The sequence below is a fragment of the Sceloporus occidentalis genome, unplaced genomic scaffold (genome assembly GCF_023333645.1).
Source record: "Sceloporus occidentalis isolate IW3139 unplaced genomic scaffold, rSceOcc1.0.p SCAF_1, whole genome shotgun sequence".
NCBI classification, from domain to species: Eukaryota; Metazoa; Chordata; class Lepidosauria; order Squamata; family Phrynosomatidae; genus Sceloporus; species Sceloporus occidentalis.
Window position 1 is genome coordinate 189,470,582 of NW_028316981.1, and position 71,349 is coordinate 189,541,930.

Sequence of the window (71,349 nt, forward strand, 5' to 3'; positions counted from 1 at the left end):
TTGTAGACATGAAAACATATCAGAAACAAATAAAAATGATGTAGGGTAGGAAAAAGGAAGTCATTTGATTTGTTTTATTGTTAGATGGGTAGATAGATTTTAAATATTAGAATGTTACGATTGTAGGATGTACATAATTGTTTTGGTGTGCTGATATGTTTGTGCTCAAAGGTGCCCCGCAGCAGAGATTACTTGAATAACCAAGTGGTCTACTCTTTTCGCTGTTCTTTCTTTGCCACCAGATCATTCAGCTTTAATGTTCACACCATGCTTATAACAAAGGAAAGGTACATGTCACCTCCAAAGCAGTTTTAGTGGCTCCGTGTCCACCCAGCCTGCCCTTTTTTCAGGCTAAAAGAGAAGCATGGATTGACTCTTCCTGGAAGCCTCTAAGCAAAGGAATTTCTAAACATGTTAGGGTGTACTGCTTAAATCAAATATAACCCGCTTTTCAAAACCAGAAACAGAAATTTGTCTTCTTCATTCTCCTCCCCCCCCCCCCCCGACACACACACACTCTTTTGGAGTACTTTTTTTTTTTACAGTCTCTGTAGCTACTAGGAGATCCCAAAGAATAAAAGTGACCCTTGGACCTGCCGCAGTTGCCCACCTCAGATCTAGCCAAGAGACAAGACGTAGTTGGAGTGACAGGCAGAGCTGAAGTCCCCTCAATGGTAAGAGTGGTAGTGAAGGGTTATTAGGATACCCCAGCTTTTCTCTTGCCAGTGGCTCCAAATATAGGCCCACAGCTCTGTGACAGAACATATGCTTCACATAAAGAAGTTCCTAAATTCAGTTCCAGGAATTTCCATGTATAACTGGGAGAGACTCTCATCTAAGCCTCTGATTACAGTGGTCATGCAAATGACAATACAAAGCCTGATGGATCAAGACAGCTGAGACATGATAAGACACCTTCCCATGTTGATGATGCACAGAACAAGCAGTTTGGTTTAATTTCCTCTGCACAGTCAATAATTCAGCTCAGAAGAAAGTCTCAGCTTCTGTCCAGATCTTTGAGTCTTATTGCAGAACTAAGAAGAAAGGAGCAGAGATGCAGTTAATTTTCCTATTGCCTGACAAGTAAGCATAAGGCAGGGTGGCCCCTCCAGGACAGCCCATGATAAGGAATGCTGGGAGTTGTGGTCCAACAACATCTGAAGGTTTGCACTTTGTCCACCTTGGGGTAAGGAAAGCTGGGAGGGGCTTGAAATGCACCTTGAAATGCAGATCCTGTTGTTAATTAGGATATAGGATGCCAATATTCAACTATTTCATCCCTGCCTATGAAGTCAAATGATTTCCATAATTTCCTCCCTGCTGCAGGAGGCAAAAAGTGTTTCTGTGCTGTTCTCACCTGGTATTCACACACCCAAAGTGTTTCAGGAAATTATTCTGCACAGAAGTACTTTTTTTGTAAAAAAAATACAGTTTCCAGGTAGCTATGTGGATTTTCTCTCTACAAACTAGTTCTGTTCTACACAAAAATTGGCAACCTTGCAAAAAAGAAAAGAAAAGGAGCATATATGGCTGTATGGAAAAGAAGTGAAAGAAATATTCTTGGTGCAAATCCTACATTTTGGGCAAAGAAATATATATATATATTGTATGCATATACAATATCTGCATACAATTACTTATCAAAACATTTCAGGATCCAATAATATTGGGTAACAATGGCATAAAATTCTTGCCCGTGTCTTACTCTCCCTGGTTGGCTTTATCAAGTGTTGGGGAAACCATTTTTTTCTGCTAGGGATTTATAACAATGAATTCTCTTTCCATCCCTAGTGGGGAGTACACTGGAAGAACTGGAGATAGAGGGAAAGGTGAATGATTCCTGGTGGAGAAGCTCACCTCTTCATTTTATGAGCTGTGCTCTGAAGAGCTGCGATGCTGATGCATGGCTGAGTCGGAAACAGAACCAGGCACATTAACCTTCCGGTGCTGACGACTCACCCGGCCTGTAAGAGAAACCAAGCAAGATCTTGCTAGTCAGGGCTGGGTTGGGAAGTACAACAGAACCATTGGGGGCCAGATGCCTCACCCATTTATTCCTTTTTTAAAAATGTGAGTGGGGTATTTTTGACCTCAAAAAAACCTCATGAGGTGCTGAACAAATTGATAATTTTCAGACAGTACACTCGGCCGTCTGTATCTATGGATTCTGTATGCATGGTTACAACCATCCACAGCTTGAAAATATTTTTAAAATATCTAAATTCCAAAAAGTAAACCTTGACTTTACTGTTTTTAAGGGACCGCATTTTACTTTGCCACTGTATGTAACGAAACTTGAGCATCCACAGATTTTAGTATCCACAGGGGGTCCTGGAACCAAACCCCAGTGGAAACCAAAGTCTATTGTACTGTGTAAACTAATTAGGATACCAATTCCCTGACCCCACATGTTCTGCTGCCCATAGTTTAGAGCAGTGATGTCCAAACTCCATGTGTTTTAGACTTCAGTTCCCAGAAGCCTCAGACACCTTGGCCAATGGTCTGGGATGCTGGGAGCTGAAGTCCAAAACACCTGGAAGGCGAGAGTTTGGACTTCACTGGTTTAGACTAAGCAAGGCCTACTATTGCTCAGGGCCAGTTCCCATATTGCTGCTACCAACATGTCCTTTCAGAATTCCTACTGTGATAAAGTTGCTTTGCTCTGGCTGAAGATCCCAGTGAAACCCTACAGATAACACTCATGAAACAGGTCACTTTTTCTTTTATTCTTTTTGCCTTTTATTCTTTTTTTAATTTTTATTTTTAATTAATATTTTAAAAACACAAATAATAATAACAACAAATATTACGGACAACCATCGACCCCCACCAATTAAACATAACACTTCCATCCTAAAAAAAATTCTACTTACTACTACTTACAAACAATCATACTATCCTATTTCCTATATAATTAATAACTGTATCCCCTCCTACTTTCCATAAAACTCCATTTATATGTTTAATTTTAATATACATATATAACATTAAGTAAATCATAATATATCAATTCGTAGTCACCCTCACTATACCCTCACCTTCCTTTCTTCCCCTTTTACTCATACTTTCGTTCACCTAACTCAAACTTTCTTTCTCATCCCTTCTATAACCCTCCATGACATTTCCTTAACCCTCCTACTTTTTCTGATTCATTCTCCATCCTTTAACTTTCAGTATTCAATCTTCATCCCTTCTACTTCTTCATTGTTCTTTTCATTTTTCTTCTTATCCTTCTCCATACTTTCTTATCTCCTTCCCTCTTCCATACATCCTCTTGATCCATCCTTCCTTATTCAGCCCTTCTCATACCCTTCTTCATTTATTCATACCTTCTTACAATTACATTACTTTTTTCATACCCTTCCTTCTGCTTTTCCCACCCTCTTTGTTTTTCACTCATCTCACAAACACAATATTCTCACATTCATATCATATCATTCATACTACTTCCTATCTGCCAGTATCTTTACTCTGTGGCTTTCTTTACCTTCTAATCCCTACCATTCATGGGTTTCATCCTTTATCCTATCCCCATGATGAACCTCCCCTAATCCCATTCCTTCCTCTTCTTGTACTTCCCTTTTATCATCTTACTCTTATATCACTGTTTTGTTTAGCTTTGCCTCTCTATATATTATTATTTTACTATGTTAAATTTATTGCTTCTATTTTTCTTCATTTATCTTTAAATATTCCTTAACCACTCCCCATTCATTATTAAATCTTCTCAAAGAATTGTATCTTACCAAAACAACTTAATCTATCTATCTCTATTGCTTCATATAATTTTAACAACCAATCCTCATTTGTGGGGATATCTCATGTTTTCCATTTTTGTGCGAATATCATCCTAGATGTGGTTATCATATAAAAAATTATTTTTCCAAATTTTCTTTCTGGACTGTCCTCCGTTATTCCTAATAAAAATAGTTCTGGTTTTAATTGGAGTTTAATGCTCAAAATATTTTCTATAAATTCTTTTATGGCTTTCCAGTATTTTTTAACTCTTGGACATACCCACCAACTACGGAGTTTATCACTGGGGCTAATTTCTGCATTAAAGAAAGATTAAAGTGCATTAAAAGTATCCTGCAAATAAAGTGAAAATGATGAGTAATTGCGCAAATGATTATCACACGCAATTGTGCAAATAAAGTGATATCGGAAATGCATTGCCGCTGAAATCCTGAAAGTAAATAGATGCATGTTAACGCTTCTTTGTGACCGCTTTAATGGTAGGTTTTGTGCAAAGTCGTGTGAAATCATTTCACGTAATCACATGACTTTTCCAGGATATTCACAGGATAAACTCCCAATCTCCTTTGTGTGATAAACTCCAATGGTAAAAATTCCCCTTCTCTTTTTCATATTTCCAGCATCTGTTTTCTTTTAGTTTGCATATTTTAGCTAGCTTCCCCAGAGATAGATACCATTGATAAAACATTTGCCCTTAGGTTTTGTGAAACAATCCCTCTCAACTAAGTATTTTCCCATTGTTCCAACTAAACTGGGTGGCCTACACTCCTTGTCCATTTTAACATTGGCTCCTTAATAATTTCCTCCTCCATCTCAATTTAACAATGCTTTATAAATTAACCCTATAGTTTTCTTTTGGACTCCAACAATTACTTTCCCCAATTCGGTCTTTTTACCCTCTTCAAAGTCTCAATTTTTCTCATCCATTTTAAATATTTCCTATAATTGCCTATAAGTGAAGCAATTATCTGTTGTAAGCCGCCCGGATTCCCAGTGATTGGGCGGCATATAAATAAATCCTATCATTATTATTATTATTATTATTATTAAGTAATCCTTTTTGTTGTAAACTTGCCTTTTGTTCTTGAAGACCCTCTCTTGTCACTCCAGATGCCTCCAGGGAAGGAGTTACGGAGGGTGTTGACAGCTGACCTGTGTGTGAGAGAGAGACCGAGATACAATGAGAACTTCCTTCCCAGATTCTCTGCTGCTAAGATTAAATAGGAAAAAGACTTCCCACCCACTTCCTTCTTCCTTCCATGCTGGTAGTCCAGGAAGCAACCTACTCAGGCCAAAAATGTCATCCAGGTTCTGAACCTGAGACCACCACTTTCCTGTTGATCCCTCAGCCCTAGCCCAATTTCTCATCTTATAGTTATATACATAGGGATCCAAGATGTTTATTTTTTACACTGTGAGACTGAGTCACACAGGTTTCCTTCTGGGGCTCAATCCATGTGCCTGGAAGGGAACCGCTCGATTCATGTCTAGATATCTGCAACTCAAATTCAATGATCAGAGTTTGAAAAGGTTAGCATCTTTTAGACTACAACTCCCAGAATCTCCCTTAGGGATGTTGGCTGGGCAATTTTAGCAGCTATGAACCGAAAGATCAACTTTACTAAGTTAAAAGTTGTTTTTATACTCGGATATGGATCCGCTTGTATGAAAATGTCAGGAATCCCAGCATTCTGTAAAATGGAAAAAAAATGTCTCAGGGCCATCACTAGGTGACGGCCCTGATACCACTGTTCCCCAAACAACTCCCTTTTGGCAGAAAAGTTGTGGTGTTCACCTGCCTCCCTTTAAAATGCTGGAGATGGTATGAGGCTCAGTGAGAGGGCAAAGAAGAGGCCTGTGGTTTTCTCATTTTAAAATTTAAATTTAAAAAAAAAATACTTTTTAATTTTTCTTTTAAAACATCACATCTTACCAAATTTTCATTTTAACTACATGAAACCATGTGCATGTTAATACATTTAAGTGGTGTGTATATACTGTAATTTAAAGTTATTGTTTTAATTTTGCTAGTTGTTTATGTCACAACTATTGCCATGCCATTATATCAGTGATATAAGGGAATTATGATTTATGAGTAACATTAATACAAAAAACATTACTAAGGATTCTGTATGGTGTGGTATGGGAAGAGTCCAATGGAGGTCGGTGGCACTGTGAGTTACCGCACCAGGTGATGCCAATCCTAGTGATGCCACTAAGTTGTCTGATGCTAAAGTTTCCAAGAGCTTCTTCCTGCTTCCTAAGTATCTTCCATATTCTGAGAGAGCCCACAGCAATATGAAATAGCTTCAGATGGGCAGACAGTGACTTGACCCTCTCCATGGAGTCTTACCAGATGTCATTCAGCTCTTCAGACATTGGCTTATTATCCACTGCTTCTGAAGTATTTTCTGGGATTTTGCCCCTCAGTTGACTCAGGATCTGGGGGGGGGGGAGAGGGCCACAACAAAAAATGATCAGTTTTTTTATTGATGTCCAGTAAGATACTGTGTTTCACAGAGCAGGGTGAATTTTTCAAAGTGTGTTTGGACTGACACAGGCCCATGGACTGAGAGGTCTAACATCAGCGCTGCGGCAAGACACCAGGGACTGGCAGCAGTTGGTGATGTCAAAATTGGTGAGGAAACAAATCCAGGTTTTAGTCTAAAGCAACTATCCAAGGTAGTGAACCTATCTGAATATAGGATCTATTTTCTAGCTGAAAAAAGGAGAGCTATTTCAAAATTTGGACTAAAACCCAGAATGGATTGTACACAACCATTGCCAGTGACCTGCCTGATTTTTGCTATATTATACACACCTTCTCCTTTAAAACGTATAACAAAATCAACTGGCCCAACCCTTGAAATGGTTAGTCTGTTCCTATTTCTGTCCCCCACACCATTTTGCTATTACAGGTTGAGTATCTCTTATCTGAAATGCTGGGGAGCAGAAGTATTCTGGAATTTTTGGGATTTTGAAATGTTTACATATACTTAATGAGATATCTTGGTGGTGAGATCCAAGTCTAAACACAAAATTCATGTATCTTTCATATACACTTTATACACATGACCTGAAGGTAATTTTATGCACAATATTTTGTGTATGAAACAAAGTTTGTGTACAATGAACCATCAGAAAAAAAGGGCGTCACTATCTGAGCCATCCATTTGGGATTTTGTCACATTTCGGATTTTGCATTTTTAGATAAGGAATACTCATCCTGTATATGTCCCTCCTTGCTGTTGTTGTGTACCTTCAAGTTGTTTCTGACATATAGCAAGCCTAAGGTGAACCTATAATGGGTTTTTCTGGGGCTGAAAGAGTATGACCTGCCCAAGGTCACCCAGTGGGTTTCTATGGCTGTGTGGGAAATTAAACCTTGGTCTCCAGAGTCATAGTCCAATGCTCAAACCTCTACACCATGTTGGCTCGCATAAGTTCCTCTTACTCCAGATTTTACAAGAGTGTTTTATGAGAGCTGTCTATGCTCTTGAACATATTTAGTATTCAGTACCTTGGAAAGCTACAGATAAATCACTCCCTGATACAACCAAGCCATCAGCTGTTGTTGATGGGCATCTTTTTGTGAGCCAAATCGCAAGGCAGAAACTTTTCATAAAATACAGACCAGGACTTTCTTATCCCACTCAGGCTGACAAACATCCTGTGGAGTAGTCAATGGAAGGACTAAGACCTTTTGGCCTTCCATATACATTTGGCCTACAACTTCCAACAGCCCTACCCAGTCTGACCAATGGCAAGGGACTGTGGCCGTTGTGGTCCAAAATTTCTGGAGAATGGAAGGTTACCCACCCCTGTTTTAGAGCATGTACAATGAGCAAAAGGAGTTTTCTGGAAAAGCCCTACAGGTGACCATCTTTTGATACTGGGATCCCCACTGAAGTCAGAGCTGAACAGAGGCACTCACCTTGGTGCATTTCATTTGATTCTCCTGCATCTTCTTGATGCTGACCAGGTTCCTTGTGATGTCAACTTCCTGGTCCTCTAAGATAAAAGCCCAAGCACACCCAATTATACATGTATACAGTAGGAAGAGTTGTGTAGCTTATGGAAAGGTTTGCATAAGAACAAATGTAAATTGTTCTGCTTTTGTAGGGGGAAAAATCACAGACTACATGGAAACTTGAAAACAGATTGATTTCTCCACTTCTATTGTAGGATGCAGATGAAAAAAGGGCATGGCTACTGCTCCTTTAACAGTTGTGAGGAAGAGGAAATTTCAGCAGATGAAGCTTATATAACCAGGTAAAGCTTATAAAACAAGCTATTTAAAGTGCATCTGTCCCTTTTCATCTCTTGGATGAAGTGCAGGAGGCAAATGGCCACTTGTACAAGTAGGCCCTGAAAAGGTCTCCCCACTCTGCAGGAGAGACCTACAGCCTGGTAAGAGTCCCTGTGGAGAAGACATTGAGGCCATGAGCCCTTGGTCTGCTGTTTGTCAATAGTAAAGTAGTGGAGGGAACTTCTGTCTGTGTGTGTGAAAGAAAAAAAGAGTGAGAGAGACAGAGAGAGAGACAGAAAGAGAGAAGAAAAGCATATTGGTCACCTGTTGAGAGGAAGCTATGGATGGATAAAGTTGCCAGCGCAGGAGAGATGGCAGACACAGGAGGTTAACTCTGGACATGCTGTTCAGAAAAGCACAACACGAGGATGGGAATCATGTATTCTTCTCCCCTCCCATGCTTCTGAACTCAGAGGCAGTACAGACCGGCACTTTGTGCTGGCCTGACCGCATACTAGGGCTGCAGTAGGGCTGAGCGTTCACATGCTCCGAGCCCTTGTTCCGCTGCCCGTGTGTCATTATAGCGTGTGCCCATCCACACTGGGCGTGCCACGATGATGCATAGGCAGTGCTGCACCAAACCTCACTTCGTGGAAGGGGCGTTATCAAGGTGTGCAAGCGCCTGTGGTGCCCCTTCTGGGACACAAAAAGAACTCACTGGGAAGCGGGCTCTTTTTGGTCCTTCTAGAGGCTGCAGTGTCTGATTGCTGCGGACTCCATCCGGGGCTCAAAGGGGCAATATTGAGCCGCCCGTCTGTCGAGCCCCTCAGTTCCCAGCAGCCTTAGCCACCCTATGGTAAAGACTTCTGGGGATTGTAGTCCAACATATCAAGGTCCCCATGACTCCATCACTGTCAGTGGGCCATGTGGGGCATGGACAAAAAAAAGTTAGTTACCCCTGTATTAAAACTACTCCATTTGCTCTCTCTACTTCCAAACCTTCTCCCAGAATATCTTTTTCCCTATTCTTACTTTCTTCAGTGGCCAGTGAAAGGTCTGTCACTAGTCATCCTGACATTTTGCTTTATCCCTTCGATGGCAGAGGTTTTAATGAAATGTGTTTTTTATAATGTTTTTATTTGTCACTCATCTTGGCTTCCTTTCTGGGAGAAAGGCAGCACAAAAATGATGATGATAAGGGATGTTTCAGCTTTTGCTGAAACACGCAGCAATCTGAAAGCTTTCTTGACCTTGAGCCAAACACACATTTGGGGCTCCAACATTAAATTTGCTACCATATCTTTGTACAATGGTAGTGCTGATGTTGCAAACCCATCTTAGAAAGGGCTGTCATACTGGGGTGAGCCTTTGGCCCATCAGCAGAAGACCAAATGTTTAAATGGAATGGCTTATGTTATTGTGTCAATAGTTCTGACACTCATCCTGCTCTTATAACTCTGAAAAAATGTAGAGCTACAAGAATGCTTGTATGAGGGATTATTAATTAAAAAAGGTATAACCACACTTGAAAGATTAGCAGCTAATCTAAAATGAAAATGAAAGAAAGAGAATAATGAGTTATCAGTCTAGATATTAAATTCATCTTATAAGAGGAAGAGCTTAACAAGGTGATAACTGCAGAGTCAGGAAAAGTAGACATGCTGGTGGGAGGATTCTGGAAGTTGTAGTCTAAAAAAACCCCGTTTTTTCCAGACTTAATTGTAAAAACACAGGAGGACCACAATTCTATCAACTGTTTTCAGGTGCCTTAACTTTATCATCAATTTTTTTAAAGCCTATGTTGTTTTAACATTGTTGTAAGTCACCTTGGATCTCATGGTGGGATAAGGAGAGGATAACAACTATTACTACTACTATAAAAGCTAATTGAGTGGTAACTCAGCAACTTTTCTTTCTGCTTCCCTGCGTATCACCAACTGATCAAACAGGCAGAAATATCAGTGAGGTTCAAGAAAGTTAGCATTTGTGACCTGGTCACTTGGGGGGGGGGGGGGCGGTTCTACTGCAGAGGATGATCCAAGAGGTTTGGAGGATCACTCTGCTATGCAAGGCATGTGGGAGAGGGTAGGGAAGTGGAGGAGAAAAATATTGCAGGAGCAAAATTATCATTGGGGAAGAGAATGGACCAGATGCACTGCAGATATCACCAAATAACATAATCATAGTAGTGACATACTCAGTTTCTGATGGATGCGCCGCAGTTCACCCTGCACGGCTTCCAGCTCCTCCCAAAGGAACTTCTTGCTGCCGGAGAAGAAAGGGAGAGGAAGCAAAGATTAACTTCAGAACACACTCAAAAGTAATTTCAATTATCAGGCATAGGAGCAACACTCTTCAGTATGCTATCACTTCCCTTTTGGCCCCGAGTCTATTTAGCATCTTCTGCCATGTTCCTTTCCCTCCAGGATAACAGTAAGGGGTTATTCAGATGGTGTAAATAATTCCAGTAGAACAGGGTTGAATCTGTGTTGTTCAAATGACTTTCAAATGCATCCAATTCAGTTTGGGAGCGGGTTGCCAAAAAACCCGCAAAACCCAGGATAATAGATCTCGGTTTTGTTTGTTTTGATTTGTTTTCCTGAAATATTCACATAGTTGGCTGTATCAATAACTGATATGGAATAAACTGATATAAAACTCTACAAGTCTTGAATGTGTTTCGAATACATCTGCATCATCGACTCCATCTTTATTCGCAATGCTGACAGGTCTGAGCAACAGAACTCACAGAGATGTGCAGAGATGCGGTTATGATTAAAAAATAGTGCGAGCAATAAATTGGAATTGTGTGAATGAGATTATTAAATTAAAAAATAGTGTAAGCAACAAGTTGCGAATGCGTGAGTGAGATTATTCGCATAGCCACATTGCAAAACAAAACGTGTGAATAACCGCTAAGTCTCCTGCAAGAGTAGAAATCTCAAGGCCTGGGAAATAGAACCAGAATAATAAATGGGAAGAAACACTCCCTCTCTCCCAGGAAAAAGCCTTCACAAAATTCAGGGGAGAAAACTGGAAGGTTCCACATTTTTCTGAGCCATTTCCCTCCAGAAAAATAGATTATGGGATAATTTCTTTTAGAATGATGAATAAGATATTTAAGACAAGGTTGGACAAGGTGTTTATATATTAACATATACACACATTCTTTCTTAAAAATCTACATAGCAGGGAGTTTCAGGTTCAGGCAATATAAACTGTATCTCACATTACTATAATTCCTGGTCTTGGTTTCCTTTTCACAGTTCTTTTTAAGAGACTGAATGCTTTATACCTGCTTAATGCTATGGAGACTAGAGGAGACAAAATAGTTTTGTTTGTTTTATTAATGTTAATGGTTTCGCTGTTTTAAATGGTTTCTTCACTGCACCACACAAACTGACAAAAGCAAAGGGGTTCCTTACAGTGCAGCTGTTCCTTACAGTTTAGGATCTTGTCACTCCCATTTGTAATAATAATATTTTAAAAGTACATTCAATTTATAATTATTTCCAGAATAAACTGTACTTTTAATACATCAGATATTTCTATGAAAGGCAGATTACACATCATGAATTTTATGTTCCTGAAGCAACAATGTGACTCTCAATCTGTAAAGAGTGATAATATGGCATCTTTTAATTTTTTTCCAAAACCGCTTTACTTTCCACCCTCCCTCCAAAAACAATTTTTTTTCTGGATTCCAATTTTTCAAAAATTCTATGAACTTTATCACACGGGAGGAATTTCTCTTAATTTCGAATGAAAAGAAAGTGGGGCCAGAATTCGCTAGTTCGGCAAATTTATGTGAATGTGAATTGCGTTCGAACTGACTTCTCATTGCCTGAAAATAGCATACCATTGCCCAAATTTGCGTGCGGTAGTCTATCATGCAATAATGTGAAACCCCATGATTGCACTCGGACTGACTTCCCATTGCCTGAATTTGCTTATAATGGGTTATCACGCAATAACGTTAAACCCCATGATTGCGTTCAGATTGCAATTGGATTATACTTCCAGTTTCCCTTGTCTGATAAACTCCTATGTCTCTCTGCAAGAGCACCAAAAGGATAATTGACATTAGGGCCTCTGGCACAGGTGGGGGACCTTTGGCTCTTGGAAATTTGAGACTGCAGTGACAATAGTTACAAACCATTAGTCATGCTGGTGGGACTGATGGGATTTATAGGTCTAAACATCTGGAGGGCTAAAACTTCCCCTCCTGCCTACAAAGACAGAGCTTAGCCAGGAACAGAGTGGGACCCCTTGGGCAAGTCTCTCATTTAATCTCCATAGGTAAAGTCTTCCTCTATGATTGTGTCAAGGACCACAAAGTGTTGCGCTCACTGGCCATACTATTAGATATGGGTGTAAATTAACTTCACACTAGTGTATGTCTATTTTTGGTTGCTGAAGATGTTGGTATCCCCTTCCTCACTCCACTGAGACCAAAGTCCCTCTTCCAGGACCTACCATAGAGCAGCTGAAGAGTTATGGACATTCCATGCCTGGAGGAGAGTGCAGATAATTGCAAAAGCACTTGGCTATGCCCTTGCAGCATGACACAAAATGATTACACTAGCTGCTGAGACGTACAGAGAACCCCAATGGGATCCTCAGGAAAATTATGCAATTGGTTCATGTCTGGCTTCAGGGACATAATGAGGTACTTCTGTGATCCCCTGGTCTCCTTCAGGTGCAGAATGACTGGGGGAGGCTTCAGTGGGTCTACAGTAGGTCTGGGTGGTGTTAAATGATTCAGTGTAGCATAGTTCTGCATACTACACCATGTTGAGCCATGTAAGATTGCAACTACTGTGTGTTCCAGTTTATAGTTCCTTCATTCCCTTGTTCCTCAGCCCCACAACTTTTCTCCCACCTTTCAAGGACTTCTTGAGACAGATTCTTCATTGAGCTTTCCTTCTGGATCATGGAACCCTGGAGTCCCTCCACTTCTTTGGCCATGGCTCTCCAAACCTCCTGGATCCTCCTCTGCATTAGCCCATCAATTGTCTCCTCAGGAGCTGAGTGACGAGCAAACTGTACTTCTCCTTGAAAGAAACAGACAGAAGGAATGACTTAACAAGACTATTGGTGAAAGTGCAGCCCAGAATAGCCAACACCAGTTCCAAGAGGGAATACCTGTTCTGAACATCTTTGAGGATACTGTGCAAATGAGGGTTTAAGTAGTAAAACGTAAAGGTAAAGAATTTAACATGCTAATGCTCTCATACTTTCATTTAAAAAACTGATAGGTTTTTAGTCTTTAAGGCTATGGAGATAAGCTTGAAAATGTCTTGGACATGCTAGGAGAGCTGAAAAGGGAGGAACAGAGACTTTACAATGCTTCCTCCCTCACCACAATGTATCAGCTAAAAGCAGAAAAACGTATACAAAAATAAAATTAATTTGGGCATCCTTAGTGCCAGGTTTTTTGTTTTGTTTTGTTTTGTTGTTTTTTGGGGGGGTTAATGGATGTGCTTTGAGAGAGGGAGGTAATTTCTACAATTAATATTAATTGGTTGTGAGCACATCTGGCAAACATCTGGAAAACTGCTTCCACATAGTTTACCCTTGCTGTCACATGCAGCAAAAGCTTGGAAAGAATCACAACTCTTAAGAATCCTGAAGAGCTATAGGTTTTAGGTCATTTCCCAAGCCCTTCACACAATATGCAAAGTGATCTGTTTGGAAAAGAGCAGGATTTTTTCTTGCTGCTTCTCACTTTGCCCCTAAATTGTCCATTTCATTGAGCTTTTCCTGCCTAAGCAAAGTTCAATTCATTGACTAAAGAAGTGGCAGCTGTTACTAAAATTCACCTCATCCAAAATACTATCTAAACCTGGAAAAGGATCCCCTCTTTGCAGGACACGGAAATGTTATTATTTTAGATAACTATTCCCAGCATATAAGCCTAAATACCCTAAATGCACCAGATCCTATGATCTTGGAAGCTGAGGAGGGTCAACCCTGGTTAGTACTTGGATAGGAGGCTGCCAAGAAAAACCAGGTACTGTAGGCTATATTTCATAGAATGGAACTATGTCTTCTTGCATGGCAGGTGGTTGGACTGGGTGGCCCTTGGGGTCTCTTCCAACTCTAGGATTCTATAAATATCAGGTGCTGTAGGCTATATTTCAGTGGAAGGAACTGGCAAAACCACTTCTTATTCCTTGTCTAAGAAAATTCTATGAAATCCAGGGGATTGCCATAAATCAACAGGTGGCTTGAAGGTATGTTTGTATGTATGTATGCACATGCACACATATTCCCAGACACCCCACGACCAGCATGGACAATGGAAGGAATTGGTCTTCCCAGTATCTGCCTTCTCCCCCATGCCCATCCATCTTGACAAAGCAACGAGTTATGCCCAGAAGAGGAACTGGGCATACCTTCTTCAATTAATTCCAATGCTGCTTCTGAAGAAGGCCTTAGGATGGAAACTATATATTCTACTAATGCTATTTCAAGTGAGCTTTTCCAACCATGAGTGCTAGAAACTTAATAAAATGAGTGGCTCCATGCAGAACTCCAAGTGGACAGAATCTTGGAAGATTAATATCTTACCATCATCCCTGCAGCCCTATAAAGATTTGGGGCACAATATCATCATATGGATTCAGAAATGGAAGAAGCACTAGGGACCACACTGCAAACATACAGAAGAAAATAAGTATATGCTTAGGACTTTATCATTACAGGCTTGTAAGGTGCCTCAGGTTGGGGACAATCACTATCGCACAACTCTTCCAAATTGTCATGGCGCATTTTCTGCCTGGGCTCTATCTTCCTCAGTCCAGACTCCATAGCTCTGCCTCCCTGCCCTAAGTCCTTCCCAGCATACGTTTTGGTCTATGTTTATTTTTATTTATTTTATTTTTAGTGCAATTGCTCAGTTATGGCAATCCATTAAGTAAAAAAATAAAAATAAAATAAAAGCAGGAGTTCTCTGCTTGGGAATGGTATGAGGAATGAGGGAGAGGAGCAAAATCATGCCCAATTGCATCAAGTGACTGCTTACATGTGAGAACTGCAACATGAAGAACTTATCAAACATGAATCAAAGTGGAAAAGCAGAGGGATGGAAAGGCATTGACAGGTTTTGCCTATCAATGAGAAAGATCGCTCCAGAAATGGATGGACTACAAACCAGCTACAGAACAGACACAGCATCATGTGATAGGATGTAATGTTCTTATTCCACTTTTCAGCCTTCATGTGATAAAGTCCTTAGAGGATGTACTGAATTGGATGATGGCTCCCAGAATTTACCAGCTAGTATGACCATGGTTATATTAGCTGTAGGAGCTCAGAGCTATACTGCTCCTCCATCTGGTAAAATTTCCAAGCTTTGGCAGCAGCAACATACATTTAAAAACCAAATGCCAGCAAGAGTGAACATTTCTTACTGCCATGCTCCTCACCTTCTAGCTCCTTGATCCTATTCTGTTGCTGGTTGCTCTCCTGTTCCAACAAAGTAATGGAGTGGCTGAGTGCCTGGAAAGCCTGTCAGAAGGACACAGCACAGAGGGGGTTAATGCACACTGTGGCTGCCTTTTGAAAAATCTGAGCTTACTCCACCCACACCCACCACAGCCTACCCATTTCCATCATACTCACTTTAGTTTGGGCATAGAGCTGAGCTTTGATGAGTTCCAGGTCATTTTTCAGGATCATCTGGGATTCTGTGAGCATCACTGTGAAGGGAAGCACAGAAGTTAGACATGAACAAGACCCATTAGCTTCAGATGACATGGTGTCAGGAACTGGCCAAGGAGGTTGTTCGGGGTTGTTGTTGTTGTTCTGTGCCTTCAAGTCATTTCTGACTTATTGCAACCTTAAGACTATCATGGTTAACAAGAGCAAAATGCCACCAGCCTTCCAAACAGAATTCTGGTCTTCAGTAGTGACCTACTGGAGTCAGGAAGCTCTTGACTCATGAGAGATCTTGACTTCTTTCCACCATAGACTCCCCCTCCCCACTGTTAATACTTCCAAGATTTCAAGAGTTACACAAAGTAAGGACTATGGGGTAATGTGAAGGCAGGTGCCTACAGTGATAGCTTATTACTAGACTACAGAGCTTTTCATCAGAGATGGGCAATGTTTCGCCCTCCAGGTAGTATTGGGCTGGAACGTCTGTTAACCCTCACCATTGGGCTCTACCAGGTAAAACTGATGGGAATTGCAGTCCATCACCACTCCTCCCTCTGCTGAACATGCTGGAGAGAGGGCACAAATGTGTAGACCATCCCATCCGTGACTTGTAAGTACTCAATGCAGTGTTTGTAGATCTCTCGAGAGCACACTTAGACCCAACCCACTTAACCTGTGCTACTTAACTTTGTATGGTAAAGGGCTTGTGAGTCACAGGAAAATAGCCAGAAGATTTTTTGGGGTGGGAGGAAGGAAACACCCTGGTGATGCCTACAAAGCACCATTCCTGTCCTTCCCCAAAAGACAGCATGTTTGTTTGCTTTTTCCAGAACAAAGGCATGCAAATATCTGTTGATTTCATAATTAAAAGAATTCAGGTTTTCTTTGCACAGAATTCTGACTTCTGAATTTCCATGAAGCACACACTTAGGAAAAGTACTTTTCTGGGGTGACAATTTTCAGAATCACTCCATCCAAAATACTTAGCGGCCATATAAGCTGAAGGATTGTGACAGCTGTTGTTTAAACGTTTTTAAAAACTTATTTCAAGCTATAAATGCCTTTTTTTAAAAGAAAGTGTCTTGGTGCAGAATTCCACCCTTCAGATGAAACCTCCAGTGGACCAGAAAACAGTCCAGAGTTCACCAGTTCCTACTGATGTGTGCCTGCTAAAGAAGCCAAGCATACTTTTGAAAATTAATAGTGGTGGGACTCAGCACTATCCTTCTACTCTTGAGTCCCACACTATGACTAGAAGCATTTCTTCCTTGCTGTAAGAAGCAAAGAGGATCAGGGAAATCTGGCTTCCCAATGCAGCCGGAGTAAGGCTGGACCCCAAGTGAGGAGGATGGATTGGGCCAGCCCAAGGAAGAAATTTTTCTAGTCATTGTCTGGGACTCAAGAGGAGAAGGATAGTGCTGAGTCCCACCACTATTAATTTTCAAAAGTAAGCATGGCTTCTGACAGCAGGCACACATCAGTAAGAACTGCTGTACTCTGGTCTGTTTTCAGGTCCATCTGGAGGGTGGAATTCTGCACCAAGTCTTTTTTTCTTTTTTCTTCTACTTCATTCCCAACCACTGAGAAGGTAGATATGCTTGGGATGGCCACACAACAGTATTCCAGACAACTGTCAACTCTTGCTTTGAAACAGAGAGTAAACAACACTCACAAATTTTCTCATTCTTTTTAAAATTAGCTTGCTTCAACTGCAATAATAAAGCAATAAATGTAAAGATACTGCCATATAATGAAAAAGATTATATTAAAAGGAAACCACCCAACGTTATAATCAATTTGCCAGTATAGACTAAATATAATTTACTTTCTTCTCTTGCCAGTGAATAATTCTGAATCTTCAGTTTGCAAAAAAAAAATATAGATCCTGTAACAAGCCAATTTATGCTGAAACTGCTGTGGTTCCAGGATATCAGATGTGTTGTTTACAAAAGGAATGAATGGTTGCCATCTCTTAATAAACCTATCTGTCCTAGTTTCCCCTCTGAACACTTCACACCTGGCTGTTAATTTTTCATTTTATGCTAGATCTCACACACTCCTCCTGCCATGTGAAAGATCCATTTTCTCATCCCTCAGTTTTCCCATTCTTTAAAGAAAGTGGGTCTTGACATAGTAAGGCCTCATGTTGAGAAAATGCTCAAGCCTACCTACACACACACCAAGATTATTTTGCATAATGGGAATTCCTTGAGGAAAAATTGTTTGCACAAAATGCTGGGGTGGGGGTTTGCAGACAAATCAACTTTTTTGTCCAGAAAAAGTGGATTACACTGTAAAGATGCACTCTTTCTACACAAAATATTGTTTTTGCTGAAAACTCCCCAAGTTTCCTTGCATAAAACAATTTTTTTCACAAAGAAGCCATGAAACAGGAAAAAGAATTTTTAGAAAAGCATTAATATAACCTCACCTAATGGGAAGAGAAATTTTGCAATTATTTGCCAGCATCCCTAATATACAACAATGACGAGATGTCATACTTACCAGATGGCTTCACATCAGCAATCTCCAGAGAGCCCTGTTGTACAAGGAAGTTGATAATATCACCATTAGTGCTTCAGTGAGCAAGCCCTTCTGCAAAGGCCTTGGGACACAAAGCCACAATAACTCCATTGAACGTGGTAGAGGTGGGCCAATTTATTATTATTATTATTATTATTATTTGTGGGAGGGCATTATGAGACTGCCTGGCACCTGGTGTGAACAGCAGGGTTTCACTGAAGTTTTCTTAACATGCAATTGCAGCATTTTTTATATCAATTTGGCTCAGAATCTGGGATTTGTAGTTTTGAAAGGTGTTCAGAATTCTCTGCCAGAGTGTTTTTGATCCCCTGGACTCTATTAAATAAATCACAAGTATGAGTTTGCAAGAGCTGGGCAGAGCTGTGGAGGACAGGGAATCTTGGAGATGTCTCATCAGCTGGGTCGAGATCAACTCGAGGGCAGCTAACATTAACAACAACAATAAAACTTTGAATTCTAGGATTCTGTAGGATGTAGCAATGACAATTAAAGTGGAATCAGGACTATAAATGTGTGGTTTAAAAGAAATCTGAAATTCCGACAGCAAAGGAGTGGAAATTCCTTGCTTGCCCATAAGTATTCCAGACGTTGTGGGTTTTGTTTCAATGAATCCTCTCTCTCTATGGAGTTTATCACACTGGGGCTAATTTCATCATTAAAGATAAAGTGCATTTAAAGCATCCCGCAAATACAGCAAAAATGGTGAGTAACTGTGTGAATGATTATCACATGCAATTGCTCAAATAAAGTGATATCGGAAATGCATTGTCAGCGTCGCTGAAATCCTGAAAGTAAAAAGATGCATGTTAATGCTTCTTTGTGACCACTTTAATGGTAAGTTTTGTGCAATGTTGTGTGACATCATGGGATAAACTCCCAATCTCCTTCGTGTGATAAACTCCCCAGTCCATCACAGATTGACCCTCATTGCTGACTGAGCCTGACCTGTGAAAGAGGGTACACACAGAGCAAAAAGGCTCTCAGTGCAATTTCCCACTGGGAGCTACACAGTTCTTATTCATGCGTACAATGATGTAGGTGGCAGAGGAAGCATGTGTAAGAGGTCCATGCTCGAAAAGTGGGGCAGGAGAGGAGGGAAGAGAGGTTTACCCTGCCAAGGTGAGGTCAAGTTACCCCCTGCTTGGATCACACATTGACATTAAAAGCATGACCACGTCTGCAAAACTTATCGCCAACCCCTGTGGACCATACAGTTCCACCCACTAAGCAACTACATATTCTGTCTAAACAGAACATGAGGCAGGCTACCGCAGGCCAAGGCTCTCTGTTTCACCATTCTACTACATGCACAGATGCAGAACTTGGAAATCTTACTTTTAAAATTAATATTTATTTTATTCAATAATTAAAAACACAAAGAACACAAAGACACAGACAATACATATATAAAACCTCCACCCAAGGGGGAAAAAACACACAGTTTTCACCCTCACCCCCCCCCCCTCCCCACATAGAGGAAAGAAAAGGAAAAGAGAGGAAAGGAAAAGAAGAAAGCAGGAGGGGGGAAAGGAGATAATAAGGGGAGAGAAAGGGAAGAAAAGAAAAAGAATAAGACGTTTCACATATTTTCTAGTTGTCATCTTATTTAAAAACCGTGTAACACTCGCCTAAATATTATTATCCTTGTATAATCTAAGTATATACTCACAAATCAATACTGATTGGGGAGAGTTATGAAATGGTTCAATTTGATGAAACAACAAATTTAAAAAGGGGAAAACCAATAGAGACATATATAGAAATATGGAAACCATTTATAAAGTAGTTAAGCAGGCAAAAGGGAAAACCAGTGTGTTCGGGTTTAATAATTAGATCATGAGGTTTTACTCTGTTGTTTGTTTTTTGTCTTATTTTCATTGTTGTAGATTAGTTAATGGGAATGCGGAAATCTTACTTTTTAAAACTTTTTTGCCCACGGCAGCTTCCAGAAACAGCATGCTGCTGTTATGTGCCTTCAAGTCATTTCTGACATATGGCGACCCTAAAGTGCTTCTATCATGGGGTTTCCTTGGCAAGTTTCTTCAGAGGAGGGTTACCATTGCCATTTCCATTGCCATCTGAGGCTGAGAGAGTGTGCCTTGCCCAAGGTCACCCAGTGAGTTTACATGGCCTAGCTGGGATTTGAACCCTGGTCTCCAGAATTGTAGTCCAGTGTTCAAACCACTACACCATACTGGCTCCAGCAAACCACACTGGCTCCAGCAAGCATGTCCAATGGTTATGGTTCGTAGGGAATTTGGGAAGCTATATTCCACACAAAAAAAGTATGTTTTTCAAATTCTGAACAGATGTTAGGGATGAGGGTGTAATGTCCTGCTCTCATTTTTCACACAGGTTCAGTATTCCTTCACACTGGCTATGCTGGGAGGGCTGCTGGGAATTAAGGTCAATGGCATGTAATGCTGTAATGACAAAAATGGGAACATATGGCCCTCTGGACACTGTTAGACTGCAATCTCCATCCTCCCTAAGGGATGATGAAAGCTAGAATCAACATTTGGAGGGAGACAGATCACAAGCACCTCCAGCTTAGCAGAACACCAAAATTATTCTCCTGTCCTCCCCCAGCACCCATAGCCCCCTCAAGACACTCACCATGGGTGATGTGCTGCTTGCCCGAGCCAAGTACCAGTTAGGCGAAGTGATTCCACTTCTCTCGTCCTTGGATAGCATCATTATAGCTTGCCCCTGGGAGGAAGAAACAGAGGCTCTGCAATTTGATTTGGCAGAATAGCCAAAGAAAGCAGGACCAGGCTCAGGTTGGAGTAGCGATGTTGACTGGGGGAACTCTGATAGCTGTAAATCCTAAAAGGTATTTTCTTTTTCCAAAACAAAACCCCACATCTGCAGGCATGATGGTGTCGCAAACCAAACTGTGGGCTCATTCTTTCAAGAAGGGGCTCAACCCTCAACCCTCTGACAGCCACTATAGTGTAGTGGTTTGAGGATTGGACTCCAGGAACAAAACAAAACCCCATGGAAACCCACTGGGTGACTGTGAGCAGGTCACACTCTCTCAGACTCAGAGAGCCAAAAATGGGTCCTAGAATAGATCAAGTCTGATTTAATGATCCTGGTGCTGAGAGGGAGCTAGTGTGGCATAGTTGTTTTGAGTACTGGACTATGACTCTGGAGACCAAGGTTCGATTCCTAGCTCAGCCATGAAACCCACTGGGTGACCCTGGACAAGTCGCACTCTCTCAGCCTCAGGAGAAGGCAAACCCCCTCTGAACAAACATCACCAAGACAACCCCTATAAGAAGGTCCCCATGAGTCTACTTGAAGGCAGACAACAATAATAATAACCCTCAAAGACACAAGGAGGGTAGGGCAGAGAGAGATTTAGCTCAAGAATGGGAGATGATGCTGAAAATGAGTAGGTTGGAGAAGGATAAAGCATCTCCCATTCTAGTTTTGTGCTTCAAATTACTCCCTCCCAAGACTAGGCCAGGGAGCTTCAGTCAGAGTTGACACAGATCTGCAAGTAATGTTTTGTTGTGTCCTTAAAATTTAGGGTCTGTTTGCCTGACAGTCTAAGATGGAAGTTTCCATTAAATGAGCGGACAGCTTTTATTACAGTGAAGCAAAGGACTATACGTTTATTTATCATAGAGAGATCTTGCAGCACCTTTGAGACTAACTGAAAGAAAGAATTTGGCAGCATGAGCATTTATGGACTCAGATCATCTGAGGAAGTAGACTTAAATCTAGGAAAGCTCATGCTGCCAACTTCTTTCTTCCAGTTAGTCTCAAAGGTGCTAAAAGATCTCTCCGCATATTGATTCTACAAATTAACATGGCTATATCTTTGAATTCTACATTGATTTGTTGTAGAGGTGGGGCTCCTTTGTTGGTTGTTGTGTACCTTCAAGTCATTTACAACTTAGGTCGGCGAACCTAAGGCGAATCTATCATGGGGCTTTCTTTGCAAGGTTTGTTCAGAGGAGGTTTACCATTGCCTTCCCCTCAAGGCTGAGAGATTGTGACTGGCCCAAGGTCACCCTATGGGTTTCATGGCCGAGTAAGGAATTGAACCCTGGTCTCCAAAATCATAGTCCAACACTCAAACCACTATGCCATGTTGGCTCTTGTGGGAATCCCACAGCCCTCTAGGTGTTGCTGAACTACAGCTCCTAGCAACTCCAGCCATGACGAATGCTGGGAGCTGCAGTTCAACAATATCTGCATAATTCCAGCTGTCCATTCAGGATTTCTTTTCTGACTTTCTTCTTGCTATCTAGTTGTATCTAGTTTGGTGGTACCTTGAATTTAGGAGAGTTACTTATGTACATTTCTCTACTTAAATTGGGATTTCCCCCAAAAAAATTGATTTTAAGTTTTGTGCAGTTTAGAGTTGCGATGCTTATAGCTCAGTTATGTATTGTACGGGTTTTTGCTTCTTTCCACTGCACTTTTTGTCACAACTACAGTATTACCTCCAGAAGGCAGGTGAACAAAAAATCCTTCAGGATCCAATGTTAGGAAAGATCTTTTGAGTGGACAATAGAAAATGGACCAGTACCAGAACAGAGCTAAGGTTACTTTTTGAACTACAAGTCCCATGATCCTGGGAGCTGTAGTCCACCAAAAATAATGTCTCCAAGTTTTGGAAGCAGCCAGGCAAATGGCACACAAAAACAGTTGGTTTCATACCCATTTATAGGCTTCAAGACGTTTCTGGTTGGCCATTGTTTAAAAAAAAAGACATAGGATTAGAAAGAGTCTACTACAAAAATAATCCGGCATGAATTGAGGTTGAATCCTTAGTGTTCACACGTCCTGAATGTAGTCAATGCCTAAGGCCGCATCTTAATCCAGTTTGACACTGCTTTAACTGCCCAAGACTCCATGCTATTGAATTCTGGAAATTGTAGTTTGTTGTGGCCCCAGAGGTCTGACAGAGGCGGCTAAATATTTCACAAAACTACAATTCCCAGAATTCCACACCATGGAGCCGTGGCAGTTAAAGTGTCGTCACATTGGATAATTTCTATAGTGTGGATGCAGCCTAAATTGCAACCATGATGTCGATTGTCTGGGCAAGGCCTGTGCCAAACCCTAAAAGCAGATGGACTGTCGAAAAAGCATTAACAGAACATGAGGCTCCAGGTGGCTCAAGGAAGCGAGTCAATCTTTAGTCCAGTTTTGGTAGAAGACAAGGTTGGCCCTTTCTTGCAACAGGGATCAGGCTGCTTGATTTTAAGCAGCTGGCTTGCATATGAACGGATGGGCCACGAGATGGTGATATAAGACAATATTTTTGCTACCTCTCTCATGCATAAGTTGACAGCAGCCAAGTCTGCAGCAAAAATTCAAGGTCCAAAGGGGAAGGAATCAGCGCAGGGCACTGGATTCCGAAAACAGTGGGAAAGGACTCAGCGCAGGGTATATCAGGGCCTAAATTCAGATGGCCTTTTGGGGTTTTAAGTTGCTTAACTGTATTAAACATTTTGTTGTTTGTTGCAAACCTAAGGCAGACCTATCACAAAGTTTTCTTTTTCAGGATTTGTTCAGAGGGGATTTGCCACCCAGGGCCTTCCCCTGAGGCTGAGAGAGTGTGACTTGCCCAAGGTCACCCAGTGGGTTTCAGTGGCTGAGCACAGATTCGAACTCCAGTCCTAGTCTAGCACTCAAACCACTACATCGGTGATTCCCAAACTTTTGTCCCACAGGTATTTTGGATTTCAGCTTCCAGAAGCCCCTTCCAGCTTGGCCAACAGTTAGGAATTCTGGGAGCTGCAGTCCAAAACCTCTGGAGGACAATTGCACTATGCCATGCTGGCTCTTGTACTGTAAAGTAGTAGTAAAGTAGTATTCCAAGTAGTATTAGTGAAGCAGAACTCCCAACACTCAAACCACTACATCCCTAGACACTTATTTTAACATTTTATCCTGTTAAATTTGACTTTGCACTAAGCATTAGTAAAGCACTGTAGAATTTAATAATATAAAACTTTAAAATAAGTGATGCTCAAAAGGGAGGACCTTTTGGAATGCCTCCTGGACAGAAGGTTGAAATGGAGGATTCGTCCTGGAAAAGGAGGACCTTTTGGAATGCTTCCTGCATTGAAGGCTGAAATGGAGGATTCGTCCTGGAAAAGGAGGACCTTTTGGAATGCTTCCTGCATTGAAGGCTGAAATGGAGGATTCGTCCTGGAAAAGGAGGTCCTTTAGGACTTCCTCCTAGATAGAAGGTTGAAATAGAGGATGTGTCCTGGAAAAGGAGGACCTTTTGGAATTCCTCCTGGACAGAAGAAGGAAATGGAAGCCATTTCCAGGGAAGGGAGGATCTTATTTTAGAATTCTTCCTGGGGAGAGGGCTGCAATGGAGGACATGTCCTGGAAAAGCACCAGAAGACCAGACACCGGCAAATGGAGGACATTCAAGGAGGACATTCCCAAAGAAGAGCTCCAAAACCAAAATCCCAACCCATGCTTCTGAGGGAGGCTCAAGAAAAAGGGAGGCCATTTTGTTTGTTTTTTTAAGAAAGAAAAGTATGTTGCCTCTTCCTTAGTATGTTATATAGGTTTCCTTGTGATGTCTTGTGTATAATGTTCGTTTGCATTATTGTCCATTCTCAAGTCCCATTAAATACAATGGCATAGTGAAAGGCTGTCCTTTATGTAAAAGAACAAATTCAAAGTTTGGTTTTTTAGATTGTAAGCCTGAGGGCAGGGAAGCGTCTTAATAATAATAATAATAATAATAATAATAATAATAATTGTAAGCCACTCTGAGGGAAGAAGGCTGAAAAGGAGGACAGGAGTCCGGGGAAAGGAGGACATGCCTTGGGGGGGAGTCTCTGTGCCCTCCCTCCCTTCCTCTTGTCTCTACCTTTGGAGCCAAGAGCCTCCCTTCCAGGGCCTCCATCCCTCTGGGAGCCCCCTCTCTCTGCCTCCATCTGCTGGCCTCCAGCTCCAGGTGAGACACTTGGCTCCTCCTCCTCTGGCCAGGTGCAACAAGGGGGCGTGGTCCCGCCAGGCCACGCCTCCTTTGATGACGTCACCCCAATCCAGCCTCCTTTCAGCTGATTGGGGCGGGACTCAAGCGCTCACTATTGCGCTGGTGCTGCTGAGCAGAGACAGGAAGCAGGAGGTGGGTGCTGCTGGGTTTCTTTTGGGATGCAGGGGGCATGCTTTCTGCAATGCAAGGAGTGGAGGAAGGGGTCTAGTTGCATGCAAGCCCCCCTTTCTTTGAAGGGGGTATCTTCCCTTCTTGCAGAAATAATAATGCAGTTTTTTGGGCTCCACTGTAAAATGCTGTGCTGTACAAGCCTGGGATTGGTAGTTTTCTGAGGGCAAGGAAAAGGCGAAGGACCTTGGGAAACTATCAGTGACAGGTTGCATTAGTATTCCTCCCCCCAAGCCCCCTTTGAAGGTGCATCTCCACTGTAGAAATAAGGTACGCAGTCTTTAGGCACCAGTACAAAAGGCTGGGCTGTACAAGCCTGGGATTTGTAGTTTTGTGAGGGCACTTGGAAAAACTATCAGTGCCAGGTTGCACTCCAAGCCCACTTTAATGGTGCATCTACACGACAGAAATACAAGAATGCAGTCTTTGGGCACCACTACAAAATACTGTGCTGTACAAGCCTGGGATTTGGAGTTTTCTAAGGGCACAGAAAAGGTGAAGGACCTTGGGAAACTATCAGTGACAGGTTGCATTAGTACTCCTCCTTCCAAGCCCCATTTAAAGGTGCATCTACATTATAGAAATACAGGAATGCAGTTTTGGGGCACCACTATACAATGCTGTGCTGTACAAGCCTAGGATTTGTAGTTTTGTGAGGGCACTTGGAAAACTATCAGTGCCAGGTTGCACTGCAAGCCCCCTTTAAAGGTGCATCTACAGTGTAGAAATACAGGAATGCAGTCTTTGGACACCACTAAAAGACACAGTGCTGTCCACTTCCATTTTGCGGAATCTGTAGTTTTGTGAGGGCACAGAGAAGGCGAAGGACGTTGGCAAACTATCAGTCCCCGTGGTGCCTGGTTGCATCAGCGCTCCTCCTTCTAAGCCCCCTTTAAAGGTGTATCTGTACTGTAGAAATAATGCAGTTTTTGGACAATTTTTTTAAAAAAACATCTTTTATTAATTTTAACACAGAAATTATAAGAAATTATACAACAACAACAACACACACACCCCCCACACAAAAACCCATTCAATTGTGTCCCATACAACATGCAGCAATATACATTCCTTAAGTTTTTGGACACTGCTTTAAGAGCCACGGTTCCCTCCTACAGAATCCAGGGATCTATAGTTTTGTGAGGCACAGGCACAGAGAAGGCAAATAGACCTTGGAGAACTATCAATCCCCGTACTTCCAGATTGCATTAGCGCTCCTCCCTCTGAGCCCCCTTTAAAAGTGCATCTACACTGTAGAAATACTGCAGTTTTTGGACACCACTTTTAACTGTCATGGCTCCATCCATCCATCCTACAGAATCTGGGATCTGCAGTTTTGTTAGGCACAGGCTTACGCTTTGGCGAAGAAGGCAAAAGAACTTGGAAAACTACCAATCCCAGGATTTACACTACAGTATTTAAAAGGGTGCTTACACACTTACAGTATTTACATTTGCCAAAAATTGCATTATTTTGGAGGAGCTTCCCTTCTTTGGCTGAAAAGAGGAAAGTCTCTCCTCCTCCCTTACTTGCAGCTTTTAAAAGATCTTCTCTCTTCCTTAGTGACCTTTTGCCCACTCCATGGGTCTTGAAAACCTCCATCCCAGCCCCTTTAAAAGTGCATCTTTGTAGTTGTTGTTTATTGACTTATGGTAACTCTAAAGCGAACCTATCACAGGTTTTTTTGGCAGGTTTCTTCAGAGGGGTTTGCCCTTGCCATCCTCTCAGAGGCTGAGACAGTGTGACTTGCTCGGGGTCACCCAGTGGGTTTATATGGCCGGGAAGAGATTTGAACCTTGGTCTCCAGAGTCCTAGTCCAGCGCTCAAACCACTACACCACGCTGGCTACAATAAACATGCATCTACACTGTAGAAATGATGCTGATTGACACCACATCTCGAAAGAATTGATTTTCTTCCCATCTGCTTTCTTCACTCTCTAGCTCTCACCTCCATATATAGTAATGGCTGCTTATAAGAAAATAATATGGAAAGACAGGGGTCCAAAGAGTTGTCCAAGCCATTTGTATTCCCTATTACCATGTACGGATGTGAGAGCTGGACAGTGAAGAATGCGGATAAGAAGAAAATCAGCTCATTTGAAATGTAGTAGAATTCAAAGATATAGCCGTGTTAGTCTGTCAAATCAGTATGTAGAGAGATCTTGTAGCACCTTTGAGACTAACTGAAAGAAAGAAATTGGCAGCATGAGCTTTCGTAGACTTCATTCTACTTCCTCAAATGCATCTGAGCTCATGAAAGCTCATGCTGCCAATTTCTTTCAGTTAGCCTCAAAGATCTCTTTACGTACTCATTTGAAATGTGCTGGAGAAGAGTGCTGAGGATACCAAGGGTGGCCAAAAAGACAAACAGATGTGTCCTAGAGCAGATCAAGCCTGAAATCTCTCTGGAAGCCAAGATAATCAAGTTGAGGTGGTCGTACTTTGGCCACATCATGAAAAGGCAAGACTCATTGGAAAAAGACAATAATGCTAGGAAAAAGTGAAGGTAGTAGAAAGAGAGGAAGAGGAGATCATGGGCATGATCTGTATATACTCATGTGTAAGTCTAGAAATTTAGGTCAAAAAACTGACCCAAAAAAGCTGAATTGACTAATCCATGGGTCAATGTAAGTACTGTATCTTAAGTCTTATTTAAAAGAAGGAACCATCTCCTGGTGGAAAGTAAGAGTATAATATGTGAAGCACTGACCCCTTCTACTCTCTCATCCATCCAGTCTTAAGAGTTATGTCTGCTAAAATTTTGTAAGTTCTTTGACATTGTTTTGCTTTGCTTTATCATTTAGGAAAGCGGCCCCCAAACTGTGCCCTTTAAAAGATTTTGAACATTAGCTCCCAGAAGCGTCAGCCATGTTGACCAATAGTCTGAGATTCTGGGAGCTGAAGTCCCAAATCCCTTAAAGGACACAGTTTGGGAATCACTGCTTTAGATCCCTTGCTGTGTGCCCCTAAATTTCACCTTCTACTTATCCACGGGTCATAGCAAAATCCATACTTTTTGCCCTTGACTTATACATGAGGTTGACTTATAGTTGAGTATATATGGTAAGTAGAGCAGTTGAGGACGGGAGATGTCTCATCCACAGGATGACCATGAGTTGGGTCAACTTGACAGTAACTTACAACAACAACAAAGAATATGGGGAGATGAGAAGTGCTTGGTTTCCCACTTCAGGAGACGAAGGAAGAGGAGGAGGAAAGCAGCAACCATCCCAGCTCTGGGAAGAATTATTATTTTGGACAATAACTCTGCCAAATTTCCCGGGGAGCTGTGGGAATGCAGGGCGTTCTCATCAAACACAAAAGTAATTTTTCTGAGCTTTGCATCTGCATTCACTTTGGGTTGGTGTCCTGTTGCACTTGCATGGAGTAAGGGCTGACTTCCGGTCAACTTGCATAATCTGACTGATTTGGGAATGAGCCAAGAATTAAAGAAGGAGTGTTTGAATCCCAAATTGTTGTTGAGCAAGCAGCATATCTCTGGCTCTGAGCTCCCTTGAGAGGAAAGAGTGAGGGGGGCTGGCCAAGGATTTCTAGGATGACTGGCTTTCCCGGGCAGCTGTGGGCTACACACACACACACACACACACACACACACACACACACACATTTTTGCATGTGAATCACATCAGTTTCAGTGGGATTTAATACTAGCTGTGAAGCACTTCGGATTGTGAAATCTGCTTCACATACCCTGTGCGTGCGAAGGATTTGAGACAAACTGAATCTCAAAGCCAGTAGGTTTTTGTCTTGCAAAGAGAATTTAGTTTGAAGTCGAAAGCTTTCATAGTTTTTTGTGGGATTTTCGGGCTATGTGGCCATGTTCTAGAAGAGTTTATTCCTGACGTTTCGCCAGCATCTGTGGCTGGCATTCTCTGAAGATGCCAGCCACAGATGCTGGCGAAACGTCAGGAATAAACTCTTCTAGAACATGGCCACATAGCCCGAAAAAACCACAAAAACTAAGAATTTAGTTTGTTTCCTGGATTGAATCTCCCAGTACCCACATGGCCAGAAGGAGAAGCCCACCTGAATGAAAGCCCTTCGGTACCAACTGAACTGAGGATAACAACCACAACAGCTTGAGCAAATGCAGGGCTAGGGCTAATATTGTCAATTTTTTGTTCCCCTGTATCAGAAACCAGTGGTCCTTCGAAAACGTACAACATGTATAATGAGCATTTTGTTGGTCCAATAAAGGTATCACTGTCTTCTGAATTTTGGATGATGCTGTGCTATGTAGAGGTAGCCAGTCTTATTGTCCTCATACAGTGGGACTTTGTTATCCACTGGGGTTTGGTTCCAGGATCCCCCGTGGATAACAAATCAGTGGAAATCCCATTACACATAATGTCAGAGCAAAATGGTGTCCCTTATATAAAATGGAAAATCAAAATTTGCTATTTGGAATTTATACTTTTTTTAATGCTTGATGCTCAAGTCTGTGGATAAAAAATCCGCGGATAAAGAGGGCCGACTGTGCAGTATATAGGAATAAATAATGTTGGAGGAGGATGGCGACCCCTCATTAGGTACATTACAGATGGGCAAAAGATGGCTTTTCCGGTGTTGTTGGACTTTAACTTCCAGCAGTCTTCCCCATTGGGCTATGCTGCCTAGAGCTGCTAGGAGTAGTCCGTCGACAACACCTATTGGGTTGTACTTAGCTCACTCTTGAGAAAAAGTGTGGTGGCTGCCCTGTGGCACATTTTTTTGTCCTGGAAAGATATCAAATTGTTATTTAACTTGCTGTTTTACTGCCAGGGACGAGGAGAGGTTGCTGTGGGAGTATCTGAATCATGTTTCACAATAACCTGGCTTTGAATACTGTGTACCTTGACCTGGATGAGTGGAGGACACCCTTTGTTGCTGTTCTTCAAGCAGCAAAATAAGTCTATTTAGTAGGTGCACGGTTGAAATAAAATTCAAACCAGTCTCATGGCTGTTTTGTGATCATTCTTGTGGGATTGCCCTGCATTTGACTCCTGGGTTGAGCCTGCCTGCCTCTCCCACTCCCTTATCTCCTTCTACCAGCTGTTGATATAAACTCTCTCAAGGAGAGTATTGGTTCTCCAATACTTTTTCTGAATTGTATAATTTTAATGCTATTAAAATGTGATATGATCAGATCAGGTTTCGCTTTTGGGCAGGTAGGAGGAAGAGAAAGACACAGATCCCATGATGGGATTTTGTCAAAAGGGACTATGGCAGTATTCTGCAGAGGTTATCAAAAGACATAAGACTGGACTGACTGGTTCCCTTCCCCTTGCATTGTTTCTGTTCATGACCACAACGTTTATGTTTTGTCGTTCAAATTGTTTCTGACTTATGGCGATGATAGGTGAACCTATCATGGCGTTTTCTTGGCAAGATTTGTTCAGAGGAGGTTTGTCATGGCCTTCCTCTGAGGCTGTGAGAGTGTGACTTGCCCAAGATCATCCAGTGGGTTTCATGGCGAACCTGGGAGTTGGGCCCTGGTCTCCAGAGTCATTTATGTTTTATTTGTTTCATATTTCTTTCTGAAAGAAAGAAAAGGGGCTGCTTTATCCTATGTGAGTGAGTCTCTTCTCACCCTGTGGATTTCTATCACTGGCCATCCCTCTACGATCAGCATGATGCCAGCAGACCCCCTAGGATGGCATGTCACTATCAATCCTTTTGGCAAAATCCAGATGTCTTCTGTACTGCACTCAGCCTGTCATTGACCCATTGCCCAAAACCTCTTGGTAGTCCAACCTAGAATAGACCTATTGATTCAGAAGAATTCACATGAGTGTCGACTCACTATTCAACAGCTGATCCAATGGATCTGCTATGGTTGAGATTACCAATATGATTCAGGCCTAAATAAGTGTAGGAAGCGAGAGTTAAAAAAGGTTTGTGGAGTCTCTTAGGGATGCCTTTTTGTTCTCAGTTCTTGTTCCTTTCTGTCCACTTCCAGGTCTCTTGCTGCCAAGATGGTAACCGAAGGCGAACCAAGCAGCCTTATCAAAGTCATCCAGCTTTTTATCCTCTCTACAGCCTGGGGGATGCAGATATGGGTGACATTTATTGCCGGTACTTTTGTTTATGTAGAGAGAAGGCTCACTCAGATTTCTAACCAATCCTAAACCCAAAGGGTATACAGTATTTAAGGAGGGTGATGGGATGCAGCAGGGGGGAAAGACTTTGTGAGCCCTCCTTAGATCTCTTTCTCTAATACTTGAAGGGTCATTTAAACATTGTTTTTTTCTAGCCCAGCTATGTGAAAAATTTCATTCATGCATTCTGGTGTTGTTGTTCACACAATTTTTTAAAAAATCGGAACCACATTTCTGCACATCTCTGCATGTTCTGTTGCTCAGATGTGTCAGCACTACAAATAAAGATAGAGTCAATGATGTGGATGTATTTGAAACATGTTCAAGGCATGTAGAGTTTTATCCTGGGTCTATTTGCATCAGTTATTCACACAGCCAACAATGCGAATCTTTTAGAAAACTTGGGGGGGGGGGGGGAACCTACGATCAATTATCCTAGGTTAAGTGAGGAGTTTGACAGTGCTCCCCCAAAACTTAATCAGATCCATTCGAAATTCATGTGAACAACATAGGTTCAACCCAGATTCTATCAGAATTATTTGCACTGCCTAACACCCGAGAAAGCAACATTTGGCCCTGCAGATGTTGTTGGACTGCAACTCTAGCACCCTGTACCTCTGGCTATACTGGCTGGGGCTGATAGAGGTTGCAGTTCAGCAACATCTGGAAAATCCCTTGTTTCCCACTCCTGCTCTCATGCATTCAAGCCTATTTTCTTGTGCAGCTGCTATATTTTATTTATTTATTTATTTCATTTTTTGCCACCTTTCTCCCAAAAAGGGACCCAAAGCGGATCACAAAGTACATGCCTAGCTTGGGGAAATTACTTTTTGGGCTACAGTTACCAGACTTCTCCCAGGCAGTTGTTCAAGAGGCTTGTCTGCCAGTCCCACAGAGTCTTGTATATAACTCATGGATCCGCAATCCTAGCTATCAAGGACTGGCCCAACCTCATGAAATCCTAATTTCCTTGCACGGCATAAGTAACAGAACCTGGTCCGCCTATTATAACTGCACCCCTTCTCTCTCCTAGGATTTGTCCTTTTCCGAGGGGTGAGTCGGCATACCTTTGGCCTGGTACAAAGTAAACTGTTTCCTTTCTATTTCTACACCTTGCTTGGTTGCACTTTCATGAACCTTGCCATCTTTGCTACATACCACCCACGGGAGCTTCTGGATACCAGAGAGACTATCCAGGTATGTATCAATTGGTGATCAAAAATTTTGCTAGATTTTGGAATCAGGTGGAGGCAACCAGCATATGAACAAGAAGTGCTTGTTTACATAGGTATTCTGAAAGTTTTTGGAGTTTATCACAACTGAAGAGCTGAAGTCACCAATTAGCCCATCTTTATGAACTCTCTAGATCTTTTATGCATTATCAGCTAAAAATCACTCTTGGTAGGGCATCACATCACACATTCCTTCCTATAGCCCTATCTGCTCCCCTTGCACTGCCACATCTCCAGAGAAGACCAAAAGAAAGATAATTAAGAAATGCACTACTTACCTATACTAAGGTTTCAGGGTAAAAATCCTGGATTTTGATACGATCTGAAATCAAGGGTAAAACTTAGGGGGCTATAACAAAGGATGGAAAGGGGGAAACGCCAGTTCCGCCCCTCCTTCTCTGGACCTCTCTGGACCTTCCCTGGGACTGGAGGAGAGGTTTTAACATCGAACTGGGAAGAGAAAGAAGAGGCGCTAAAAGGGCTGTTTCTTTGATGGGCTGCGAAGGCTTTCAGACTGGATTGGGAAACTCTTTCTCACACACACGCGCACACACAAAAACTCCTGCCTTCACACTGGGGGAGAGTGGGGCCCTGACAAAGGCTGTGAAGCTTCTGCAGACAGTCATGTCTCTACATTTGCAACTTTGACTTTTGCAGATTTTATTATTTATGGATTTGATTAATATGTTCTCTGTAGGAATCTCTAGGTCCTCCAGCTGGACTCTGTGGTCAATGGCCACCAGAGGTCATATTAGAAGTCCTAGAGGTTCTTAGAGATAATACTTTTGTAGACATTTGTAGGTCCTTTCAGAAGATGTTGACCACAAATTTGAGCTGGAGAATCTAAAGATTCCTAAAGAGGTATTCTCTCGGGGGGGAGGGGGGAGTGTTGTTTTTTTAATTTACAGTTTCTCCACTTTCACGAGTGTCCTCCTGGACCTGTAGCCTCAGAGAATGTGGAAGGCTCACTGTATTTGTGAAGTATTGTAAATCTGGTAGTATAAATGTATTCTGTTTGAGCAGGCTTTAAACTTTTAGTGGAGGGTATTCATGTTGCATTTGCTATTTTTGTGTTCTTTTGTACACTGTCTGTTTTTACTGTTGTTCCTTCAAAAAAGGTGGCCGTTTGTGAACCATCTTGGGTTCCACTCTGGGAGAAAGGTACATATAGATGGTGATTATGATACTATAATAATTCTATTTGGAATGAAATATGCCAAACTGAACTTAAATCCCAAATTGGGAAACACAGGCGGGATACAGACGGGCAGGGGAAGACGTCTTGGAGGTGTATTCTGCTGAATACGGAGCCTCCAGACCGCCCGCCCCGGGGGCATGGCTCAGGTGATGGGGCTTCCACATGGGGGGCAGTGAAGACGCCTCACCTGGGGCCGTTTCTGACCCGCAGTTTCCAAACCACCGCCTCGGAGGACGCTGCAAAGAGAGAGGCAGCTTCCTCACGGGCGGCCAAAACCGGGGCTTTTTTTTTCTTTTGCCGGCTGGCGGATGCGCAGCTGCGCAGCTGTGGCGCTCATCAGCGGCGGCAGAAAGCTTATGTGCACATTTAAAGCGCCCAGGCCCCTTTAAAACTTTTTCCCTCGCCCTGCCCAAGAACAATAGTGGTCTCCTGCCAGCTGGTGATCAGCTGGTGTTGGCATCCTTGTCCGCTTGCATGTTGCCAATGTCACCAGCATCATGGATGCCTCCTCTCCTTTGGTCCCTGCGCTCTTGCTGAATCTGCAATGCACAGCCACAGCTGTTGCCGCTGCCACCGCTGTCCCCCCGCCGTCCCCCATCACCTCCCTTGTACATATGTAAATATTTAAAGTTTTAGGGGTTTTTATTGTTAGGTGAAAATGGCACAGGAATGTGTGTAGGGGTTCACTTTAAATTCCAAACTTTCCCCGATTCTAGCAGCGCATGCGTACATGTTGCTGTAGGGTTAGGGTTAGGGTTAGGGTTACGAGTCTTAAAATGCACTGCAGCTGTGCTGCAGCTTCCACACCTGCATGGCAGCTGACGCTGCAATTAAAGCCTGACTGCAAACTGCGCATGTTCCAGGACCCCGACTCATTATGTGACGCAGCAGACACGGAGCTTTTAAATGGGCAACTTAAATTAGCAGCGTAACAATTCTGGCGTACCGGTGCAGCAGCTTACAGACGGAGCTGCGCAGCTGCGCATCATACAGAAAAGAAGTGGGGAAAAGCAGCACCTTTTTAATGCCGCTTCTTCCCGCTTGGGGCGTGCGGGCGGCGTGTTCATGGCGGCATTCAGGTAAGGGCCGTCTGAAGGCTCTACCTTCATGACGTCATGAACACACCCCTTTTTGCCTGTCTGTATCCCGCCACAGATCCATCTTCTAGTGAAAGCACTGTACAGTCCTTCTCTTGTGTTCTAGAAATGATTGTGATGCCTTCTTGTCTCTGTAGATCGTGCTCTTTTTTGCTTGCCTCGTCTTGACTGTGGCTAATGTTTCCTGGTTTTCCCAAGTCACCACCAAGACCATGTTCAAGATGCAAGAGATTGAAAGGGAGCACGGCCTGGGGGCAGAAGTGGGCCTCTCAGGCCAGAAGGAGGCTTACCAGCTCCTGAAGGAAAAGGATGCCAAGTATCGGAGCCTGCGTCAGAAGTTCTTCAAGTTTCACGGCTTGTCCTCTCTCTGCAACCTGGCTTGTGTTGTCTGCACAGGTGTGAATTTGGCTTTTATAGCAATGCACCTGGACAGCCTGTAGGTGGAACTCTACCCCTCTGTTCCCATCTTTCCTTGTTCTTACTGAAGGATTTATTTTCTAAAGTACAAAACTAAAAGCATCACTGACTGCAGCCCTTGTTCTGGTTGATGCTCCTTAATGTATCTGCTTTGAGAAATCTGCAGACAATGTGATTGAAATTAGTGGCCGGGGAAAGATTTAGCCATTCGTTTGTAGAACCAGCAGGGCAACTGGTGTTTTCTCCAGACAGATGGATCTCTCACCAATGAAATCCCTGTTCTTTTGCCCAGCATCAACAGTTTGCCTTGGGCCTGTACTGTTTTTGTAGCAGGCTGCCCCAGCGGCCAACTGGTATTTCCTCCAGCCAGGTAGATATCTCACTAGTGAAGTCCCTGTTCTTCTTCCCAGCACCAACCTCCTCAATTTATGTGAGGGATGAATCTAAAAGTTCAGAACAGAACAGTGGCTGTAAACATCTCCTTATAAGTATTATACTCTTGTACATGGCACTCAGTAGATGCTCTTGGTGCCTTCAAAGGATTGTAGTGAAAGATGATGGACCACAGCCATCTATGGCTGCCACCTTCCCTCCAGATTCCATGAAACTATACCCAATAATTGGTTTGGGTTGTGCTAAGTTAGGTTAACATTTACTCCTGTTGCAAAAATAAAACTTACTGGCTTTTTTATGGAACCCTTATGTTTTATGACACCCTACTGTTTGCCATGATTGCTGGTGTGGCATAGTGGTTTGAGCATTGAACTATGACTCTGGAGACCAGGGTTTGATTCTCTATTCAGCCATGAAACCCACTGGGTGACCTTAGACAAGTCGCATGTTCTCAGCCTCAGGGTAAGGCAATGACAAACGTCTGAACAAATCTTGCCAAGAAAACCCTACGGTAAGTTCGTCATAGGGTTGCCTTAAGTCGGATATGACTTGAAGGCACACACCACCACTATTTGCCATATTAAATGAAAAGAACAGCCTGGTCATTGATTCCTTAAAACCTTTCAGAAGTAACCCTAATATGGAAGCAAGTCCCATTCAGCTCAGTGGAATTGCTAAGTATATACACGAAGATTGTACTGCTTGTGGCTCCTTAGAGTTTCTGAATATCTTAGCATATATGGCTGTATACTTTTTAATACACTGATTATTTTTAACCTATATAAACTGCAGTTTAAGCCCTAGTATCTTCTTGGCAAAACAGCTGGGAATGTGTCACTGTGTCATCACCTTTCTTTTTGCTGCTTATTGCAGGAGCTTTGGAGTCAAGGCCCTAATTTCCATTTTCTAGATTCAAAGTAAGAGTGACCTCTTGGCTCCACTCAGTGAAATGAAGGCAGAGGTGGGAAATCATACTCAAATTCTGATGCAGTACAAGATCCAGTCCATTAGTCAGTGCTCACTTCATTTGCTTCCCTCTTTGTTTAACTTCTAGATGGGAGAACGTGCTTTTGAAGTTGTCTATCTTGTTCTTTGGTCTGTATACCGTATAAACCCTCTTGTTTACTGATGAGACTGATCTGGGTGTGTTTGTTGTGCTCTTCCATCTTTTTCTTTCCTTTCTCTTTCTGTACAAAGCAATCGTCAATAAACAATTTTTTTCTGGAAAGATGAGCAGTCTGCAGATTTTCTAATATTCTTATGTTATGATATTCTTTTGAGATTATTGTGATAAGAACTTACTGACCATACCTTTTGTAAGACTAGGATTTTTCTTGGGAAAGATTTTAATGAGCATTGGAAGAGAGAAAGAGTTAGGTCCCAGACTCAGCATAATCCTAAATGGAGTTTACAAAACCAACAAGTGCTTGAATTGTGCATATTGTAGAATAGCTGCACTTGTTTGTTTTCATTATATCCAAGATGGCAAGAGTATAAGTACAGTCATTAGAGCATTTGAAGCAGGGTTGGACAAAGTACAGCTAGTAGTACACATGTGGCTCTCCAGGCTATCCAGAGGTCAAAACATTTTTTGCAAAAACAGGCCGCAGAGTGACCATTAGGGTAGTGAAGAGCATTTCTACCATCTTTGCACCCCCTTGTTGTAGTTAGCTGCCGAGCCAGTTCCGACTCATGGCAACTCTGTGGATGAGACACCTCCAAGAATCCCTATCCTCCACTGCCTTGCCCAGATCTTGCAAGCCCTTGCCCATAAGCCCCCTGATTGAGTCTATCCATCTGGTTTGTGGTCTTCCTCTCTTTCTTCTACTCTTTCCTAGCATTATTGTTTTTTCTAGTGATCCCTGCCTTCTCTTGATGTGGCCAAAGTACGATAGTCTCAAATTGATCCTCTTTGCTTCCAAGGAGAGCCCTGGTCAGATCTGTTCAAGAACCCATTTGTTTGTCTTCTTGGCTGTCCATGGTATCCTGAGTACTCTTCTCTAGCACCACATTTCCAATGAGTTGATTTTCTTTCTGTGTGCCCCTACACGTTTCAAACAATTTTTTGCGTTTTTTTTTTAAAATAATTTCCCCCCTCAAAATACCCCCAAAATTAGCTCTAGAGGACCCAGGAAGGCCCCAAATCATGTTGTGAATGCCTCCATGTCCCTAGAGAGCACTAGGGAGCAATTTTTTGTGTGTGGGAGAGCAAATTAATGGGGGGGTACAAGCTTTCAGGGTCTTCTGGACGGGGTCCCTGATGCAACCTCTTAGCCTTCCACAGTTGCTCACTTTTAATTTAAAGCTAAAACAGCAGTCCATTTATCACATGCTATTCCCAACTAGAGTTAAGTTACTGTGTTCAAAAATTAAGGTTTGAGTGTTGGCCTGCAAGACTAGGATTTGTTTCTCTGCTCAGCCATGAAACCCACTGGGTGACTTTGGGCAAGTCACATGCTCTCAGCCTCAAGGGAAGAACATGGCAAACCTCCTCAGAACAAATCTGGCTAAGAAAAACCCAGGATAGGTTCGCCTTAGGGTTGCCATAAGTGGGAAATGACTTGTAGGCACACAACAACGAAAAGAAATAATTATAGATATAAATGAGTAGAATTTTTGTATACCGGAGTCCAACAAACCACTACTCCATGCTGGTTGTCAAGAACTAAAGCACAAGACTATACTACAGGGTTATGTTTTAAATAATACTCAGCTAAACACATACACTCCTTATATTGTGGAAACAACAATTTGGTGACAGTGCACTGGCTTTCTCAGGCTGCATTCACACTATAGAAATAACACAATTTTAACTGCTGTGGCTCAATGCTATGGAATTGTAGTTTTGTGAGCCATTTTGCCTTCTCTGTCAGAAAGCTCTGGTGCCACAATTCCCAGAATTTCATAGTATTGCATCATAGCAGTTAAAGTGGTGTCAAACTGGATTATTCCTGCAATGTGGATGCAGCCTTCGCCAGACTTTTTTCCTCCCATGCAATATGGAGATAACAGTGAGCTAACCTGCAGAATTGCCCACATCCCTTTTTATATGAGGACCAATATGGGAATTATGACTATAGGCTATATTTGTAGTTGCAGTTTTTGTTTTTAAAAGCGCAGTCCACATAACAGCCCACACATAATAAGACTTAAGCAGGTAAAAACACATGCTTGCACTTAGAGTAGGGTAGAGTAAAGATGACGCAATGCTGCCCAGTCATAGATGTAATGCATTTATTCATTTCTTTCCTAGAGAGACAACCACATCCCTCTTTTTGTGGGAAGCAATACAGAAAATATAATCAAAACATATAACTGAACTGGTATATCTTTGTTTATTCAGCTTCACTCCCAGATTCCTGACTCCTGTTGCTTTCCTATGCCAAACTTTGGGACGCTGTCACTGTTATAATTAACATGCTATTTTGCAGAGTAACAGTGACAGCTTCCATGTCATCGTCTCAAAGTTTGGCATAGGAAAGCAACAGGAGTCAGGCATCTGGGAGTGAAGCTGAAGCATAAATTGAGGCCACAAAAATAAACAGCAACCATGTCTCAGAGGTATATTAAGCAAATGAAATGCTATGATCTTGTTATACATCTGTTAAAATACTTTAGCGAACACTGTGTTAATGATTGTAGTTAGTATTCTATGTAGTGTGTAATTTCAGAGAACTGTATCATAGCATAAACATGCACAAAGCAGTGATACCTTTTTTTGGACCAATCAAATTAATAAATAAACCACCAATAAAGGTATCAGGCGTTTGTGGATTTGGAGTGTTTTGGACTTCAGCTCCCAGAATCCCCTGCCAGTTTGGTCAACAGTCAGGAATTCTGGGATCTGGAGTCCAAAAACAGGGAGCAAAGTTTAGGAATCGATGGGTTAAACCGGTGTTTCTCAAACTTTGTTCCTCCAAGTGTCCAGGAATCCTGGGAGTTGGAGTCCCCCAAACCAAACCCCCTTGTAGGCCCAAAGTGTGGATGCCCATGGGTTAAGAGGAGGAGAAGGAGTATCCTAGGAGTGTATGTGGGCGGAATGGCGTCTCTCTCCACCCTTTTCCCGTAGAGAGAAGGAGGAGGAGGAGAAGGGCTCGGCTGCTTCCTCCTTCCCTTCTTCCTGTTTTGTGACTAGGGACTGGGATTGAGGCGAGAGGGCCTGGTCCGGCGGCCTTCCTTCCTTCCTTCCTTCCTCCCTTCCTTCCTCCCTCGCTGTGGCCCGGGGGAGGCGTCGAGGGCCCCGCCGGAGATGCGAGGGCCTCGCGGGCCCAAGGATGGTCCCCAGGGGGCTGCTCCCACTCCTCCTCGCCGCCATGGTCAGTCGGGGTCGGGAGAGGGCTGACGGGCTCCACGTCCCTTCCGCACTGGAAGGAGGGAGAATAACAACCCGCTTTGGTTCCGCTTTAACTCCGATCCATGGCGTGGGATTCTGGGAAATGGGGTTTGGTTGACGCATTGATTCCGCTTTAGGCAGCGCTCCATCATGGCTAACTATCTGAGGGACTCTTGGAAATATGGTTTGTTCAGGGACCAGAGCTGGCCTTTAATCCGGTTTGATTCCACTTCCAATTCACCATGGCTCCATGGTGTGGAATTCTGGGAAATGGAGTTTGTTCAGAAACTAGAGCTGTTCGAGACGGCTTTAACTGCCCTGGCTCAGTGGCAGGGAGTCCTGGGAATTATAGTTTGTGTAGCACTAGATCTCTCTGACAGAGGAGGCTAAATGTCTCACAAAACTACAGTTCCCAGAATCCCCTAGCATTGACCCAGGGCAGTTAAAGCGGTCTCAAACTGGATTATTATTATTTCTGCAGTGTGTTTCGGACCATAGCTACTACTCTTAAGGAATACTGTATTCATTTTCTTCTTCCCTCCTCGGCTTTTATATTTTCTGATCTTCTCAGCTTTTTCAGTTATGCCAGAAGCTTGTCTGGAGAACAAACTGGGATCCATTTCAGGTGTTGGGTTAGAGTTCCCATTGGGTCCAACCAACATGGCCATGGTGAGGGATGATGGGAGTTGTGGTCAAAATGCATTTGGAGAAGCAAGTATTTCTCGCCCCTTGGTCTATTAATTATGAAATATCTAATGATCTGATCATCTAATTTAGTTATTTCATAGAATCAGATTAAAAGTATCTCATTTAGCCTCTCCGATTGTGTGTGTCAGCAACTGATGGCCTCCAAGACTAGATTCAGGCATCTTAAGGGGCTGCTGTTGTTGTGGTTGGATTCCAACTTTGGAGACCTGGGTTCAAATTCCCACTCAGCCATGGGAACCCACTGGGTGATCTTAAGCAAGCCACACTCAGCGTCAAGGGAAGGCAACGGCAAACCTCTGAACCCTCTGATGGGTTTGCCTGAGGGTTGGCTTGAAGGCATATACACAAGCACACATTGTGTAGTCCATTGCTTTTCAGGTTAGTGGATGTTGGGGACCAGTACAGTCAGCCGTCCATATCTACGGATTTTTTATCCATGGATTCAAGCATCTGTGGTTTGAAAGCAAACCTTGATTTTGCCATTTTAGATAAGGGACACCATTTTACCATGCCATTGTATTGAATGGGACTTGAGCGTCTCTGGATTTTGGTATCCACAGGGGGTCCTGGAAGCAAACCCCAGCAGATACCAAGAGCCCACTGCAATGTCTTTTCTAATATGTCAGGGATTGATATTATACACTCATCCCTCCGTATTTGCAGATTTGATATTTGTGGCTTTGATTACTCACAGATTTGATTAATATGTTCTCTCTAGGAATCTCTAGGTCCTCCTAGATTGCAACTCTGTGGTCAACTTTAACTAAAAGTTGCACTGAAAGACCTAAAGATACCTAGAGAGAAAAGTCATACTGAAGGACCTAGAGATTCCTAGAGCGAAGACTCCACTAGGCATTTGTAGCTCCTCCAGCGCAATTCTATGGTCAGTGTCTGTTGGACGTTGACCACAGAGTTGCACTGAAGGACCTAGAGATTCCTAGAGAGGTGTCCTCTCAGGTAAAAAATTTGTGTTTTTGTTATTTGCATTTTTTCCATATTCACAGGGGTCTTGTGCCCCTAACCCTAGCTAATATAGAAGGACAAATGTATTTGTGTCCATAGCCACAACATTTTCTTTCTTTCCTTGCAGCCATTGGCTTGTGGACTGGCATCTATCCAAGGGCTGCCATTTAGGGTGGTTGTGATATGACCCTTCAAATGCAAAAGAAGAGAGATAATGGTCACCATCAGTAGGATTACAATAGGGCAGTAGGCCTGCTAACTCTTTCTCATGGTGGCCTAAAACAGAGGTTGGAAACACTGTTCTTAAAGATCACAGTTAAAGTTTGGTAAAGCTTACTAGTCTATTATCATTATAATCTTTTTTTTATTCGTTTTTCTTCGATTTTTAAAAATATTTTAATGATTTATCCGTTAAACACATTAGAGATACAAACTATGCACTACATTAAAATACTAATATTTGAGTGTGTGTGTGTGCGTGTATACACACCCCACCCCCACCCCAGCCTACTCCCAAAACAGACATAATGCAAAAAACCCCACACAAATTGACTTCCCTCTTTTCAAATCCAAGAGTATAAAAACAAAAAATGGTTATTGTGATGATAATAATGGTATAATACTGATATAATAATGGTTAAATATTATTCTCTGTATCCTAACATCCCTCATTACTACGTCGATCATAAAATATAACAGAGTTCCTGCCCCTGCTCCATGTGGGTTACTCTCAGCCTTTCTATTAAACTTAACTTTGGTCCAAAATGCACTGCAGAAATAATCCAATTTGAGACCACTTTAACTGCCCTGGTTCAGTGCTAGAGAATACTGGGAATTGTAGTTTATTGTGGCACCAGAGCTCTCTGACAGAGAAGGCTCAATGTCTCACAAAACTACAGTTCCTGGAATTCCTAGCTTTGAGCCAGGGCAGTTAAAGTGGTCTCAAACTGGATTATTTCTGCAGTGTGTTTAGGACCTTACGTAACTTTCCCTTAAAAAAATTGCCCCCTTCTCTCTCCTTTTTCTGTTTCTGAGAGACTAGTTTGATTAGATTAGACCACAAAGTCTGAAAGTATACCGCTGGAGGATAAGCTCCAGGATGTCGGGGGAAGACAAAACGTCCACATCAAACTCTATGCTTGGGGAGATCGAGACACCTGTGGTCTACAGGCAGAAGTGAAAGGTGGCACATGGCTGGGACCAGATCAGGAATCATAGAATCATAAGAGCTGGAAGAGACCACAAGGGCCATCCAGTCCAACCCCCTGCTATTTAGGAACTCTCAATCAAAGCATACCTGACAGATGCCCATTCAGCCTCCGTTTAAAGACCTCCAAGGAGGGAGACTCCACCACTCTCTGAGGAGATCAGCGACAGATGGGTCAGAGCAAGGGGTCAGTAAACACCACAACCCCTCCCTCCCACCCTGGTAGGCACAATAGGGTATGCAGATTTTTGTGCCTGGATGAGGACAGTTGTTGCCTGCGAGAAAGATGGCGTGATTGTGCCAGCAGCTGCTTTGCCACTCAGCACCAGCCTTCCCCTCAGCCAGCCTCAGAGAGCTCTGGCAATGCCCCTTTGCCAACCAAGAGGAAATCCTCCTTCTTGCCGCCATCCTCTGGGTAACAAGGAGGCAGCCTTGCTTCCTTCAGAAAGGGGAACCTTTTGCAGAGACCACCACATGCAAGGAAGGAAGGAAATGGTGGCCACAATGGCCATCAGAGATAAGGAGGGCAGGAGAAAAGATAGGCAACCATCCAGCAAAGTCAGAGCTGGACAACGTCAGGACATTAGAGAACTCATTCATCGTATGAGGATGTGGATGAGGATCACATGTTTATCTTGTTTCAATCATTTTCAGTGGAGAAGAAGGTGTGTACGTCAACATTATCCCAGTGGATCAAAGCCTGTATCACCCATTGCCATTCAATCTCAGGGACACCCCTACTGGGGACAGTTGTCACTCATTCCACTTGTAATGCCACCATTTCAACTGCCCTGGCCACGAATGCACCTATTGTTGACACCTGTAAGGTAGCCACTTTGGCACTCCCCTTCTACATTTGTGCACTGGTGTCATTTGGAGGGGTTCAGATTGTCAGAAGCATCCTCCAGGAGATGCGTGCTACAAGCGATAGTGCCAAAATAGTCAGTTTGCCGCATTTCACCCAACCAAGGGAACGGGGGGCTGTGGTATGTCCTACATGAGAATGTCCCCACCTCAATCGCTGGAAAAAGGAACATGGGCCTTACTTGTGAGATGTCGCTTTTCAACAATGCAGGCAAAGACATCCAGTCTCACCCTGAACTGAGGAACAGTTCTTGCTCATCATGAATATTCAGTTCCCATGCATAGGCTAGAATGCAAGGGTGTATGATTTTGGATAGCATAAAGCTTATTTTGGGGTACACAGGTAGTTAAATACAAGTTGCTTTTGTTGTTGTTGTTATGTACCTTCAAGTCATTTCTGACTCATGACAACCCTAAGGTGAACCTATCATGGAGTTTTCTTGACATGATTTGTTCAGAAGAAGTTTGCCACCCCTGAGGCTGAAAATGTGTGACTTCCCTGAGGTCACCCAGTGGATTTCATGGCCGAACAGGGATTCTCCAGAGTCATAGTCCAACTCTCAAACCACTACATCACACTGTCTCTCCATAAATACATACACGCATACATACATACATTCACAAACACACACACATATATACATACATTGGAATAAGTTGACAAACTTGACAGTGCCCTGAGTATACAAAAATGCTGAGACTGAGTAGATTGCGTGGCATGTGATAGGTGATGCTCTTTTGATGTAACATGGCCTGGAGCTTATTTTGGAATTGTCAGGACTTGCAAACACACCTTTCATGCCATAACATATTGGGAAGTTGGTATGATGCGTTATGCAGCAGAAATGGCTACTGCAGAAACTTGGTGTTCTCAGACAGGTGGTGAGATAAGGGAGATAGGCACGAATCAAGACTATTCAAGGTTGCACCTGTGAAAAGAATCCAGTCTAACAACACAAAAAGGTGGAATGAGAGGGGCAAATGTGCTCATTAATTATAACAAATGAGAATTGAACCTACCATAAATTTAAAATTGTGCAGAGTTTAATTAAGTAGTATTAAGGTTTGCTGCTTAGTTCTGACAGTGAACATCTCTGGATTGGATCTATAGTTACTGAATAAAGGTTTACTGAGTTTTAACTACTGAATCCTGATGTTCTGAACTTGGTGTAATGCTGGACTTGCAGAAGGCCTCTTCTTTATCATTGTCATCTGATGTCATCATGTGTTGATGTGCCTTTATATACATTGAAAATATTTTTGTTAATTCTGGAAGTGGAGAGTTTTTCACTCATGACAATATACAATTTGGAATAACTAAAGCCTAAATTTGGATTTTAAGGCCATGGGAATCTCAGATCCTAATTCAGTTGGATGCGAGAGCTGTGTTTTGAAGTTGCATACAAATAAGGAAGTGGGAGTAGGAAAACAACTTGAATTTTGTTGGTCTTCTTCTTGTTGAAAAATATTGTTGTTTCATTATATAGAAAGATCTTATAGCACCTTTGAGACTAACTGAAAGAAAGAGGTTGGCAGCATGCGCTTTCGTAAAGGCATCTGAGGAAGTAAGCTGAAGTGAACAAAGCTCATGCTGCTAACTTCTTTCTTTCAGTTAGTCTCAAAGATGTTACAGTGGCTTTCATTCTACTATATTGCAATATAAATGTCCAGAACTTGAAAAAGTTACTGTTTTTGAATACAACTCTTAGAGCCCAGCAGTGAGTATGGCCAGTGGGGTTTTTTGGCAGATCAACTCCCAAAGGGTACCATTTCCATGCTCTAACACTACCTCTGGTTGAGGAAAATTAGAAGAAATCCTGGATCATTCCAGTGAGGGAATACTCTTACTTTGGTTAATGCATTTTTTGTCTACAGATTCATTAATTAGCAAAAGACTTACGTTCAAAACAGTACATGGTAGGTGTCATGCCTCCAGAGCATCTTTGATGCTCTTGAGACATATATTTAGTTAAGATTATATTAGGTTTTCTATGTATTAGTTTAAGAGGGGAAATACAGATCTATAGCTTTAAGAAAGACAAGGATTGTGGGAAATCCCAGGGTCTTATGCTGTCTCCCTCTAGTTATTTTCAGTGTGTAGTAAGATTTCAGCCAAGTCAGACCTGGAGAGAGTATTTTCCTTTGACAAAAAGATAAGTCCACAAAAGAAGAAAGATAGTCCTCAAAAGAAGAAAGATAGAATCCATCAAGAAGAGAACAAGGTATTTAGGAAGGACTATTGAAAAAGAAAAAAATCAGTTTCATGTTATTTGTGTTTATAACCAGTAAAGCTTTTAAAACTTAAGAAATCTGTGGACAAGTCTTTTGTTCTGGCTGTGATCCCGAGAGCCAGAGGTCTTACTACACCCAAAGTCCATAGCATCGCTCTTGGGACAAAACAGTAGGATCCAATGCAAGTTCTCATTACTGGCAATGCAGTCAGTTTGAGGGAATCACAGGCCATTATTCTCACTACCTTTTAAATCAGATTGTGAATTAGTTTGAACCAGTTCAAACAACCCTGGTTCCCATTTAGTCTGAATCGCTGAAGCGATTGAGAGAGGGGGGGCATGTGCTAGACCCATTTAACCTGCATTTTTGACACTGATTTTTTTCTGCTTCTCTTTTGCTAAATCGAATCTGCACAAGTGTGAACCACATGTGGATAGGAATCATAGAATAATAGAGTTGGAAGAGACCCCAAGGGCCATCCAGTCCAACCGCCTCCCATGCAGGAACTCTCGGTCAAAGCATACACGACAGATGGCCATCCAGCCTCTGTTTAAAGACTTCCAAAGAAGGAGACTCCACTACCCTCTGAGGGAGTGTGTTAAACTGTCGAACAGCCCTTACCCTCAGGAAGTTCCTCCTAATGTTGAGCTGGAATCTCTTTTCCTGTAGCTTGCATCCATTGCTCCATTGGGTCCTAGTCTCTGGAGCAGCAGAAAACAAACTTGCTCCCTCCTCAGTATGACATCCCTTCAAATATTTAAACAGGGCTATCATATCACCTCTTAATCTTCTCTTCTCCAGGCTAAACATCCCCAGCTCCCTTAGTCTCTCCTCAGAGGGCTTTATGGTTTTCAGACCCTTCACCATTTTAATCGCCCTCCTTTGGACACGCTCCAATAGATTCAAATTTCCCCTTCAGCCGGCTGGAACCGAATCATTTTGAATCAATTCATTTGTGAATGGGAGCCACAAGTGGATTATTTTGGAGGGAAAAAATGCAACCAGGGCAAATGTAGTGGGGAAAAATGTGATTGGGGCAAATGTAGAGGGAACCACGCTCCACTGTCGAATCAGTTCATTGATTTGGATCACACACTGATTTATCTATAAGTCAGAATGGGGCCTTGATGTTTCTGTTCAGACAGTGCAAGATCTTTCACATTTTGAGACACAATGTGGCAATTTAGAAGAAAGAGAACTGTAATTGCTTTCTTTGTTGTTGCCTGCCCTTACTCCAAGACACATTCACAACTGATCTGAATAACTCTTTGAAAGACATTGCCTGCTGTCTGGAAGGGCTGGCTATTGCAGTTTGGCTTTTTAAAAAAAGACTCAGCTTAGAAATCTTCTTGAAGAAAAGTAATTTCCTCTTACTGTTTTTCTTTGCAGGTCAAAGTGATCCTGATTCAGATGAAGACTGGGGAATCCTTGGGAGCAGCCCTCATCCCTGAAACCATACATGGAGTAGATTCACACAAACAGGAATCCCTCCATTCTAGTGGAAGAGAAAGGAGGGAGCTGGTGTGCCAAAAAGGATATTATCCCCACCCAAATGAAACCCACTGCTGCATAAAATGCCACAAAGGTATGATTAATGTGGTGCAGAAAATCTTTTTTTAGTTTCAGTTACATATTTTGATACACTTAAATCACTGTCAGTTTTTCTTGATTTCAAACATGTATTATGCCCCTTTTTTGTGTTGTCACTTAAACCTAAGCTGTTGTCCACTGAAAGAAGAAGTACCTGGAAATCTGGGATACACTGTTAATGGGTGAGCTTTTGCGACAGTTAATATTAGCCCAGAGGGAAAAGAAGAAAGATAATCACTTTGCAATAATTTCATCATACATTCAATGAAAGCTAATCTAGATAGAAAGCTAGATGAATGTAAAACTGCATACACAGCTCTGGGGTTGGGCCCATGTCATCTACTGAATGATGGAAGGGGGACTTCTTTGGCTATTTAAAGACTTTAAAAATATTTTTATTAAACAAAAGCACAAAGACATACAGAAATGTAAATATAACTAAAACAAACAAATAAAAATGAACTAGAACAAATACAATTACAATATAAATTTGAACTCCTAAATTAAAACTAATAAATATTACTGATCTCCCCTGCCTAATTAATGGATATATACCATTATTTAGTATACTTCCTTTATATGATATTATATTTGTGGTTCCACAATAACAAACTCTATTTGATTTGTATCTCCAATATAGCTGTAAACAAGCAATAAACATTTCTCAGTCTTTTTAAAAAGTATTCAAAGATTTCTCTTTGATCAACATTGTCATTTTATCCATTTCAGTCAGTTCAATTACTTCATCTGCCTTGTGTAGGAATAACAGTAGTCTTCCATCTCTGAGAATATGCTATTCTTTCAACAGTTATCATATATTAATACTTCTTAATTTGATCATTCAACATTCCAAGTAAGAAGGTCTTTGGCTTAAATTGTATCTTTACTTGAAAAATATATTCCATCATACAATGAATCTGAGCTCAATATTTCTTTGCTTCAACACAGGTCCACCACATATCAAAAAAAGTCCCGATTTTCTCATATTTCCAACATTTGTTTAAGCTATTCTTATACATTTAGATAACCCTACAGACGTTAAATACTGTACCAACTACACATCATTTTATAAAAAATCTCCTTTGGATAATAACTAAATGTAAATTTCAAACTCTTTGTCCCCATCTTTTCTCATTACTCTATCTGGAGAACCAATATTTTGAGCCCATTTGATCATCTTTTACCTATTCTTCTTCTGTTTAAAATCTCAACAACATTTTCTACATTTTAGCAGTTAAATGTTCATAATCAGTCCACAGTTGGATTTAAAACTCAGATCTAGTCATTTCAAACCCTTGCATTTTCAAATCAATTTTGAATCTTTCATTTAATTGTCTGTTAAATCATAGAATCAATTTAATGCAAGGCCTTTAGATTCCTAATTCTACATTGGATATTTTCTATTTTCAATAAATCTTTATATGTCACCCATTTTTCTTTTACATTTGTTTCTCTCTTTAACAACACTTCTATAGGAGAGCACCAAAGAGGTGACTTTGAATAAAATCTGTTTTTATATCTATTCCAAGTCTGCAGTAATGATCTTCTCACATAATGGTTGTTAAAATTAGAATCTACTTCTGCTTTTTCATTATACAAATAACCATGTAATCCTGAATTCAAATCGGAATTATCTAATTGTGTCAACCTTTCATTTGCCAAGTTTACACATTCTTTCAACCATATCATACAGCATGCAAAATAATATATTCTTAAATCTGGCAAGCCCAAGCTTCCTTTTTTTCCATCTTGGAATATCTTGAATCTTACCCTTGATTTTTGCCTTGCCAGATAAAAGAAGACACATTCTTCTGCCATTACTTGAATGAAAGCATCATTTTGTAAAATAGGAACAGTTTGAAACAAAGCCAAATTTTTAGACAATATATTCATCTTACTTGTTGATATTCAACCCAATAATGATAAATGTAACTTTTTTCCATTTCTGCAAGTCTTTATTAATTTATTCTAGACTTGTACAGTCGGCCCTTCTTATACACTGATTTTTTATACACGGATTTAAGCATACACGGTTTGAAAATGTTCCAAAAAAGTATAAATTTACCTTGATGTTCCATTTTTTATTAGGGACACCATTTTGCTATGTCATTATACTTAATGGGACTTGAGCATACACGGATTTTGTTATACATGGGGGATCTTGGAACCAAACCCCAGCGTATAACAAGGATCCACTGTATACAGTTATCTTTAAATAAATTTGAATCTTTTTCTGGGATACACTCCCCAATACTTAACCTTTTTCACAATCTGAAATTCTGATATATCTTGTAAAACCACATCGCAAGAATGTGGGAAATTATCAGGTTCTAAGATTAGGGTTGCCATAACCCGGCGGCCCCCGTGCCATTCACGGTTTCGGGGGGCCCCTCCCGGTCACGGTCCGGTTTGGGCCCCCACCCGTGCCTTGTTCCCGGCTTGGGGGGTCCGCTTCGGCCATTGCCGCTGCTGCGGCGCCGACCCATCTCCTCCTCCTCCTCCGGCTCCACCTTCCTCCTCTTCCTCGGCGGGCCGGCAAGCGCCGCTGCCACCGCGCCCCCACTGGGAGAGCTTGCGCGCTGCCCAGGCCTCAGTAGGGGCCATTGGCAGCGCGCGCGCCTTCCCCATTCCCTCCGCGCGGCGCCTTCCCCATTCCCTCCGCGCGCGCGCGCCTGCTCCATTCCCTCCGCGCGCGCGCGCCTGCTCCATTCCCTCCGCGCAGCGCCTGCTCCATTCCCTCCGCGCGCGCGCGCCTTCCCCATTCCCTCCGCGCAGCGCCTGCTCCATTCCCTCCGCGCGCGCGCCTGCACCATTCTCTCCGCGCGCGCGCATGCGCACACATGCTTGCCCCGCTTCCCTTCCTCCCGCGCCAGGCATCCTAAGGAGGAGGAGGGAGAGAGGAGGAGGAGGAGGAGGAAGGAGCCGGAGGAAGGGTGCCTGAAGGCCAGGGCAGAATTGGGCCAGAGAAGGAGGAGGAGGAGGAGGAGGAGGAGGAGGAGAGCTGACTCAGTGGCATTAGGTCTGCCTTGTTATTTTGGGGGTTTTAAATTATTTTTTAAAATATAAAATACTTATTTTATTTAATTTTTTTTAATTTTTATTATTGCTTTTTTATTTTATTAATTTTTATTATTGCTTGTTTTTATTTTATTTTATTAATTTGTATTATTGCTTGTTTTATTTTATTTCATTAATTTTTATTATTGCTTGTTTTTATTTTATTTCATTAATTTTTATTATTGCTTGTTTTTATTTTATTTCATTAATTTTTATTATTGCTTGTTTTTATTTTATTTTATTAATTTGTATTATTGCTTGTTTTATTTTATTTCATTAATTTTTATTATTGCTTGTTTTTATTTTATTTCATTAATTTTTATTATTGCTTGTTTTATTTTATTTCATTAATTTTTATTATTGCTTGTTTTTATTTTATTTCATTAATTTTTATTATTGCTTGTTTTTATTTTATTTCATTAATTTTTATTATTGCTTGTTTTTATTTTATTTTATTAATTTTTATTATTGCTTGTTTTTATTTTATTTTATTAATTTTTATTATTGCTTGTTTTATTTTATTTCATTAATTTTTATTATTGCTTGTTTTTATTTTATTTCATTAATTTTTATTATTGCTTGTTTTTATTTTATTTTATTAATTTTTATTATTGCTTGTTTTTATTTTATTTCATTAATTTTTATTATTGCTTGTTTTATTTTATTTCATTAATTTTTATTATTGCTTGTTTTTATTTTATTTCATTAATTTTTATTATTGCTTGTTTTTATTTTATTTCATTAATTTTTATTATTGCTTGTTTTTATTTTATTTTATTAATTTTTATTATTGCTTGTTTTTATTTTATTTTATTAATTTTTATTATTGCTTGTTTTATTTTATTTCATTAATTTTTATTATTGCTTGTTTTTATTTTTATTATCAAATATATACACCCCTGCCTTGTTTTTTATTTTTATTTTCATTATTTTTTATTATTAAATATATGCAAGTGCATTTTTTGTGTATTTATGGTGCTTTGAATGCTAACAAGTCTGCCTTTCTTGGCCAATTATAGTGGTGGTGATGATGATGATGATGATGATGATGATGATGATGATGATGATGATGATGATATCAACAAGCCTCTGAGGCATGGCCAATGTAACTTGCTGTGATTTTTACAAACTCATGCGCAGTGAAGAAAAACCACAGTCCCTTGCCCAAGTACACACTTCTGAGAAGTACAGTTGAACCCGAGGGCAAATACATTTCTGCCTAAGAATAATGCCAAAATGTCCTCCATTTTGATCATGCCTAAAAACATGCATTTATATTAACATTTTTTTTAAAAAAAACCTCATTTTTTGTGCGTCCTCCATTTTTATAAAAATGTGTCCTACATTTGAAAATGTTGCCCTACATTTGTCCTACATTTGTCCCGGTTTGGAGGTCCTCACTTATGGCAACCCTATCTAAGATCAGCCAAGACAAGACTCTGATTTTGACTAAGAATATGAGTAAGATGGAACAAAAGATATTTGAAGGCTGTTTAAAGACTGTGCAGGAAAATGATGAACTATTCTCACAACTTCTCTTGAGGATGGCAAAAGAGGGTGAACCCTCACTATGTCATTGATGGGTAGCCCTCCCGCTCATCAACTGTGGCTATGTTTGAAAGTGCTCAAAAGCTGTTCCAGAAATATCTAGTTAAGAGGATCTCAAGGGATTCTCAGAGCCAGGGTGGAATTAACATTTACTGTGTGAGCAGCAGCTTTTGCCCCTTTGTCCTCCTAAAAATCCTTAATTTGCAGACCATGAAGTAACTCAGCAAACAGTTGGCTGGCTGTCCAGTTACCAAGTTTATTCAGGAAGTATAAGTCTGTAACTTCTGCCAGACCAGCAGTTTTCCATTTCGAGAGATGGGAGGGCTAAAAAGTGGAGAGCAGAAGTGAGCCCTTGTGATGTCACAAGGCAAAATTAAGCATTTGTATGTGTGAGAGAGTTGAGTTAGACAATGTGGGTTTCCCACGCTGCTGCATAAACAATATGTACAACATATCAATGGCCAGAGGGCCTAAACAGGTTGTTATACTAACCATACTAATACATACTAATCTGAGTGTTTTCAAAGAACAGTACATCAAATACAGTGGTATCCCGGGTTACGAAAATAATTCGTTCCGCCGCCGCTTTCGTAACCCGAAAGGCTTCGTAAGCCGAAAAACCCATAGGCGCTAATGGGGAAAAGCCGCGATTTGGTGCGAAATAGCGCCGAAAAGCACCAAAAGTTTTTTCGTAACCCGAAAAAACGTTCGTAACGCGGAACAGTTTTTTTAAATAGATTTTTTTCGTAACCCGGAAATTTCGTAAGGCGGCGCATTCGTATCCCGGGGTACCACTGTACATAATTTTTATTGAAATATCTTCATCTGAAAATAGGAATGGTTGAGAAACTAATTTGCCACTGATTCTGTTCATTTCTGTTACTACTAAATGACAGAATAATTCATTGACAGAAAAGTGCCTGAATGGCTGTGTATGAACAAGTCTTATCTGACGTTCCATTACAGATTTGGAAAGATGAACATGTGACTTCAGACATCACTTCCCCTAAAACAGTATTGTGATAATCCGAGTTCCTGAGGAGTTACCCATGGCTTTTATAAACAATGAGGCTGAACAGACCGGGGGGGGGGTGGAATGGGGCGGACAGAGGCCGCATCATTGCTGCGGCAACCGCATGCCGCGGCAACAATGCACTTAGAAAAAGAAGCTGCAAAACACGGCTCCTTTTTCTGATGCTGCAAAGGTGCCATTACTGCCCAGGAGTGGCATGCTGACGTCCGTTGTGCGCTGTGCCATTTGGACGTGCACAATGCATGTCATCAGCGCATGTGCCATCAGAAGGCACGCGTGCCAAAATGGCACCAGGAGAGCGTGGTAGGGCTTCGGTGCGTGGGGAAAGCTCCGCTCTCCCAAGCCCTTAAATTGGTCCCAGGCATAGCGCAAGTCTATACCAAGCCAAAAAGTCCAACCTCATAATAATCATTAGATAAGTTTTTTTCTAAAACAATACTGAGGAAGACCCTAGGTTTTAAAGTACTTGTCCAGAAATCAGACAGTTTGTATGTTCATACTTAGCTTAAGTCTCCCAGACTTCACAGATTCATAATCAAGCTGATATTTTTGTAGGGAGTATCAATTCTCAGAGGTTTCCATTTAGAGACAGTGTGGTGTAGTGGTAAGATTATTGGATTCTGACTTGGGAGAACCAAATTCTAAATCCCCACTGTTGCACTGAGGGGTGGAGAAAGCTTGTTTTCTGCTGCTCCAGAGAGAAGAACACAGAACCATGGATGCAAGCTACAGGAAAAGAGATTCCACCTCAACATTAGGAAGAAAATCTTAACAGTAAGAGCTGTTTGAAAATGGAAGATGCTCCCTCAGGATGTGGTGGAGTCTCCTGCTTTGGAGGTTTTTAAACAGAGGCTGGATGGCCATCTGTCAAAGGTGCTTTGATTGTGAGTTCATGCATCACAGAGGTTTGGTCTGGATGGCCCTTGTCTCTTCCAGCATATGATTCTATGAAAATCACTAGGTGACTTTGGGCCAGTCAGCCACTGTGAGCTTTACCTCACCTGGTTGTTATGAGAATAAAGTGGAGATGAGAAGAGCCTTGTACTGTATGACACATTGAGCTGTTTAATGGAAAGGCAAGATAGAAATGTAGTTAATAAAATATATAATATTTTTGAAAATTACAGTTGGCCCTCCACATTTGTGGCTTTGACTTTTGCGGATTTGATTAATATGTTCTCTTTAGGAATCTCTAGGTCCTCCAGCATGACTATCATGAACTTCTGTTGTAGGTTGAGCATAGAGTTGTGCTGGAGGACCTAGAAATTCTTAGAGCGGACTCTTCTCTAGACATTTTTAGGTCCTCTGTTGTGATTATATCTTCAACGTCTGCCAAGCATTGTCCATAGAGTTGCACTGAAGGACCTAGAGATTGCTAGAGAGGTATTCTCTCGTGTCCCCATAAACTGCTTGTGATGGTAATGTGACTGAGAGATACGGTTTGCCAAATATCCTGAATCTGAGCTATAGAGAACTTTATAGGTCATTACCAGCACTTTGAATTATGCCCGGAAACAAACTGGCAGCCAGTGGAGCTGTTTCAGCAGGGGCATTCTGTGGTCTCTGTAACCTACTCCTGTTAACAGTCTGGCTGTGGCTGTTTGAACCAGCTGAAGTTTCCGAACTCTCTTCAAAGGCAGCCCCAAGTAGAGTGTGCTGCAGTAGTCCAAATGGGATGTACCTAAGGCATGTACCAATGTGGCCAGATCCGACATCTCAAGAAATGGCCACAGTTGGTACACAAGCTTCAGATGTGCAAAAGCACTCCTGGTCACTGCAGAAATCTGGGTCTTCAGCTTCAAAACTGACTCCAAGCTGACTGCAAACCTGCATCTTCAGGGGCTGGATCCTTCTCTTATCTGCCTTCTGACTTACCAGGAGCACTTCTATGTTGTCTGGATTATGTTTCAATTCGTTTGCCCTCATCCAGTCCATTACTGATGACAGACACTGGTTTAGGATCAAGACAGCCTTCTTAGATTCAGGTGGAAAGAAATGGTAGAGTTGGGTGTCATCCACATATCGATGACACTTCACCCCAACCAGACTACCTCTCCAGAACTATAAGGGACCCCCTAGGCCAATAGCCAGGGGTTCAAGCAGGAGTCCCCCAGCACTCCTGGGTTTGCCCCTCCAGGAAGGACTAGATCCACTGTAAAACTACTTCCAAGTCCCATCACAGAGAGGCGGCCCATGGTCAGTGGTATCAAAAGCTGCTGAGAGATCTAGCAGAACTAATAGGGACACACTCCCCATGTCCTGCGTAGGTCATCATGACCAAAGCTTCTCTGTCCCATAGCCAGACCTGAAGCCAGATTGAAATGGATCTAGATAGTCCATTTTGTCCAGAAACCTCCGGATCTGGGAGGCCACCACATGTTCCACTAACTTGCCCAAAAAGGTAGATTGGACATTAAAGTCAACTCCCACTTCAGTTCCTTGTTTTAAAAGGGTGTCTCCTGGGCCTAAACAGTTGGGGCATCAATATGGCAAAATGACCTCTACATTTTTAGTAAGATAAATATTTTTTTTAAAAAAATCAGGGGCAGGTTTTCCATGAGAAGAGACATCATTTTCCAGAACCACCCATGGGGTAATGTCACGCCTCAACTCCTGGCAAATGCCCATCCATATTTAAAAGTTTAACATCTTGAATTGAACCCAGAAAACAGTTGGTACTCAGTGCAGATCTCTGAGTATTTTCCCAACAAGAGCAATTTTGGGGAAGTGCCATCTTGAAAATCCTTCAAGTTCCATGAACTGACTTCTCTCACCCTGGCCTCCTCTGCATGATATGAGTAGAAGTGATGTGGCTTCTTTTGCTCTCAGTTTTTGTGAAACATCAAAAGGGGTAGAGAGGGGATAAAGATTTGATAAGTGTTGCTGCAGAGCAGTAGGTGCTCAGAGCCAGCAAGTCTTGCCCTTCATGCACAGCAGGAGAGGCTGTCAGAAGCCTTTGAGGTGTGCTCACCTTCACAGTGCCCTGGTCCTTCAGAGTCTGTGCTCACTGCTTCTTTCACCCTCTTGTTGCACCTCTTACTACCCCTGATTACAGCCAACCCTCCACATTTGCCGCTTTGACTTTTGTGGCTTTGGTTGTTTGCAGAATTGATTAATACATTCTCTCTAAGAATCTTTAGGTCCTCCAACACATCTCTGCCAGAAGTTGACCATAGAGTTGTGCCGGAGAACCTAGAAGTTCCTAGAGAAAATTTGTATGCTTGGTCCTCCAGAATGATTCTGTGGTCGACCTCTGGCAGATGTTGACTGCAGAGTTGCACTGGAGGACCTAGAAATTCCTAGAGAGGTATTCTCTTAGGTAAAAACAATAGTATTTTTTTATTTGCGTTTTTTCCACATTCATGCAGGTCCTTCAGTGGAGGGACCACTGTACACCTCTTGCTACCCCCAACCTACTTCCACCCCTTGGCACTACTCATATCAGGCTATGCTGCCACACCAGGTTTATAAACACAATCAGAAGATCTGGATAACTTGGAAGCCTGTATAGAAACATAACAGGTGGACTGAACCAGTTGGGGATGGAGGAATTAGAGATCTTGTTTCTAAGGGAGGGAGGTGAAGATTGACTCTCGGAAAGTCCTTCACTCCTTGAGGCATTTTGGGTGTCTTGTGGAGTGTGAAGTACATGGTGCAATAAAGAAAGAGTTGTCATCTGTTGACATCCCTTACTGCAGTGGTCCCCAAACTCTGCTCTTTAAGGGATTTTGGACTTCAGCTCCCAGAATCCCAAACTATTGGCCAACATGGATGAGGCTTCTGGGAGCTGAAGTACTGTACAAAATCTCTTTAAAGGGCACAGTTCAGGGACCACTACCTTACTGCCTTCCCCAGGCCAAGGATAGTTGGGCAGGGTGAACACACACAAATCCCCTATCAGTCATGAAGCTGAGCCAAGTGTAATCTCTGCAGCTGGGATCCTTCATAGTGGAAGGTAAGTAGGTAGGGGTGTGTGTGTGTGTGTGTGTGTGTTTACATCTTCTGTTTATTTATTTTAACTGCTGGTTGCAGTGTTTGTACTGGGGTTGGTGGGGCAGCACCCCAGCGTATGAGTTCCCTCTGCCTCCCAGATGATTTTATTCTGTACTCAGCTCTGAATTTCATGTTTCCCTGACTGATACCCCCCTCCTGTTACAACATGTCTTTCATTTCCTGTTGGGAAATTCTTTTTCAGGAACCTATCTTGCTCAACACTGTTCAGGGCCAGAGAAGACACCCAATTGCTCAGAGTGTTATCCAGGCACCTACATGTCACAAGATAATTTTTATCGACAGTGTTTTCCATGTTCAGGCTGTCGAGCAAGTAAGTCTCTTCTTCATGTGATTAAATGTGAGCTGAATAGCAGGGAAAGAGACATGCATTTGGAGCATTGTATATAGAATGTGCAGGGTTGAAATTGAAGTCAGAAATTGCATAAAGTGAGAGATGCTTAATAACATAAACAGTTGTCTGGTACAAGATTTCTTTTGGAAGCAGGGAATATATTTTTTTTATATTAAGCAAAAAGAAATTTATATATAACTTTGTTTTAAATAACATAAAATATAAATAGTGACAAATAATTATCCTGGTTTTATTTATTTATTTGATTTTTATGCTGCCTTCCTCCCAAAAAAAGGACCCAAGGCAGCTCACCTGCATATTCTGTTCTATAGCATACCAGTAAAACTGTATCAGAAAGAGATTAATATCTGTTTACTATTATGCTCTGTTATCACATTGGGCACTATAATCTGTGTAGAACTAACACTGTCCTTCTCCCTCGCTGCCGCTTTCTTTTTACTCCTAGGTTTTGGACAGATAGAAATATCTAGGTGCACCCCTGAGCAGGACACTGTCTGTGGTTGTGGACTCCACCAGTATCAGTCTGGTGGGAAGTCTGAGTTCTTCTGCAAAAACTGCAGTGCTTGTGAGAATGGAAAAATCAGGCAACATTGTGAGTATGATCAGAACAGAGCCACTGTCTTGCTTATCCCCCATTCATTCATTTATTCATTCTGAAAACAGTGCTCTGTCCTACAGCAATATGATGTTTGTTTTTAGAACAGCCTCTGTGTGTTGGCAAACTTTTTGTCCTTTAACTCTTTCCTTCTGAAGCCATTGTTTCTCTTTAATCTATGTCACCCAGAAGAAAGGACAGCTCTCAAGTCATCTGAAGCTATTTTAAAAAGATGATGAGTTGGGTAAAATTTAAACTCGGGTTTAGTATAATTTATCTGGAATTTGTATTTTAGAAACTCTCACTACCAACTAGCCAGCATTTTATTTTGGCTCTTCAAAAAGGTCAAGTCACTAGCAAGCAACCCAAGTGGGTGGACTAACAAGTCTCATATGCACATGTGCACCCTAGTAAAAAAAAAGACCCTGCCATTCAGAAATCCATTGCAGAAATCTATATAAGTGACCCTCAAACCTTTGATTATAAATCTCTGATGAAGAAAAGTCCACCTTCTTCCAATGAATGTTGTCCTAATGTCAAACAGCTTTGGCCATGAGAAAATACAGTCAGCCCTCCTCATAGGCGGGCTTGCCTTCCATGGCTTCTTTTAGCTTATGCGGAAGGCAAGCCCCATTAGAAGTAACAAGACATGTACCTGCACTGTGCACCCCGTGTGCCCCCATGTGCACGCACCTAATTATTTCCTATGGGGCTTGAGCATATGCTATTTTCCCCACATGTGGGGGAGTCCAGAATGGATCCCCCGCGTATAGAGAAGGTGGGCTGTACTTCCTTATGATTAAGCATAATTTTATTTCTTGCAGTTTGAATTCATTGGTTTGGGTTTTACCTCTAGAGCAGCAGAAAACAAGCTCATTGTACCGTATAGAAGACAGCCTTTCAGATATTTAAAGATAGCTGCCATAACATCTCTTGGTATTCTCTTATGTCGTATTACCTCTCATTCTTCTCCAGGCTAAACATACTAAGGCCTGTTACAGACTGCCAAAATAAAGCTGCTTCAGGCCTCTTTGGAGGTATGCTATTTAAATGATGCATGGGTCCTAAGAGTCCGGAGGTCGCACCAAAGCCACACTCCATTCCTAAGCACTGGAGGGCAGCTTTGGTGCAGCTTCCGGATTCTTAGGATGCATGCATCATTTAAACAGCATACCTCCAAAGAGACCCAAAGCAGCTTTATTTTGGCAGTCTGTAACAGGCCTAAGTTCCCTCAACCATTTCTAATAGGACTTATTTTCTAGAGTTTTTACCATCTTAACAATTCTTTCTTGGACATGTTCCAGCTTGTCAGTACTGCTCTTGAACTGTAACACTTTGAACTGGAAACAAAATTACAGGTGAGGTCTGACCAAAGCAGAATAGAATGGGACTGTTACTTCCATCAATCTGGACACTACTTCTGCTGCAACTTTACGCCTTTGACAAATGTTTAGATTGTGGTCTATTAATACTGTTAGAATTTGTTTACATCTACTACTGTCAAGCTAGGAGCCACATATCTTTTGTTTGTGCTTGTGATTTTTCCTATCTATGGTAGTATCTTACATTGTACCCTGCTGAAATTCATTTTGTTTGTTTTACTTCATTCTCTAATATAAAGATGAATCTTGAATTTTCTCTGAACCCTGAAGCACCCCACTTCCCTCTGTCACTTCTCTCCAGGAGGAACTTTTGGGGAGCACTTTTTAGAGTCAGTTGATTGACCATTTACAAATCCACCCAACATTACTGTTGTTTAGTCCATATTTTAGCAGGTTGTCTGGAAGATGATTATGGATGACTTTGCTTAACGCCTCACTGAAATCAAAATACATCTACAGCATTCCTCTGATTTACCATGTGTAACTTTATCAAAAAAGAAAAAATATTAGTCTGACTTGATTTTTAGAAACTCCTTCTGACTCTCAGTTATCACATCATTCTTTTCTAAGTATTTATAGTTGCCTTATCGCCCATTTAATAGAATCACCCTTTTGAAGATATTTATTCATTCCTTTCTCTCTGTCGGCTTATTTGTGCATTTATTTATCCCAAGATACATTTTCTGTCTTTATTTTTGTTTGTTTGTATCTATTAATATATGAACATTTGTACTGGAGCAATTTTCTGCCATGTTATTTCATTATAGCCATTGCAATCTGTTCACTAGTGCAATCTGAACAGAGCTTTTAGTAACTGGGTCTCTCAGGAATTTCATAAGAATGCCATGGTCAAAGTTGACTTGATGGCACATACTAACAGCACTCTGGAAACACTGCCCTCCAGGTGCCTACAATATTGAGCTCTCTTGCCTATCAATTAATTGCACCACTGTTTAGGAGAGATTCCTTCTCCCCCAAACGTTATGCTAACTATTTCATCCATTCTTGCTGCTAAGGATACAGCTAGATGTGATGCAGGAGGTCTGTGATCCAGATTTCCTGCAGGTTATTTAAAATGTTATTTAAACAAACAGCCAGCTGGGTCCTGGATCAGTACCAGGGTACTAGAAAAGGAGGGTTTTCACATTCCTCCTGTTCTCCTCCCTTTGCAATTCTATTTCCATGATTAAAATAATACTCTATGGCCCTGCAGTTTTAGTGAACATGAAGAGGAAGGGTTAGGCCTTCTTTTCACTTAACACTGCAGTCCTGATCAGACTTGAACCCTCATCAGTTTTCTTTAAAACAGCAAGAGATGCTGAACTTGGATGTTCTATAACATATCTAAATTGATGTATTGCTGTTTTACAGTATGATTCTCACACTTCTCTTTTCTTCCCAGGTACCAAATTTAATGATACAATATGTGAGTGTCACCCTGGATTTTTTCGCCGGACAGGTGAAAACAACTGTTCCTCATGCAGCAGGTAGAGGAATCCTTTGCCTATCCCTTTAAAAGACACAGGTGTAACCTCAGCCAAATTCTGAAGTCTGCAGCCCCTGTCCCAGCTGATTTGCAGTTCGTACCTGATTTGCACCAAAATTAATGAAAGAGCATGTGTATCAACACTCTTCCTGGCAATAATTGACTGAGGAGGAGGCATGTACTACGGAATTGCTGAGGTTCCAAAAGATGCTTCCCTGCTGCCCATACCAACTGATTTGTGTGGGATCTCAGTGGAGATCTCAACACACGTTCTTCTCCTTGCATATTCAGATAGGCTTTTACCCATAGGGGTGGGGGAGCATTTGTGTGTACACATGGAAGAGAAAACTTTCTTTTTGTGTAAATTTTTGTATGAGAAGGAAGCCCAGGCACTGCTTCTTGCCAGTTTCTTTGCCCCCCTGTGGGATGCTGATGGGTGTGGGAAGAAAAAGGAAGTCCTCTTCAATCTCCATACTTAGATTTGCCTTCCACTTTTTAAAAAAATAGAACTTACTTTGCCTGGTCTTTCTGATGGATCTCAGCTGTGTCTGCTGTGTTTGCTCAGAGCACTTTCCTAACTATTCATGCTTCTGCTACAAAGAAACAGATATCCCAGGAAGCCATATATGAACCAAATGACGGCTCTGCAGGGAGTTTACGGAGCCTCCCCCTGTCCCATTGTAGCCATCCAACCCATGTTGTTCCTCCATGACAGGGCACTATACAGAGGCTGCACACATGGTGCTGATAATCAAAGACTCCAAACCCTTCTTGGAGACCACATATGAACTAAGTGGCATATCTTTGGGACCTTTTATAGTTCTCTCAGCCAGCTGTCACCCCTACCACGATCTTCCTGTCCCTTCAGCAATCCATGAATTGGATTGGAGATGTAGTAGCCGTCTTTCTGCCCCTTTCAGCAAAGAAACACTTCCACCCCACTCTGTTGCTTTCTGTCTCTTCTCCTTGGCTGGCATCTGGAAGGGAAGCCCTCCAGTCAGGAATAGCGGAAAGGGTGAAATTAAGCTAGGCAGGAAGAGGCCAGAGCAGGAGGAGTTGGATTGGGGGGCTTCATGCAGGATGTACACAAACCTGGGTCCTCTGGGGTGTACTATGGACCCAGAAATAATCAAAGAACAGTGATCTAAATCTTTTCAGCATTTGTTTCTTGTTTAACCCAATTCTCACAGAATCATAGAGTTGGAAGAGACCACAAGGGCCATCCAGTCAAACCCTGTTCTGCCATGCAGAAATATACAATCAAAGCCCCCCAAATGGCCATCCAACCTCTGTTTCAAAACTTCCAAAGAAGGTTGAACAGCTCTTACTGCCAGGAAATTCTTCCAAATGTTGAAGTGGAACCATGCAGTTTTCCTGCAGTTTGAATCCATTGCTCCATAACCTAATCTCTGGAGCAGTAGAAAATAAGCTTGCTCCTTTCTCAGTATTACACCCCTTCAAATATTTAAACAGGGCTATCATATCACCTCTTAACTTTATCTTCTCCAGATGAAACATACTAAGTGCCCAAGCCACTCCTCATAGGGCTTAATGGTTTCCAGACCTTTGACCATTTTGGTCACCCTCCTCTGAACATGTTCCAACTGGTGCTCAAAACTGGACACAGTATTCCAGGTAAAGTCTGACCAAAGCAGTATAGAGTGGCACTGTTGCTTCCCTTAATATAGACACTGTACTCCTATTGATGCAGCCTTGAATCACATTGGATTTTTAGCAGCTGCATCACAAGGTTGACTCCTGTTCAGTTTGTGTTTACGAAGACTCCTAGATCCCTTTCACATGTCCCCTATCCTATGTATCTGAACCTTTCATTTTTTCTGCCTAAGTATAGTACTTTACATTCCCCCCTTTTGAAATTCATTTTGTTAGTTTTGGCCCAACTTGCCTTTTGTTAAAGTAATTTTGAATTATGATCCTGTCCTCCGAGGTATTTCTTACCCCTCCTAAATTGGGTGTCATTCGCAGATTTGATAAGCATGCCTTCTATTCCATCATCCAAGTCATTGATAAAGTTATTGAATAGCACTGGGCCAAGGACAGAACCCTGTGGCACCCCATTGGTCACTTCTCTCCAGGAAGAGGAGGAGCCATTCTTGAGTACCCTTTGGATTCAGCCAATTACAGAGACACCTAACAGTCACATTGTGTAGACCACATTTTACTAGCTTGTTTGCAAGATTATCATGTGGTACCATGTCAGAAACCTTACAGAACTCAAGCTACATTCACAGCATTCTACCAAGATTGTACCTCTATAAAAAACAACAACAACCCAAAAATGTGTGGCAGGGCTTGCTTTTGAGAAACCCATGTTGACTGACAGTGACCATAGCATTCTTTCCTAAGTGCTAAGACTGTCTGTTCAATGAGCCACTCTTGAATCTCTTCATTTCTGTCTTTCAGCTGCAATGATAAAAAATGCAAGGAACACTGTGAGCCAATGTCCTTCCCAGTGGCAAACCCTTCAAATTCCCAAGGTGAGTACTGATGCTACAGATGCTTAGAAGATTTAGAAAAAGATGTACTTTGAAGATATGATAGCAAAGTTGTTAATATATTAATGGGATTGTTAAACAAAATATTATAAATGGAAAAGAATATAATGGAAATTCAAATAGATCAGGGAAAAGAAAAACTGTCAATAGTTGAATAGAAAGTTAGGATGATTGGAGTCGAGATTGAAGGTTTAAGTAAGTTATATGGAAAGTATGATTGGGGAAGAAGAGAAGATGAAATGAAAGATAAATAATGTTAGCGAGTGAAGATAGAGTAAGAAAGCTCAAGAAAGTGGGATAAGGATAAGAGAAGGTACTGAGAGGGAATAGACTGGTGAAAGTGGGTTGATAATGGGATTAGAAAAGGGAGAAGGATAAGACTAAGAAATGAGTATATACTTAAAACTCACAATGGACCCTTTTCTATTATATATGCTGAATTTTTATATTAAATATATGACTTGCTTGATTTGTATGACTGATATGTATTGTAATACTTATTTTTAACTAATAAAATTAAAAAATTTAAAAAAGAAAAACATATTCCAAAAGTGAGTATTGGAGCCATTCTTCTAATATCAGGTCTTGATATCACTATTGATTGTTCATTGTTGTGGCACCTCTACTCATTTTTCATCATAACCCTCCTCAAATCCTTCCGAACGAGCTACCATCAATTTGCTTCTTTTTTTTTTCATACAGAAATCACATATGTCCTTGGCTCATTAGCTTTTCTTTTTGGGTTCGGCTGTGTTCTATTGCTGTTGGCAAAGAAGATTAAATGGCAACCTTGTCAGAAGAAACAGAACTCCACTTCTTGCTCATATTGTGAGTTTAACTCTTCCACTGTTGATAAAGCACCACAGAGTAGTGCAGGTGAAGAAAAGCAATGAGTTTCCTCCTTTGATTCACTGGACTGGTATAGAGCATGGAGAGCAGGGATGGATGCTAGAAAGAAACCTGGCCAAGGGAGCAGCACTCTGTGGTTGGGCATGACCTAAAGTTTCAGGTTTTTAGCTTTGTAGTCTTCTGTCTGTTGAACCTTTTCCTTGCCAATATGGTTTTGATGTGTACCATGACCTTGCATCTTTTACTGCAAAATAGTGAACTACTTTTCCACAATTTTGCAATATATACTGCAGGTGCAGGAGGAGCAATCTGCATTGGAAACACAGCCTGGAAGGAGTTGTCGTTCCATTTCCAACTTACACACACCATTGCAGCCCATAAATACATATGGAAATGGGGGAGAGATATAGTTGCTTCTGTGCTTTGATCATTATGTAGCTTGTCAAATTCTATATATATTTTTCCTCCCAGGGTAGAAGTAAAGGCCTCCCATCGAAACTTTGGAGAAATGCATAGTTTCCAATGCAGTCCTAAACATACTTATGCTGTTTCTTAATTTAAAATGACAATTGTAATTGCAACAGTATCATACTATCAAGCAAATGATGGGCTTGTTTAGCCAGCAAATAGAAAGTATCTAATTGAAAAAAGTCATGTCTGAAAGCATCCAAGCTTTACCAATGTGTTCTTCTTCCACTTTCAGCTGGAAGCAGAATGAAAATGATGATTCTGTACTGCTGTTAAATGTGTTTTGTCTCCATTAATGATTAGAAATGCCCACCCTCATGGTGAAGGCAACTAAATGTAGAGTGTGGGTAGGATGAGAGAGAGTTAACAGGACACTTAAGGAAAAACAAGTTCAGGGATGGTTAGCTCTTACTCTTGCGGTGCCAAGTCAGAAAGTGCAACATGGAAACAACAAAAGAGTACCTTTGGTAAGAACCAGTGATAAAATCTGCTATTTGCAGGTAATCACAGCAACCCATCTTGCCATTCTTTCCATGCAGAAATGCCATCATTCCTATAAAAACTTAAATGAATGAATTTAATAATTAATACAACAAGTTAAATTTCTGCCTGTCCAGCATGAACATCAGCAAATTAATTTTTTCCTTTCCAGTGATGTGTATTAAGAATTTAGTTTTAAAACCTAACGGTCAAAGCTCTGGCTGTGTTGAATAGCTAGCAGTCACCATCAAGTTTGTTAAACAAACATCCCTCTGCTATCAATGCCTATTAGGGAAACACCACCTAATACCTCAACAAAAACAAATCGAGGAAAACCATCTGTCACCTAATATGACATACTGAGAAAAAAATACTCTCATTTGATGGCTGTAAGATTAATTTCTTTTCTCCCCCAGCTTTGAATCCAGAGAAAACAGGAGAACCTACTTCAAAGGTAATAGTTCCATAGTATTGCTACTTTAGACATGGGTGGGCTGGGATGAAGGGTCTGTGAGATTTTATGAATGGCTTTTGAGTTTCTGTGTTTTGGTTCACTACATTATCATCTTCCCAGAGATGATTTTTGTTCATTTCATGAAACCATGCGCTATCCTAACGTTATGCCCAGATGACATTTATTTATTTATTTAGTGATAGTTCTGTATTGCTTTTCCTTAAAGTAGTTCATAGAGTAAAACACAGCAAAAGCTGCAGAATTCCAAAGTGAAGAATTCTCCCTCCCTGCCACTAAGGCGCAATTCCATCAGGACAACAGATAGAGAGGGTGTGTACCAGCTATTAGTGAGACCAGAATTGCTTTCCTCATCTGTCATTTTTTTCCTCACACACTCACTTTTTCAGACATTCCTCCATTCCATTTTCTACCCTCCCAACAACATCTTTGACCTTCTCTGTCATTTGTGCAACATCTTGCTTGATTAAGATCCTTTTTCCTAAGCCTAATTCAAGTGCACCACTTATATCAGTTAAATACTGTGAATGTGTTTCAGTGCAGACATGTTCAGCATCTATTAGACTCGTGATGGCAAACCTATGGTGTGCGTGCCCTCTCTGGCACGCAAATCCATTTCTGAGGGCACACTGAGAGACCGGAGGGCAGGGGAAGAGTAGGAACAGGTGCGTACAGGCATGTGCCTGTTCCTCCTCTTCCCCCTGCCCTCTTAGGCCTTCAGCTGTCTCCAGGGAAGTTCTGCCCTCCTAGAAGTGCCACCCCTGGAAGGTAGAAGTCCCGCCCCCAGAAGTCCCCCTGCCAGCACTGGGTAACACCCGCCTTTGAGTTTGGGCACTCGGTCTCTAAAAGGCTTGGCATCACTGTATGAGACTAATATTAGTTCTTTCTATGTTGATCAAACCAGAGAGGTGAAGTAAAAACCTTTACCCTGGTGTACAGCAGTTCACAGAACATCTTTTGCCTTTAAAGAATTAGCCTATAAAGAATAAAACTGCATTTAAAGGTAGCCAACCAGCATGAAATGAAGTGGAGGAAGGGGTGACAAAAGACATCTTCCACAACAGAGTGGTGCTGTCTACTTCAGTTTTTGGAATGCTACTCCACTTTTGATTTCCCAAACTAGTTCCACACACATTGGACAATTAATCTGAGTATCAACTGTATATTGTTCTTGCTCATTAGACTAACGATAAAGGAAATTACTCCGCTCTGAGTCGAGATGATGAAGTACAACAGTCATCGCAGACAAGCCCAACAGTGCCACTTCCAGATTGTGTAAAATCTGCAGGAGAGACACAAGTCCCAGATCGTGAGTGCAGCCTTATTTCAAAGTTAGGTGTGAGCGTGTGAGAAAGTTGACTTCTTTGTACATCATATCTGCAGGAGAATGTGTGGGCAGCAGTTGCCACATGAAAAACATAAAGAGATTTAAGAACCCCTAATATCTCTTCTCTTCCATCCTCCCTACTTTCAAAAATCCAAGTTTTTGTGAGGGCCTGGACATACAAAATTCTGTTCTTTTATTATCATTATGATTAGATTGGTACACATGACAACCAGATAAATTATATGGAACTGTGTGGCATTCAGTACTTTATTTAGGGGGTGGTCCAAAGGATAAGAGTAAATCTTCTTTCCAGGGCAGAGACAAAGTAAGAGGGAGATTGCAGGAGGAAATAAAAGTGTTAGTATTTTACTTGTTACTGGTGAGCCTCAGTTTCAGCCTGTATTTCCTTTCTCCTCTTTCAGGGAAATGGCTGAGCTAAAAGTGGAAGAAGGAACTAGATGTAATGGGGACAGCCATATTTGTTTATTTGCTTTTTTGTGTGTCTGTTCCTGTGTGTGTAATTATACAGTACTTTTATACATTGAAAGCAGAACACAGACAAAGGAAGCTGAAGCCTTCAGCCCAGATAACTTTGAGTAACTCAGCTGGAAGATAAGTGGGGAACTGAGGCAGGAGAGGAGGCACTGTTCAGCCTCACACACCTACTTCCCCCACTTTCTCATGGAAATAAGATCTGAAGATCAATCTAAACAATAGGTTCAGTACCTTTACCCCAGTGTCTCTCTAAGAATTCCAAATATGCCTACTGGCCCAAAAGCTGAGGACCATTGGTCTAGAAAATTAATATAATCCAAAAAAGTTTAACAGAAATGTTTTACAATATACAGTACTGTAGGTATAGCTTCATTTATCATGCTTAGGAATGATGTCTGAATTAAGCTATTACGTGTTTCTATGTTCCTATACTGAAAGCTTTGCTTAGTAACATTTATTGCCAAAGTGGGCAACTATCTGAGGGCTGCACACATCTCACTAGACCTTGGAGGGCCGTATCCCACCATTCTTCTCCAGCTGTTGCTATATATATATATATATATATATATATATATATATATATATATATACATACACACACACACACATACATTACCCAAAATCCCTCTCAGTCCTCTTGGAGGTTATGTAAAGAGCAATTTCACCATGTTTTGAGTGACTTCCATTTTTCCCCCCAAAAAAGGTCTTTTCTGTGCCTAAAACAGCTTAGGGCGTGGGCCAAAATTGCCACCATACCCACTAAAGGTTATAGGGGATATTGTGAGTATTTTTTTTTTTTTGTGGCGTTCTCAGGGGTCTCAAATTCAGTACATGGGCCCTCTTTCTGCACCTCAAAGTGCTAACATATTTCCATATAGGTTTTATGACAGTTTAGAAAGCCTTCTCAAGTTTGTTATGTGCAGTAAAATCTTAAAGCATGTTTATTCAGGAATAATTTTTGTTGAATTTGATGGGACTTCAGAAAACATAGAATTTGAGCTGGTATGAGCTGATGGAGTTGGTCATAGCTAGCATAGGAGAAAGGGAATAACACTCTCATAAGCACTTGGTTTCTCCTCTATTCCTTTCTTCCAGGTCCTGAAGTTTTGTATACCATTGTGGATCGTGTCCCCTTGTCTCGGTGGAAGGAATTTATGCGGTACTTGGGGCTGAGTGAAAATACAATAGATATAATCACTATAGAACAACGGCATATGAGAGAAGCACAATATGAGATGCTGAGACACTGGAGGCTGCAGGCAGGCCATGGTGCCTCTGTGGAGCGTATAAGTAATGTTCTCAACCAGATGAATCTGAGTGGCTGCAGTGAAGCAATTCAGGAGGTCCTGACCAAACAGCCTTAGTGTTTCTATCATTCTTTCTACTTTTTAAAGGATACCAGCACTCATTCAGACTTCAATGTCCATCTCTTGAAGATAGCTGCATCATGATGATTCCTTATAGATCATGAGCAACACGGTGCTTTTCAGTGGAGCTACTTCACCGTTCAGATGCCCATCTTCAGATTGTGTTGCGTGTGCATGTGAAACAGCTTTTGATTTTATCCCTATCAAGACTAGCACTTTCTTCCAGAGATGGATTTGGGCCGATCTTGCCTGTCATTCTTTTTTTAAAAAAAAATCTTTGTAAAGGCCATAAACTCTACAAAGATAGAACTCAAGATAATCTCATGAGATGTCTTCTTTATAGGAACAGGAAGAAACAGCTCTGGGAAGAGTAATTTCAACCTTTTCCAACCTAGAGTGTAACTTTAATCCCAACCTGCAATAGCAGAGGTTTTTTTTAAAAAAGTATCAGCCCATCATTTCTTTCTCTGTCCTGAAGACATAACTATACTGCAGGAAGGTAGTTGTGCCTTTATCTTTTTTTGCACCTACAGCTTGCTACTACTGCTAGATTTTCTAGCAAGAAGATATTATTGTTGAACTTGTATTGAATTAGCATAAGTGTACAAACATGCCTCACTCTAAACTGAGGTGATAACCTACTTTGCCTAGGAGCCCAATGTTTCTGAAGGCCACATTTCATCAGTGGGTGAGTAAAATATCTCGCTCATGTAAAGCGAGATATAAACCTTACAAATGTGTTGCAGTGCAACAGTTTTCAGGCATTCAAGGCACAGTTTAGTTCTCTGGATGATGCAGAGGATCAATCCACATTATCTCATGCCAGTTCCAGAGGCAGACACTACAAAACCTGTATTCTTTCATTGAATTTGTTGACTCCCTCTCTTCTCGGTTTTTGTTATACATTCATCCCTCCATATTTGTGGCTTTGACATTTACAGATTTGATTATTCATGTATTTGTTTAATATGTTCTCTCTAGGAATATGTAGGTCCTCCAGTGCAACTCTGTGGTCAACTTTAAGTAAAAGTCATACTGAAGGACCTAGAGATTCCTAGAGCGAAGACTCCACTAGGCATTTGTAGCTCCTCCAGCACAATTCTATGGTCAGTGTCTGTTGGACGTTGACCACAGAGTTGCACTACAGGACCTAGAGATTCCTAAAGACGTGTCCTTTCAGGTAAAAACATGGTGTTTTTGTTATTTGCAGTTTTTCTATATTCACGGGTGTCTTGTTTCCCTAACCCTAGCAAATATGGAGGGACAAGTGTATTTGCTAGCCATCACACTTACTTGCAGAGAAAAATCAGAAAACAAACAGTGTGGGAAGTTATCTCCAAGACAGAAGCATTGCATGGCTGCCATCATGTAGTGTGGAGATGGAACACTGCTCTGCAAATCCAAGAATATTTTTTCGCCCTCTCATTCCACATGTGGCTTCTTAGGCAGAAACTTGGTTTTACTCCTTTCTCCAATCCAATTTCATTCATTCTGTTTTAAATGAAGAGTATCTCATTTGTGGATATTGAATCACAATATCAAATGAGCAAATATCCTACATCTTGGCCTGGAAAAGAGTTAGGATTTTGGTGAGTTGCTGGTAGCTCTTAAAGCAGTTTTATTGTATATATTTGCTGTTAGTTCTGGTCAAAAAGCACTCTAAAGGATTTTTATAATACAGTAAAATACTTATCTCATTGTGTCTTTGTATGCACTTTTGTAACAATCAACACTTCTGTCAGAACAAATATAACAGGATACATTATTTTTTTATATTTTCTTGATTATATGTAAGTTCAACAGATATAATTAATATAAATAGCTATTTCTGTAAAATAAAACCTGAGGAATAAAATAGAGAAATCAGTTCTTTACCCTCTCAAGTTATACAAGCATAAACAACTCTCCAATCTGTCAAGGTCATTTTTAATTCTGATCCTGTCCTCTTGGGAATTTGCTACCCCACTAATTCAGTGTCATTTACAAATCTGTTAAGCGTGCCTTTTCTTCCGTCATCTAAGTCAATTATAAAGGTGTTGAAAAACATCTGCCTAGCACAGAACCTGAGGCACTCCACTAGTCACTTGTCTCCGGGATGAAGAGTCATCATTGGTGAACACTCTTGATTCTGATGAAAGGGTCCATAAGGTAAATGAAGAATTCGTTAGACCTGACATTCCTGGCAGACTTTGACCTCCAACCAATATCAG

The 71,349-nt window shown here is 41.5% G+C and overlaps 3 protein-coding genes across 6 annotated transcripts; 2 read left to right on the plus strand and 1 right to left on the minus strand.

Moving 5' to 3' along the window:
- Window positions 1–749: 749 nt before the first annotated feature.
- On the minus strand, window positions 750–20,916 carry CCDC159 (coiled-coil domain containing 159). Its single transcript, XM_089487643.1, has 11 exons — window positions 20,828–20,916; window positions 18,173–18,206; window positions 15,632–15,708; window positions 15,436–15,517; window positions 12,888–13,059; window positions 10,203–10,270; window positions 7,691–7,767; window positions 6,110–6,198; window positions 4,832–4,908; window positions 1,858–1,964; window positions 750–1,034 (listed from the first exon to the last, which is right to left on the minus strand). Exons 1-10 carry the CDS (start codon window positions 20,906–20,908, stop codon window positions 1,867–1,869), a joined length of 855 nt encoding a protein of 284 aa, XP_089343769.1. The 5' UTR covers window positions 20,909–20,916; the 3' UTR covers window positions 750–1,034; window positions 1,858–1,866.
- Window positions 18,269–37,029, plus strand: LOC149323129 (transmembrane protein 205-like). Of its 2 annotated transcripts, none has more exons than XM_089487661.1 (4): window positions 18,269–18,315; window positions 31,326–31,441; window positions 32,498–32,661; window positions 35,129–37,029. In XM_089487661.1, exons 2-4 carry the CDS (start codon window positions 31,342–31,344, stop codon window positions 35,429–35,431), a joined length of 567 nt encoding a protein of 188 aa, XP_089343787.1. In that variant the 5' UTR covers window positions 18,269–18,315; window positions 31,326–31,341; the 3' UTR covers window positions 35,432–37,029. The 2 variants fall into 2 exon arrangements, with proteins under 2 accessions (XP_089343787.1, XP_089343779.1); XM_089487653.1 differs by lacking the exon at window positions 18,269–18,315 and adding an exon at window positions 25,270–25,328.
- Window positions 37,030–39,877: 2,848 nt separating this feature from the next.
- On the plus strand, window positions 39,878–71,005 carry TNFRSF1A (TNF receptor superfamily member 1A). Of its 3 annotated transcripts, none has more exons than XM_089487627.1 (11): window positions 39,878–40,117; window positions 45,961–46,098; window positions 47,498–47,693; window positions 57,532–57,660; window positions 58,148–58,294; window positions 61,082–61,166; window positions 63,590–63,663; window positions 64,384–64,509; window positions 65,895–65,932; window positions 67,133–67,259; window positions 68,868–71,005. In XM_089487627.1, the coding sequence occupies exons 1-11, from the start codon at window positions 40,076–40,078 to the stop codon at window positions 69,134–69,136; spliced, it is 1,371 nt and encodes a 456-aa protein (XP_089343753.1). In that variant the 5' UTR covers window positions 39,878–40,075; the 3' UTR covers window positions 69,137–71,005. The 3 variants fall into 3 exon arrangements, with proteins under 3 accessions (XP_089343753.1, XP_089343758.1, XP_089343746.1); XM_089487620.1 differs by lacking the exon at window positions 39,878–40,117 and adding an exon at window positions 40,689–40,803; XM_089487632.1 differs by lacking the exon at window positions 45,961–46,098.
- The last annotated feature ends 344 nt before the right edge of the window (window positions 71,006–71,349 follow it).

Bases quoted from the DNA above. Each gene is read 5' to 3' on its own strand.
- LOC149323129 (XM_089487661.1), top strand. From the start codon at position 31,342: ATGGTAACCGAAGGCGAACCAAGCAGCCTTATCAAAGTCATCCAGCTT. The intron at 31,442-32,497 runs GTACTTTTGTTT...TCTCTCTCCTAG, and splicing joins ATGGGTGACATTTATTGCCG to GATTTGTCCTTTTCCGAGGG. The intron at 32,662-35,128 runs GTATGTATCAAT...TTGTCTCTGTAG, and splicing joins ATACCAGAGAGACTATCCAG to ATCGTGCTCTTTTTTGCTTG.
- TNFRSF1A (XM_089487620.1), top strand. From the start codon at position 40,717: ATGCCAGAAGCTTGTCTGGAGAACAAACTGGGATCCATTTCAGGTGTT. The intron at 40,804-45,960 runs GTGAGGGATGAT...GTCTCCCTCTAG, and splicing joins GTCCAACCAACATGGCCATG to TTATTTTCAGTGTGTAGTAA. The intron at 61,167-63,589 runs GTAGAGGAATCC...TCTGTCTTTCAG, and splicing joins AACTGTTCCTCATGCAGCAG to CTGCAATGATAAAAAATGCA.
- CCDC159 (XM_089487643.1), bottom strand. From the start codon at position 20,908: ATGATGCTATCCAAGGACGAGAGAAGTGGAATCACTTCGCCTAACTGG. The intron at 7,768-10,202 runs GTATGTCACTAC...CTTTTATCTTAG, and splicing joins GCGCATCCATCAGAAACTGA to AGGACCAGGAAGTTGACATC. The intron at 6,199-7,690 runs GTGAGTGCCTCT...CCCCCCCCCCAG, and splicing joins ATCAAATGAAATGCACCAAG to ATCCTGAGTCAACTGAGGGG.